At 48.8% G+C, this 72,089-nt stretch overlaps 1 long non-coding RNA gene across 2 annotated transcripts; it reads left to right on the top strand.

Moving 5' to 3' along the window:
- The first annotated feature begins 16,506 nt into the window (after positions 1 to 16,506).
- Positions 16,507 to 43,704, top strand: LOC146858885 (uncharacterized). 2 transcript variants are annotated; one of them, XR_014979704.1, is made up of 4 exons: positions 16,507 to 16,657; positions 42,038 to 42,147; positions 42,263 to 42,402; positions 42,906 to 43,704. It is a non-coding gene; the product is annotated as an uncharacterized LOC146858885 (long non-coding RNA). The 2 variants fall into 2 exon arrangements; XR_014979705.1 differs by lacking the exon at positions 42,263 to 42,402.
- Positions 43,705 to 72,089: the final 28,385 nt, after the last annotated feature.

Below are 72,089 nucleotides of genomic sequence, written 5' to 3'. Positions count from 1 at the left end.
CACTGCTTGATTCAATCAGTTACAGAGGGTGAGCACACTCATTGTGATACATCGGGAATACTTGGCACATTTACACAACACTACAGTGATATGTATGAGGATAGGCCTACTCTGAATGAGGAAGATATTGCTCAGTACCTGGATGACATTGACCTGGTGTAGTTGTCGAGGGGACAGCAGGACTTCCTGATGCATCCGTTGACCATGGGTGAGATTAGGGATGCTATCGCAGCACTACGGAATGGTATGGCCAGGGGCACGGATGGGCTCCCGGCAGAGTTCTATAAGGAGTATGTGGATATCTTGGTGCCGCATCTGCAGGCAATGTTTGATGAGGCATATGAACAGCAGCAACTCCTGGATACATTACGTGAGGCTCTCATTATCACACTATTGAAGCCGGGGAAAGCCCCAGACAAATGTGACTCCTATCGACCCTTGTCGTTGATGGACACGGATGTCAAAATCCTTGCGAAAGTGCTGGCGACCCGATTACACCTGCTAATACCGGTTATGGTCTTACCAGACCAGTCAGGGTTTATCCCGGCCCGCTCCACTGACTCTGTTCGCAGTGTTGCATCTCCTGAAACCTGATATGTCGGCGGCTGCGGTCCTGCTGGATGCCACAAAGGCATTTGATTCCATCGCGTGGACATACATGTTTGCGGTGCTACATCGTAGGGGGGTTCCCTACATTTATACTAACTGGATAAAGTTGCTGTACACTAGACCAATGGCCCCATACGGGTTAATGGCCAGACCTCGGGTGCGATTCCAATTAGGCGTGACACAAGACAGGGGCCTGTATTCTACGACAAAGGCACGCCGATACAGCTTTGCATTTTTTACAGCGACCGTTGGCAGTGTCCATGTATACAGATGACATGGTCCTATACGTGCGCGAACCGGCAGTGCATCTAGACAGGTTGATCCGTGAATATGTAAGGTTTGAATGGTATTCTGGCCTTGCCATAAATTGGAATAAATCAACTGTATTCCCCTTGATGGACAGTACTACCCCATTTGAGTTGGAATGTCCTCTAGAATGAACGACTGAGCCAGTCAAGTACTTGGGTATCTGGGCTTATAGGGACTCTCAAGTCGTTGTCAGCGCCAATTATGGTACTGCCATCACGCGGCTAGATGACCAAGTAGCGAGATGGATTAAGCTGCCTCTTACTTTTGCGGACAGAGTGGTGCTCATCAAAATGGTGGAGCTGCCAAGGTTTTTATACCTTTTTGTGAACATACCTATACGCCTCACGCAGCATTTTTTCTTCACGCTAAGGTCGTTATTAGTTACTTTGGCATGGGGGCAAAAAATCAAGAGTAAAGTGGGAGACACTCACAAGACAGTATGACATTGGAGGTTTTGCTGTTCCTGATATGCAGCTATATTATCTATGTGCTCAGGCGCACTATGCATATTATTGGCAAAAGGCTCCGCCGTATACACCGCACGTTGCAGTGGAGACGGGCGCTACCCACCCAATCCCCTAAAAGCAATGGTGGTGAATAATGCTACAGTTCTTGAAAGGGACGAAATTGACACAGTGAAATGTACATTTCAGGAATGGCAAGACCTGGGATGTCGGGCCAAGAAGCTACCACTATATGCACCGGCGATGCCTCTAGTACATCATGTGATATATCGGTGACTGACGAGGTGGGGTCACTTAGAATGATGCATGCTGCTGGGGCGCACACTATGGGGGACATATATCCAAGTGGTCAGTTTCTGCAACTCAATGACTTTGTGGGTGATAGGGAAAATGTAGTTATGCTGACATTTATTTACAGCAGATTGCGGGCAGCATTAAAATCGTTGTATCCCAGTTTCCCAGCAAAGCCACCAGCACTAGAAGCTCTGCAATCTCTGTATACCGCACAGAACACTACAAAGCTAGTTTCACGCTTATATACAGCCTCCCAACGTGATGAGGCGTTAATAGCAGAAGCCTCGCTAGCAAAATGGAATGCCATCCTACCACAACCACTGACGGCAGAGGAGTGGGAATTGAGTTGCCGTTTAACGGGCCAATTTGCTGCAAATGGTAATTTTGAATATATTCACTATAAATATATCCATCAGGTATATTATACCCCTGTACAACTGTATAAATTTGGGTTGCGAGACTCTCATTGCTGTAAAAGATGTGGAACTGATAACGCAGATTTTCAGCATCTAGCCTGGGTTTGTGCAAAAGTAGCAGATTTTTGTGATGAGGTCACGACCGCGTTGTCAACTATGGTGGGTGAGGTAGTCGAATGTACTATGAAAATGTGTTTGTTGGGACATGTCCTGCATATTAAGTCTGTGAATCGCAAGCTTGTGGCGCTGGCGCTGCAGTTGGCGAAGCGCAGGGTCTCACTGCACTGGGATGGCCGCCCAGCACCTAAATTAGTACGTTGGCTGCAAGACATTACATACTGTCGTGATCAACTCACGTGTTATGCGGAGGACCTCCCCCGTGCGTCCCGTCCACGGGACATCTGGGCCCCCTTTACTGCCTACCTGCTGGCTAACACTGCTGATTAGTGACATTCCTGCTTTATACTCATGTGACTGCCTTGATCATTGATGCACTTGTATTTTATTACCATCTTGATTTTGTGTACACTTGTGATGACTGGCTCTTCTGTATTCTGTACGATATGTAATGATGTAATGATATCTCTAATGGTTTTGTTCTATGAAAACTTCAATAAACAAATAAAAAAAGTTTTACAAAAATTGCAGTTACCCAATACTTCTATGAAAATGATGGAAGAGGCAAAGACCCCCTAATTGTTTGGGACGCCTTTAAGGCAGTTATCAGAGGTAAATGTATAGCTGAGGTAGCGGGAATAAGAGAGACTGTTAGAAATGGGATTTCTGGTTGGCTGAGGCTTGCACCAAAGCCAGGCAGAAACCACCACTCTAGTCAGGGCTGGGGAGTTACACGCCAAAGATAACCCCTGCTCACCCCCTTGGTAGCTTGGCACGAGCAGTCAGGCTTATCTCTGAGGCAATGTGTAAAGCGTTTGCGCGCGCACCCAGCAACAACACCCAAGGCCCACCACAAAGGAAACTCCACACAAGGTATTATATAAAAATAGCCTTTGTATTATACCAAACACATTAGATAAAAACACACACTTCACAATGTGCCAACAGGCACGGGCAGAATTTACAAGGGATTATATATACAGGGGACAGGGCCACATGGACCACTGTCAGGAATTAGCACTTAGAACATAGCACAAATCACTAATAGTAAACGTAAAACATAACACAAAGTAACTGTAGAGCACAACCAGTCTCTACTGGCGCAATAATGACCTCAGCGCCATCACACTAGCATCAGGTATCAAACCTATCCTGCATCTATCACAGGGACATGAATCACATTATGCAATTCTCATTGGTCTAACGCATTAGACCTAACCACCTAAGTATAACTATACTAGAGGCGCACATCGCACAGGGAAGTACATTCTCCCTACCATCAACCTAAACAGGTAAAACAACCTCCTAGGCAGAACTAACCACATTTAGAGGTATAAGACACAGGGTGCGCAAAACATGCTATATACAGTACATTTTCTAGCACCAAAAGCATGAAGACAGGGTGCGCAAAACATACTATGCCGTACATTTCCTAGCACCAAAATCACATCAGCATGAGTCGCAATAATACCTCAATCACATTAGGGCCCAGGTCGCACCAGAACCTAAACGTAGCAGCTGCCCACTACTTGCTGGGCAGCTGGGGACAAAGCAGGGCCTAAACGCTGCAGCTGGCACTAAGTGCTGCGCAGCTGTGGAAGGCAACTAGGGGCCTGGGCTCTCAAGGGCCCTGGAACCAATGTCAAAACGTTGGAGCCACCTAGGCTCTAAGACAACATGTCCCCATAGCGTGGGAGCCACAGAGGCTCTAAGAAACAAATCATGCCCCCTAGCGTTGGAGCCTTTCCTGGCTCTTAACGACAAATGCCCCCAAGTAACGTTGGAGCCTCGTGGGCTCAGAGAAAATAATGCCCCCGACGATAGAGCCAGCTGGGGCTCTAAGAATAGTGAGGCCCAATGTTGGAGCGGCCCGCTGCCAGACGGGGCCGCTCTGACTCCGTACGGCCGTCAGGGTAAGGTGCGGGCACCCCTGGGGCCCTTTAAACAAACCTGCTCCCGATGGAGCGGCCCGCTGTCAGGTGGGGCCGCTCAGAGGGTCGGCACCGATCTCACCTCCCCTCAGCCAGCAACGCGGGGCTCTCCCTCGCTCTTGGGAGCCCCGCCGAACTCCTGGCGCTGAATTCCGCTCTCGTGGGGCTTCCCTTCCGTCCCGGAAGCCCCGCCCACAAAGGAACAGCTTTGCCTGCCTTCCGGGTCGCGCTGGGCAGCGGCCCGGAAGGGATTTGAAGCGCGACGCGGGTCGCGGCGGTGATTTCTTCGTAAGAGGGGTAGGCTCCCTCTAAATTCACGACATAAGGCGGCGTGGGCACCCGCCGGACACGGCAAATCACGGGGTGGGCACCCGCTCTGTACATAAAGAAATTAGAAAGGCGGCCATGACGCGGGGTGGGCACCCGCAATTTCCCAATGAAAGCACAATCGGACAACGAGGGGTAGGCTCCCTCCGAAGTCAAAACATGCAGCTCAGCGCTGCGAAGCTCCAGCGCTCCTCTGGCCTGAAGTAAATCCTTATAGTGCTCCCAGGGCGCTAGGAGAAGCAAGGAAGCGCTCACTAGGCGCTAGAAGTGTGCAAAGGTCCTGGGGCCAAGAAGATAGATCCAAGCAGGTCCCAGGAGTTCCTTAGGCATCCAGGGGCTGGGCAGGGCCCAGGGAGGCAAGCCTTCCCCTGGGCCCCAGCAGCAGCACGCCCCTGGTAGATTCAAGACAGAACGCAAGAACATTTTCATGGGGTCACAGCCCCTCTTTTATACACCAAATCCCTTTGTTCTGGGTTCAGGGTGAGGGGGAAAACCAGTCGCAGCTGGTTGGGGAGCACCTTTTTTTTTTTTTTTTTTTTTTTTTTTATTGTGCAGAGAAAAAGGGTACAAGCACGGGCCTACAACCTCCTGGGCCGGCCGCTAGTATTCAGAAATGATCAAGCAGTTCAAAAAACAATGACTGGCCCACAGGGGCTCCGCTAAATTACAGGAGATCAGACTGCACATAAGGGACGTCAGGATATACCCTTTTTACATAAATATCAACAAAAGTAAAGAAAAACAAAAAGCAAGGCGAAAAACATTGAAAGGGCGTCTAACCACAGTAGAGGAACTCCACACCCGACCACCCTAGGGTGGTCAATAAAAAGGGGGGGTCTGAGAGGGAGGGGGGGGCAACGGGAAAACCAAATCTATACACAGATGAATAAATTAAGCAAGGAACCCTCAAGGATCAGGGGGACAAGGCAACCTCAGACTAGGGGAGCACCCTTGATGTGCTCAGCCCTTCACTCTATTCACTGGCAGGGCTAGGGTCGTCAGTCGCACCACAGGGGGCGGAGCCAGCATTGTTTGCGGAAAGCCCTGCCCTATTCAGGACCCAGGTGTACTCCTCCCACCCATCTAGCTGCTGATCTCCCTATTCACCACCGGGTGACTCCTCCTGACTCTGGGGAATCCCTAGCCCGTCACATGACCTCAGCCAGCCAATCACGCGACAAGGCACACATTTTACACTGCACACCGAAGTGCCCACTCCTAGAAGTGGCACTTCCATACTAGCTACACGCACGCCGCACGCATCATTGCGCAGCATTTAACCACACGAATCTGTTCAAAACAGACTCGACCATGCACACCCCATGCATCAGGAACTACCAGGGACGCATACATTCCCCATGCATTCCTATGGGATGGCAGGCCTATCTCACCACATGCACTCAGAGTGCGCACGCACTTTACCCTGGGACCCAGGGAAAGTGCGCAGGAACCGAAAAATAATATCACCAAGTCACCAATAAAAGCAAAAAGTTTCAGGGGTGAACTTGCCAGAAGGGCCAAGTCCAACAGAGACCCTCTTGCGGGAGACCCTGGCTGTGGAGCAGCAGCTGAGAGATTTAAAGCAACTTAGGCCTGAACATAATGTACTGCAGGACCAGCTGCTCGAAGCTAAAGAAAGGGTAGCCGAGAACGTAGAAAGGCAGAGGTGTTTTGATTATGGAAATAATATGATACAAGCACACGAAGAGAGAGATCGTGCAGGTACACTCCTGGCGTGGCTAGCTAACCCGGCAAAACGAGGTTCGGTAATTCTTAAACTTAGGGAAGGGGAGGTACCCACTATTTGCATTCAACTGGACATAAATGGCACATTTAAGGCTTATTTGCAGATTTATACCAGAGTAAGACAATCTGTGCAGGGTCCGACATAGATAACTTTTTGCATCCGATAACACTTCCAACAGTAAAAGCTGAAGAGGGCGTGGCATTGGAAGGGGACATTGAGCTCACAGAGGTCAGGGCAGCAGTTAAAGCAATGGCCAGCAACAAGATCCCTGGCACGGACGGCCTGCCAGTAGAATTTTAATTGACGTACATCGAAGAATTAGACCCCAAGCTGGTGAGCCTCTCTAGAGAGAATAGAAACGCGTCAGTCTTCCCGCAATATCAAGAGAGGCTTTGGTAGTGCAGCTTTTAAAGCCAAGCAAGTACCCTGATGATAAATAAGCTTATATATCACTGTCTATGCTTGACCATGACTACATGGTACTAAGCAAGATACTAGCCATGGGCCTCCTCCCACATATGAGTTACCCGATACACAGAGACCAGGCAGGATTTATTCTGGGACATAACACCGCAACCAATGTCCGGAGATTATTCCGAATACTCGAAGCACACACATACGATAAAGACAAAGTGGCTATCTTTGCAGTAGATATTGAAAAGGCTTTTGATAGCCTAGAAAGGCCCTATCAATACCGAGTATTGGAAAAGTTTGATCTGGGTCAGAGATTGGTAACATGGACAAAATTACTATATGCAGGATCAGTGGCCAGGGTGAAAACTGGGAGAATGATTTCTGATATCTATAGTGTGACCAGGGGTACCAGACAAGGTTGTCCCTTGTCGCCATTACTATTTGACTTGGCCATGGTGCCATTAGCCTGCCACGCCAGGACTGGGAAATCAAGGGGCTTGAGATATATGGTCAACAGCACTATATAGCAATGTATGAGGACAACCTTCTGCTTTTTCTCCAGAACACGAGGGATGATCTACGAGGAGCAAGGAAACTTCTCGATCATTTGCGAAGGGTTAACTGGAGAAAATCATGCCTGTTCTCAACCACCATGGGCAGAGACAGACCAAATATAGAACAAGATATAATATGGGAGTCTAGATGCTTATTGTACCTAGGGACAACAGTTTATCATGACACCTTGGATACCCTGGAGGGCAATGTAGGGAAGGCCATCAGAGGACTGAAAACTAACATGAGCTTCTGGGCCTCCCTACCCCTTTCGGTGATGGGCAGAATAGCCCTTCTAAAAAATGGTTGCGCTACTGTGGCTACTATACTTTTTTGGTACCCTCCCAATATGGATCCCGGCGAGTGTTTTTCGAGACCTCAGGTCCTTGGTCACAGGTTTTGTGTAGGGAAATGGTAGATGCAGAGTAGCACTCCCTTATACTGCAAAGGTCTGTAGCAGCTGGGGGACTCGCACTCCCAGACTTCGAAAATTACTATCTCGCAGCCCAGATCCAGTGCCTCACGCAGTGTGTAGCAAGCAGAAATGCAGGTACAGAACAATTAGACCGCAATGACCCGGACATCCACCAGTTGTCCAGGGCAATACTGAGACTACCAATCTCAGGAACAAACACTAACCCCGAGTTCCAGGTAATGTGTAAGTGCTGGTGTCGTTCCCTGCAGAAATCAAAAACTAAGAGGCCTTACGCTCCAGACATCCCGCTAGAATGGCTCAGAGAACTCCCACATGGAGGCGATTGGCACTGGCTAGGAGATTGGGTGGAAGCAGGAGTACACACCATGAGGGCCTTGTACGAGGACGAAACATTGATACCATTTGAAGACTTCCGAGACAGATATGAACTCCTGCTGGGTCATTTCCTCTTGCATAGAGCACTTACAATGGCAATCGGGAAGCACTGGAAGTTGGGGTTGAGGGAACCTCAGGTATCAACCGGGTGCCAATACACAGTGTTATCCTCTGGGACATTCAAAGCTATCACGTGCTTGTACCGCCGACTCCGAAGCGAGGGTGGGGCTCCCTTAGACAAAGTAAAAGCGAAGTGGGAGTAGAACAAATTGGAAGACCTGGTGAGGCGGTTCCCCAAGGTCTCCAGGAACCCGTGCTTTAAGCTCATCAACTTTTATGTGCTAGATAGGGCATAGCTCACACTGGATAGGATAAATTGATACTTTGCGTCAACAGACGCTGCATCACCACTTTGTTTGGAGGTAGGAGCAGAATTTCTCCACATGTTTTGGGGTTGCCCACAGCTGGGAGGGTTCTGGAAAACGGACACATTGTCTGAGGTATTAAACAAGGAGATACACTGCACACCACAAGACTGCCTCCTCCATTGGTTCCCACAACCCCCAAGACTAAAGTCACAAGTGGATTCAAAGTCCTGGCACTTCTCCTTGCTAAAAGAGAAATAGCCCTGAACTGGAAGGGACAAAGGGGACCTGGTCCAGAAAGCTGGAAAATTGAGTTAATATGCTGGTCGGATAATGAAGGGGCAATTAGAACTAGAAATGCTAAGAGAGGGAAGGGTTCACTGGAGTCGGCCAGAGACTGGTCGGCTCTAGTTGAGGAACTGAATAATGGAACTGGCCACCAGGCAGACACCCCGGAAGGCAATAGCTGATTAAAAATACCTCCAGAGAGAATCTACGGGGGTACTGCGACGATATGGCAGGATGACATGAATCTCCCTATAGCTGGATGCAAGTAGTATTGCAAATCTGATTTAATCAAATGGTTTGAAGGGATACATTGGTTTGTGGAGAATAGACATTGGGAACGAGGAGGAAGGAACTAAACCTATTTCTGTTATGTTGAATTTGGTCCACCATGACATACCTGAGGTGGATGGTGGAGGAGGGTGGGGAAAGAGGGTTGTTATGGTTGATAGTAATTAATGAGATACCTGGGAATTGGAATTGTTGTCCGGGTAAGCTGAATGCTAAGATTATACCTAGGCCTACTGTATACGGGACTGTAGAATAGTTCAACTAGTAGATCTTGCAACAAGCAGAGGGGTCACGAAAAGTTGAGCGTGGTAGTTCAAATAACAGAGGGAATATTACACTAGTGCCACACCGAACTGCCCACATGCTGATGCGAAGTTTCCTCATGTACAGCATGGCATGAGTGGCATGCAGGTTACACACAGATCTCTGGGGCAAGTGCTTACTTAATCCACGAGTTGTGTTTATAGGTGGATGGATGAGTAAGTGAATGTAGGAGTGTTGCCATTACTCTCAGGTGACTTTTTGTGTCAACACTATTGCAGTCACGCTCTTCCAAGCAGTGCTGTCAATGATGTTTCTGTCATATACTGTAAGTCCTGCTGTGCTCACTCTAAGTCCTGCTGTCACAGCTATTTGTTGTTCTATCCTACAATCTCACTGTTAATTGATGTACATCCTAAAGGAGCTGTCCGCTTGCCCATTTGGCAGTGAATATACTTATAATGAGATATTTCTTATCCATGGTGTGGAAGGGACGGGTGACGGGGCAATCTCAGTCGGGCCTTTCAAGACAAAATGGCAGGAAATGCATATCTATGCTGCTCATATGCTCTCATCCCTCCTTTGACCCTTCTGAGCGCTATATTCCACATCTCACTATTACATATCCTACCTATTGCACTCTTGATCCATTCTCTATGTATGTCTCTTCTCTCTCTATTTCATTCACATTCAGGGACCTTTGACCCTGTCACCAGGTAGGTCGCTCCCCTCACCGCCACGCAGCCCCCTGTGTGACCTGTGATCCGCTGCCACTGCCGCCCGTGTTAGCCCACCTGCATCACTGCTGAGTACTATTTTGTTATTGTTTTTGCATCTGTGTCCATTTTGCCTTCTGTACACCTGTGTCCGTTTTTTACCCTTGTGCCCCCTTTCTTTTTTGTTCCCTCGCCTTCCGTGTCCCCCGCCGTTTTCCCGCCGCTGTGTCCCTGCGGCCCGCCCCCCTGTCTCCCATTGGCCGCCCTGCTCCCACCTCCCAGCTGCTCCTCCCTCCCTCTGCCCCTCATATGGAGGCCGCGCAGCGGTAGAGAGCGACCTTTGACCCTGTCACCAGGCAGGTCGCTCCCCTCCCCGCCACGCAGACCCCTGTGTGACCTGTGATCCGCTGCCACTGCCGCCCGTGTTAGCCCGCCTGCATCACTGCTGAATACTATTCTGTTATTGTTTTTGCATCTGTGTCCATTTTGCCTTCTGTACACCTGTGTCCGTTTTTTACCCTTGTGCCCCCTTTCTTTTTTGTTCCCTCGCCTTCCGTGTCCCCGGCCGTTTTCCCGCTGCTGCGTCCCTGTGGCCCCGCCCCCTTGTCTCCCATTGGCCGCCCCGCTCCCACCTCCCAGCTGCTCCTCCCTCCCTCTGCCCCTCATATGGAGGCCGCCCAGCAGCCGCGCGCAGCGGGCGCGCCGCTGGCGCGCCACAGGCAAGCCCGTCTGCGCCCGGCCGTGCCTGGACCGCGCCTAGCGCCAGAACCCCTGGTCCCAGCCAATGCCAGGAACCCCGACTGAGATACAACACCACCGCCCTCAACGCACTCAACACCGGACGACCAACCGCCTGTTATCAAGCCACCCCGAAGCGCACCCACGGACCCTTCACCTGCCGAGCCTGCAAATTCACCTGCCTCCGAACATGCACACCGCCCGCCGGACCTAACATCAACAACAACCACCTCCAGTGCATCCTCCTCAACACCCGCTCCGTCCACAAGCACGGCGTCGAACTCTGGGACCTCCTCGACACAACAGCACCGGACGTCGCCTTCCTCACGGAAACCTGGATGAACGCCTCCTTGGCCCCCGACATTGTCATAGCCACCCCGGACGGCTACAAGATCACCCGGAAGGACCGCATCAACCAAACCGGAGGAGGAATCGCCATCATCTACAGGAACACCATCAGCGTCACGACCAACGCCGAAGACACACACTCCGCCGCCGAACACCTACACTTCCAGATCCACACCGACCCCAAGACCACACTCAGAGGAACCCTCATCTACAGACCCCCGGGCCCGTGCACACAATTCAGCGAAACCATCGCCGACTTCGTCAGCCCGCACGCACTAACCTCACCAGAATACATCCTCCTAGGGGACCTAAACTTCCACCTGGAGAACAACAACGACAACAGCACCACCACCCTGCTCGAAAATCTCGCCAACCTCGGACTCAAGCAACTGGTGAACACCCCCACCCACTACACCGGCCACACGCTGGACCCCATCTTCTCCGTCAGCAACCACGTCTCCATCAGCCACTCCACAGGACTACACTGGACCGACCACAGCTGCATCCACTTTACCTTCACGAAGACTACATCCCACCACCGCACGCCACAGATCCCCAGAAGATGCTGGAGCAAAGTCACCACAGACCAGCTAACCACATCACTGAGCCAGAACCCACCAGCCGACACCTCTGACACCAACGATGCAGCCCACAATCTCGCACAGTGCATCACCAACTGCGCCGACAACCTTGCTCCACTGAAGAACCCCCCAGGCAAGACCAGCAACAGGAAAACCACATGGTTCACCGACGCCCTCAAAGAAATCCTGCTGTACTCTCGAAAAAACCTGGTGCCACGAACGGACGACAGAACACATGACAGCCCTCAAGAACGCCACTCGCGAACACCACCAGCTGATCCGCACCACCAAAAGGACATCGTTCAAAGAGCGGCTGGACAACAACACCCACAACAGCAAGGAACTCTTCAACATCGTAAAAGAACTCTCCAACCCCAGCTCCAGCAACAACGACATCACACCGTCGCAAGACCTCTGCAACTCCCTCACCACGTTCTTCTACCACAAGATCGCAGATATACACAACAGCTTTGACGCCCAGACTCCGCCTCCAGTCACCAAACCAACAACCCCCACCACCACCCTCAGCGCCTGGACCCCCATAAGCACAGAAGACACCACCCACGTCATGAACACCATCCACTCTGGGTCTCCCTCTGACCCATGCCCCCATCCCATCTACAACAAAGCCGACACCATCATCGCACCCCACCTCCGGAACGTCATAACCAACTCCTTCGCGTCAGCCACCTTCCCAGAGAGCTGGAAGCACGCAGAGATCAACGCCCTTCTGAAAAAACCCACAGCAGACCCTAAAGATCTAAAGAACTTCCGCCCCATCTCTCTTCTTCCCTTCCCGGCAAAAGTCATCGAGAAGACCGTCAATAAACAGCTGACTGCATTCCTCGAGGCAAAAAACTCGTTCGACCCATCCCAGTCCGGATTTCGAGCCAACCACAGCACCGAGACCGCCCTCATCGCAGCCACCGACGACATCAGGACCCTGATGGACAACGGGGAGACAACCGCCCTCATCCTCCTAGACCTCTCAGCCGCCTTTGATACCGTCTGCCACCGCACCCTAATAACCCGCCTCTACAACACTGGGATCCAAGGAAAAGCCCTGGATGGATCACCTTGTTCCTCTCCAACAGAACCCAGAGAGTCCGCCTCCCGCCGTTCCCCGCTCCGCGGCCACCAAGATCATCTGCGGCGTACCCCAAGGCTCCTCGCTCAGCCCAACCCTCTTCAATATCTACATGAGCCCCCTCGCCGCCATCGCACGCAAACACAACCTCAACATCATCTCCTATGCTGACGACACCCAGCTGATACTCTCCCTCACCAAAGACCCAACCACCGCCAAAACCAACCTCCAGGAAGGAATGAAAGATGTCGCAGAATGGATGAAGCTCAGTCGGCTGAAACTGAACTCAGACAAGACGGAGGTCCTCATCCTCGGACAAACCCCGTCCGCCTGGGACGACTCCTGGTGGCACACAGCGCTGGGCACCGCACCGACACCCACGGACGACGCACGCAACTTGGGATTCATCCTGGACTCCTCCCTCACGATGACCAAACAAGTCAATGCCATCTCATCCTCATGCTTCAACACCCTGTGCTTGCTCCGAAAGATCTTCCGGTGGATCCCCACCGAAACCAGAAAGACGGTCACCCAGGCCCTCGTCACCAGCCGACTGGACTACGGGAACGCCATTTACGCAGGAACCATAGCCAAACTTCAGAAACGTCTTCAGCGCATACAGAACGCCTCCGCATGACTCATCCTCGACATCCCTCGCCACAGCCACATATCTGCCCACCTGAGAAACCTGCACTGGCTCCCCGTCAGCAAGAGGATCACGTTCAGGCTCCTCACCCACGCACACAAAGCACTCCACGACATGGGCCACGAATACCTCAACAACCGCCTCTCGTTCTACACTCCTACCCGCCAGCTCTGCTTCGCCAGCCTCGCCCTCGCCACCGTCTCACGGATTCGCAGAACCAAAACGGGAGGAAGATCATTCTCCTACCTGGCCGCCAAGACATGGAACTCCCTCCCCGCACACCTACGACTGACCCAGGACCATCTCACCTTCAGGAAACACCTCAAGACCTGGCTATTCGAGCAGTTGCGGCCCCCCCTCCCTTCCGCGCCTTGAGACCCTCGCGGGTCAGTAGCGCGCTTTATAAATGTATTGATTGATTGATTGATTCACTTTCTCATGTTTTCATCTTGAGCCTTCATTTCTCCCTCTTCTTAATCTCTTCTCATCTTTCTCTTGTTCCAGTGTTTTCTTTTACCGTCCTCTCTTACCATTGTCTTCTTCACACATGCCACTCTCTCGCTTTCTCAAGCTCACCACATGTCCATGCACCCTACTCTCTGACCATTAAATGGCTATTCTTTCTCACAACTTCCTTCTACATGTCTTCCAGTCCCACCTTTGTCCCATGCCCCTTTTTCAAAGATCCTCCTCTCTTTTCACACATTCTTCTTACCATTCCACTGACACTCAGGCACTCAGGCACTCTTCTCACTGACACACTCCACCTGCCCCTCACACTAAGCTTTCCCTCATGCTCCATTTTTCCATTCGCTGGCATATCTGTCTTACTTGCCCCAAAGGCATAACAACACCTCGGGGGCCGTCCTGCAAGTTAAGATGAGGGGGGGCATCACCCATTCCCTAACTGCTTGCTGCTTCTGAGTGGTTTATTTTTTTGCAGCTGGCCAGCCCTAAGGCACCCCTTTGAGGTGAACGGTGTGGGGGCCACCAGTACCGCAGGGGTGCTGGGGTCTCCATTACGTCCCTGACTTGCCTTTCTCATATAAGCTCCTGCTCTCTCCTCTCCCACACCATACCATTCCTCCGTGCTTAATTTGTAATAAAATGTATGCCAGGGCCCTCACCAGTAGGCCACTGCAGCTTTAACCACCCATTGCCCCCGTCAGCGCTATCAATGACAATACCCACACAACTATTAACCATAAAACTCCTCTAAGTGTGAACATTCAGACTATTCCAGCTCCCCAAAGCTGTAAGGTTTGCTTGGGCTGCAGGAATTAATCGTTTTTAATGTATATTGAATTATTAAACTACTGTTCTGCTTATCTCTATATTACACGGACAGCGCCACCATGTGGCTGGCTGTCATAAGTGGTGGTGTTCACAATTAAGTGCCAGTGCCGAGCAGCAGGGAACCACCAGCTCAAATTAAGCACAGCCATTCCTTACACACAGCCTTCTCTCATTCTCATCAATCTCTTTCACACACACACTTCCACACTCTGCTTTACACTTTCAAACACACCAATAATGGCTGTGTTTTACACTCTGTATCAACAGTATACATTTTAAATGATAATTTTTCAAACTAACACTGATTCAAACAAAGCTGTACTCCACAATTAGGCAATAGTGACTTAAAGGCTCTGCTGCTGAGGTACTAAGAGAAAATCCTATGCAGGATTACAAATTTAGCTCAATACATGATTTAAAAATGAAACATGGATATTTAGCTATAAAAAAATTAAACACAATAAGCACTTAAGGCAGTGATACTCAAAGTACGGTCCAGGGAGTGCATCCTGACCTTTACATGCGGCCCCTGGGAAGCAGCAGCACTGGGCTGCTTGTCTACTCGACTCAACACTAACAAGAATCTTTTTTTTAAATACACAGCAAGCACGTATTTAAAGGTTAATTGTAGTTAGGGAAATGAAGTAACTAGGCCCCTAACTTTAGGAACACCGTCATTTTTAACAATTTCCCCTACACTCACTTTACACAACCCCCCGCCCCCCACCGGCAACAGTGCGGTCCTCGGTCACACCGATGATCAAACTTTGAGGCCCCAATGCCCGAGGGAAAATCTTTTTGAGTACCCATGGCTTGAGGTCATTTACAAATTTTGTGTTGATTTTTCAGGTTTTGAGGAGCAGCTGTTACCTATTACTTACAGACCTTCAGGTCATACCGGACACTATTGCTAGTCCTCAACTTTTCTGTAATAGTCTAATGCTTTCTGGATGTTGTAGTCTTGTTTTACCCCCAAGGAACTAATTGGACTAGCCTACCTGAAATGAATTATTGCAGGTGGCAAACTCAGGCATTGAGGAGGTGTCCATAATGACCTGGAGTGAGGTGGTCATCATATTTTGAGTAGCCGAGCCACTCCCTAAATTACTAACCCCTAGTCAGTTACACACACAGACTGCTCCGAAGAGGTTTTCAGTGCTTGTGTACCTGGCACCTGGCGTTTCCAGCCTCAATACTGCTGATTCTTTGAATTACAATATGTAATTCACACAACATATGTGCTTGATTTGTTCCAGTGGTGGCAGGGGGTGGGCACGGGAACCCTTTTTTGGGTACAAGGACTTCTTTGTTTTCATCAGACTCTGAACCTGAACAGGAGACAGGAAGGCAGAGAAGGGAGGATACAAAAATTAAAGCAAAATAGGAATAAAGAGAAAAGACAGGGATGAAAAAGATTATGAAAAAGTGAGATAAAAAGACAAGAAGTGCTGAGAGGTGGAAAAAAGAGGGATGAGATGGAATCAAGACTTGGCAGGCTTGGTCCAGGAGCGGGTTCCTAAGAAGCACTTCGGGCTCCGGCACTTACATATTTACATATTAAGCACTGCACGAGTGCGCACCAAGTTTCGAGAATCTTGCCCAATGTGACCTGATGACATGGATGGGGGTAGCTGATAACACCAGCCCCCTGAGTAAATTTTGGACGGTTGCTATCAGAGATACTTTCTCACTGTGTGGGAGTACTACGGGTGGGAGCTGGGGCCATGTGGAGGGTTTGCAAACACCTTCGTCCCTTGTTGCCTTTGAAGAGATTACGTCAGATTGATGGCGCGAGCAGGATTACATTGATGGGGGCCTGGATTCTTCTCCGCCCTGTCAGCTCCGACCTATCTGTGCGATTGTTGCGCATCTTCAGATACCGGGAGTCCTCCCTGGTGAGGCGTCTTCGCCTCACATAAAGGGACTGCCCTGGGCTCCCGAATCCAACCCTCGAGTCTCCCCAAGTCAATATGTGCAAACCGACGCCAGCTGCTTTGTGCCTCGGGTATGTGGTTGAGAGCTCTGGCGAGAGGGCTGTGGAGCAGGTGAAAGGTGAGAGGCGTGTCAGTAATATTTGTATTGCTTGTTCTCTACTGCGCATGCGTGCGTGGGCCATGTTTCACTAGATGATAGCAGTTTGGTGGGCTCCGGACAGCTCTCGCGGCATGGACAATAGTTAGGGGTCACTAGGAGTAGCATCCGCTACCCCTGGCTTGCCCTGTGGTGCAGCCAGCTCTTTCTACTCTATCCCTTCTCTCGGGGGTGAAGACAGCCAGGGCCGGGTTTAGGGTGGTGCGAATGGTGCCACCGCACCGGGCGCTGACTTGGGGTAGGGGCGTAATTTTTGCAAGTATATTCTCATTTTAAAAGCACTTGCTTCCGCGTTCCTGGCCTTCAGCAATTATCAGGCATCAATTAAAATGGCAAGATAACTCCCGTGATTAATCGTCTTCCTGAAAAGAGACTGGAGGTTTGTCTAGTGGAAGTTTTGACTAATCCTAAAGTAGTGCAGAGGGTTAAAATGCCTGCTGCTAAGAACGTGTACCATGCAGATGACAAAGTGCATATAATGGAAATAGGTCAGTGATTAACTGCTTCTGAAAGAGAGCTCCTTCTGTTACTTGTCGTTTATACGTCAAAATCCTAATATAGAACTTTGAGCTATTAACTGTAATCAAAGAGCTGCATGCAAACTGCAAGGTATATGTTAGATTTTTGCCCAGTCTTTCATTATCCTAATCTTGCCAAAAGGGTTCATTTGGGTAGAAAACAATTCTTATTATTAAAGAGAACCCCTTACAATGATGTTATGTTTTAAATTCTGAATGTGTGCTTTTCCAGAATAAGGGCTCTTAAACTATATTGCCTAGCAGTATCTGCACTCCTACATTACACCTTGTAGTCCTTTCTGATGTAACACTTCCTATACAATGATTTACACACATATGGTTGTCTGTGCAATGTGTGTGTGATTCAAAGTGCTCTGACACCTTACACTGGTATGAGTAGTACAATAAAACTAAATTAATCTGAGAGACAGTGGTTATGTAGACTTGAGAGGCACTGTAAAAGGGTGCTAGTGAAGGAATCCATGGCAGAGGTGGTCACTGGGGGGGGGGGGTTCGCCAACAAACATTTTCGCACAGGGCGCCACCAGTGTTAAAGCCGGCCCTGAAGACAGCAGCGGTAGGAACATGGAGTAAACAAGACTCTAAGAGCCATTTTACCGGCCTTCCATCAATCCCTCAGCTCCAAATAGGGGTCTTTGTCATGGGGGTAGGCGGAACAAGTAGTCAACCCTGTGATGTCATCAGGGGGCAGAAGGTGCCTAAAGTCACTTACACGTTTCCAAGTATTTTGATGAATTGGCACCCATGCCCAGGAGTACAGTGTAAGCCTCTGCAGCCCAGGTGGAGGAGGGGGCCTCGCCTGTCGGGGCATGAACCCCCCAGCCTAAGATCTATGTATCTCTGTTAGATATTGCAGCGGTCTAGTTGTTCACCGCTAACCATCCCTAAGACCCCACCCGGAACCAGAAACACACTTTGTATCACCTTCTTGTCAGGCGTGGCCAAAGGGCATAAATAAACGGGCCAGGGTCGCTCGGGACATCCGGCCCACACTAACCAGCCATACGTGTGCGTGTCCAGTCATTCCAGTGCGCCCACAGTAATTACCTAGCCCATGACACTGGCGACGAGGGTGGGATGCAGAGAGCCCGCCAAGCACCTAAACCGGTGTGAACTGTCCGACCCGGCCCGTCTGCCTGCTAGAGAGATCGTTGGAGACACAGTCCCGTCTCGTTGGCGCATCAGCGTGAAGACCCTGGAAGGATCGGTGCAGCAGAGGACGAAAGCCACTGTTGGTGGCGTGAGGTACCGCCACCCCGTGCCCAAAATAGAGACAGCACCCCAGCGCAAACTGAAACGCGCTGGTGCTCCCGGCAGAAAGTCCGGTAGAGCCCGCGCGAGATGGTGGAGTCCGCGCATACGCAGTGAAGGGCACAACAAAGTCAGCCTGCAGGCAAGGAGGCCCGCGCTAGAAACTGAGAGCGCACATGCGCGACGGCACCCTGCCCCAAGCAGTACCAAGAGCCCATCACCAGCAAGCATTGGCACCAAACCCATCAAGCATTGGCAAATACAACTCCCCGAATAAGCAAGCATTGGCAAGGGCTGTTTGAGTAATCCCCAGCAAAGAGAGGCCACATAACAACAAGCACTGGCACAATCCACCGCCTCAGAAGTAACAAGCACTGGCAAAGTTCGCTGTGGGGAGCACACGAGAGCGCAAGTCACAGATATCCCTAAAGCAGGAAGACTGTCGTGACACACTCCCCCATGACTGGCCAAGCAGTGGCAGCACCACAACCAGTAGCCCCTGCAGGTCCAACAGCACATGTGCACTCTCAAGTTAGTGCAGTTCCCCTGTTCAGTGAACCAATCGATCCTGCCACCGCATCCCCCAGGTGGACCGTGCGGGCCGGCCGCCTAGACAACTACTTTATCACCACCAGAGAAACAGACGGGGCAGTCAAGAGGTCGCTGCTGTTATACTTCGCAGGAGATGAAATCTATAAACTGTTCACACATCTGCCTAACACGGGACCCCCGACGGACTATGATGCGGCAGTCAGAGCGCTCAACACTCACTTTGACCCTCAACTGTCAGGAACCCCTTATTCGATGTCAGTAATTGTTTGAGAGGAGCTCTCTCCCCACCACTAAGAAGGCCTTGGGTTAAATACCTTTGCACTAAAGGAAGACTTCATCCTTGTTGGAGATCTTCCCTATGTACTGTTCTGCGCCAGTTAAGCAAATCTGCTTATTAAGGGAATGACTCGATCGCAACCACTTCCTGTAGCGGTTGGCGGTCTAGTTGTTTTTCCCTTAAGACATTCCGGAGCTGTCCTTGCGTCTGCGCGAGTCTCGCGCGACGCACTTCAACTGAAAACCAATTCTGAGAGGAACGTTTTGTCAGCGCTCTATCGTCTCGTCAGGAATTTCTCATTTTTGCATTGAGCGCGTCTGGCTCCGTTTGTAAAGGGAAGTACAGAGAACTTGTTTCATGCTATTCTGTGATTTTTTTGTTTACTCGTTGTAAAATTCTCTCGACAGAGAAAAGGCTGCAAAACGTTGCTGACAGACTTCGTGGGTAATTCTTCAAAAGAGTCATCTCGTTAAATTCCAGAGAATCGTCTGTTTCCTGAAGCATAGCTACGTGAAGGATGTGTTTTGCTTAACGAACAAGGGAGCCGCTTCTGTGAAGAGAAGTTGACTCCCGCTTTCTCAAGTAAGACTGTTTATTTTTGCTTGCCTTTTGTTCAGCATTATCGAGTAAAAGGAGCAGCAGTGTAGTTAAAAGAATAACTGTAATTCAGAGACTTGGATATTCAACTCATTGCAGATTAAGACTGAAGGAATTGCAGGATATATTTGACACACAAAAAAAAAGGTTGAAGAGTTAAACTCATAAGAACTTAAAAGTGATGGTAAACTTAACATTTTCTCTTGGGCCAGCCGCAAGAACAGATAAGATGGTAACGTCTCAAACCAAATTAAGAAGAAACCTTTTTCTTTAGAGATTGATGATTCTAACAATCAATCAAATACCACAATATCTCAGACAAAACAGATATTCTAGCAAGAAGCTTGTCTCTGGTCATTAACAGGTAACGTCAAGATAAAACAGAGAGAAAGAGCAATGTAGATAAGAATTAGAGTGAGAGAGCAGGGAAAAATAACTGTCCCTTGTATTTTGCAGGGAACTCCAAGATTCCAAAAAGAGTTTCTGAAGAAGAAGTAGTGGCCGAGCAGTCTCTCTTGTTTTATCTTCCACTTCCCCTTTCCTCCCTTACTGAAGCCTGAGACAGTTGTCTTCACCTGTCGCTGGTTTCGGTGGAGAGGATTTGGGGCAAGATCATCTGCTCCTGAGAAGGTCGAGTTGCGTAGTTTGACAGATTGAAGTGCCAACCTCTTAATTGAGGAATTTATACCTCCTCCTGGGCAGCATGACAGAGAACATTGATTTAAAGGCTTCAACCTCCATATTAGAGAATATGCAGAAACAGTTAGATAATACGTTGGAGGAAAATAGATCTTTGCGAGAGGAGGTTAGAAGATCGAGTCAAGAGTCCATTCAAACCCGACAGAAGTTAGATGATTATGTAGCCGCAGGTTCGCTTTTTAGGGGAATCCATGGTTCTTCCGTAGCCCCCTCCCCTTCAGATATTTCCACTCAGGTCATTCATGCCATTTCCCCAACCATCCTATTGGCCCCCCCAGAAAAATATGGAGGGGACCCTCAAAAGGCGCAAATAATTTTAACCGAGTGCTCCTTGCACTTCCTGTGTAGGCCAGTGATTTTTGCTGAGGATCCGTCCAAGGTGGCATTTATACTGTCGTACCTAACTGGAGATGCTGCTGCACTGTCTATGTCCCTGGTCACTAGAAATGATCCAGTGTTATTCAATTTTGAAGATTTTAAGGTAGAATTTGCATGGATATTTAATCGTCGTTCCGCTTCCCAAGCAGTAGATAATGAGCTTCTAGAACTCAAGCAAGGAAATCGTGATTTAGTTGGATATTTGGCTCATTTCAACAAATTGATCGTCAAAACAAATTGGCCAGAAGAAACGAGAGGAGCAATCTTCTACAGAGGTTTAAAAGACAAATTGAAAGATGCATTGGCACAAATCCCACACAGACCGACTGAGTTGTCAGAGCTCATTGACTTAGTTTTACAGATTGATCATCGGTTAGGAGAACGTAGCAATGAGAAGAAAAAAGATTTTAGATTGCCACCTCCTCGTTTTGATAGAATCAGAACAGAAGGGCATAAGACGTCTGAGAATTTGACTTCAGAAGAGCCAATGCAAATAGGTTCAGTTCGAGGACCCTTGACAAAGGAGGAAAAGGAACGTCGGAGGATGGAACATTTGTGCTTATATTGTGGATTATCTGGTCACTTTGTAAAAGAGTGCCCAAAGAAACCCAAAACAGTGCAGCCGTTAAAAGGTCAGCTTCACCCGTAGAAGGAACTGCACGGGTGGAAGCAGAATCAAAGTCAGTTCCAGTCTCTCAAAAAATCGCCAACACCTTGCAATCAGCAGCTCCTCACTTGGTGGTCTCATTCACTGTGAAATTTCATGAGGTTGAAGTTGATGGAGTTTGTGTAATGATTGATTCAGGTGCTAGGGGGAACTTCTGTGACATCAAGTATGCCCGGCAAATTGGAATTAGATTTGTAGACAAGAGATTCGCAGAAGCAGTCAGAGCAGTTGATGGCACCAATTTATCTTCAGGACCCATAACACATGAAACTGAGACAGTCGAGTTAACTGGTTTGAATGGCCATACTGAGTTCATCACGTTTAACTTAATTGATGCGCCTCAGTTTCAATTAATCCTTAGTCTCCCATGGTTAACTAAACACAATCTGCACATCGAATAAGAGATCTGTGGTAATGGATTCTTCATTCTGCAAGGAAAATTGTTTCGGAAAACAACCAAAGATGAGTGGAGAATCCCCTTCCAGGAGTTTAGCTCAATATCCCGTTGAGATCTGTACCTTGGAGACTAAGGAAATTCCTATGGAGTATCAGGACTTATCCTCGGTCTTTGACAAAAAGGAAGCCGAAAGGCTCCCTCCTCATCGCCCATACGACTGCAAAATTGAGATAGAGTCTGTAGCTATTCTGCCTTGCAGTCGAATTTATGCTCTCACAGAAACTGAAAATAAATATCTCAAGACTTACTTGGACCAACATCTGGCAAATGGTTTTATACGCCCCTACCAATCCCCAGTTTCCTCTCCTTTATTTTTCGTACCCAAGAAGGATGGAGATCTCCGCACTTGCATTGATTTTAGAGCCCTCAATCAAGTAACAATCAGAAACCGCTACCCTCTTCCTTTAATTTCAATCTTACTGGACCAGGTTAAAAACGCTAAAATCTATACTAAGCTGGACCTGTGTGGAGCATATCATTTGATTCGGGTAGCTCATGGGCATGAATGGAAAACCGCGTTCAGAATCCGTTATGGTTTGTTTGAATACTAAGTAATGCCATACGGGTTGTGCAATGCTCCGGCTGCGTTCCAGCATTTTGTGAATGATGTCCTTGGAGAATTTCTTGACAGAATCACAGTAGTTTATATAGATGACATTTTGATTTTCTTCGAAAGTGTGGAAGAGCACGTTTCTCATGTTCGATCTGTGTTGTCTAAACTGTTAGAAAATCAGCTCTACATCAAGCTGGAAAAATGCGCTTTTCATGTGGAAGAAGTTGAGTTTCTGGGATTTGTGCTATCACCGGAAGGAGTAGGTATGGATACAGCTAAGGTTAGAGCGGTTCAAGAATGGCCTTCCCCTAGAAGCGTAAAAGAAGTTCAGAGCTTCATTGGATTTTCTAATTTCTACCGAAGGTTTATCACAGACTTTTCTCACAAGGTGGGTCCAATCACTAGTCTTCGAAAGAAAGGGGTCAAATTTGTTTGGAACAGTGTTGCGGAAGAGGCATTTCAACTCTTAAAAAGAACCTTTACGCAGGCCCCCATTTTGCTGCATCCTAGAACGGAAGAGCCTTTTTATGTCGAGGCCGATGCATCAGATGTGGCAATAGGCACCATTCTTTCTCAACGCCACAAAAATACAGGTCAATTTCATCCAGTGGCCTATTATTCTAGAAAATGGACTCCTCCAGAATGTAAATACTCCATTGCAGATAAAGAGCTGTTAGCGGTGAAAAGTGCGTTTCTGGATTGGCGGCATTATCTGAAGGGAGCAAGACACAAGGTAACAGTGTTCACAGACTGCCGAAATTTACAATTTCTCAAATCAGCTCGGACCCTCACTGCTAGACAATTGCGTTGGTCATTGTTCTTTGCAGATTTTGATTTTGTAATAACCTTTCGACCTGGCTCAAGTAACACCAAGGCAGACGCATTGTCTCGGATAAATTCAAATTCCTTGGATTCTAAGACAGAGTCGCAGGCAATAATTCCAGAAGAAAAGATTGTTTCAACAATAAGTAACTTAGACTTTCCAACAGATGTAAAGAAAAAGATGACATCTTAGCTGGACACAAAGGTGCACAATGAGACAATAGATTTGGTGGAAAGACATTTTTGGTGGCCGGGACTTAGGCAGCAGGTGCGACAGTATGTCTCCACTTGTGAACGGTGTTTAAAAGGGAAATCAGATCACCAAGCTCCACAAGGTTTGTTAATGCCAATGCCAACATCCCCTCATCCTTGGTACACGGTCTCAATGGATCTGATTGTTGATCTTCCCCCCAGCCAGGGATTTAACACAATCCTAGTTATGGTCGACACCTTTACTAAGATGGCACACTTTGTTCGCTTAAAAAAGATTCCTCAAGCTCCACAATTGGCTCAATTGTTTTCTCAACACATAGTTAGATTACATGGGGTTCCAAAGATTTTGATTTCAGATCGAGGCTCTCAATTTGTCTCGCATTTTTGGAAGGCTTTTCACCAAAAGATTGGGGATAGATGCTTGTTATTCTACTAGTTTCCATCCTGAGACAGATGGACAAACTGAGAGGGTCAACCAAGATCTAGAACAGTACCTTTGGTTGTACTTATTGGGACAAAAAGTGGATTGGTCTGAATTGGTTGGGGCTGCAGAATTTGCTTATAACAATGCTAAGCATTCATCCACTGGCTACTCCCCCTTTTACTTAAACAATGGTCGGCACCCAAGTTTCATTTTAGGAAAAGAAGAGGGTGCAGTGGAAGAGCTGGTTAGAGAGGTGCAGAGTACCTTAACACAAGCAAAAGAAAATCTGATTAAGGCAAAAAATTCTTACAAATTCCAAGCTGATAAAAAGAGACAAATTAATCTTATCTTTAACTCAGGTGATAGAGTGTGGCTTTCTACAAAAAATCTGAAATTGAAAGAGAATCGCAAGTTCCAACCTCGTTACATTGGTCCATTTAAGGTGAACAAGATGATAAATCCAGTAACAGTTAAACTCCATCTACCCTCATACTTAAAGGTTCATCCAACATTCCATGTTTCATTGCTTAAAAAGAATCCTCCCAATATTAGATTACACTCATCACCCACGCCAATCTTAGTAACCTCTGCAGAAGAGTTTGAGGTTCATAGGATTTTAAACTCAACAATCAGAAGAGGCAAATTGTACTATTTGATTGACTGGAAGAATTGTGGCCCAGAAGAACGATCTTGGGAGCCCTTTTCTAATGTGCATGCTCCAAGACTTGTGCGAGAATTTCACAAAGCTAATCCAACTAAACCTCCAATGGGAGGAAGCTCTTTGGTGGGGGGTACTGTCAGGAACCCCTTATTCAATGTCAGTAATTGTTTGAGAGGAGCTCTATCCCCATCACTAAGAAGGCCTTGGGTTAAATACCTTTGCACTAAAGGAAGACTTCATCCTTGTTGGAGATCTTCCATATGTACTGTTCTGCGCCAGTTAAGCAAATCTGCTTATTAAGGGAATGACTCGATCGCAACCACTTCCTGTAGCGGTTGGCGGTCTAGTTGTTTTTGCCTCAAGACATTCCGGAGCTGTCATTGCGTCTGCGCGAGTCTCATGCAACGCATTTCAACTGAAAACCAATTCTGAGAGGAACGTTTTGTCAGCGCTCTATCGTCTCGTCAGGAATTTCTAATTTTTGCATAGTGCACGTCTGGCTCTGTTTGTAAAGGGAAGTACAGAGAACTTGTTTCATGCTATTCGGTGATTTTTTGTTTACTCGTTGTAAAATTCTTTCGACAGAGAAAAGGCTGCAAAACGTTGCTGACAGACTTCGTGGGTAATTCTTCAAAAGAGTCATTTCGTTAAATTCCAGAGAATCGTCTGTTTCCTGAAGCATAGCTACATGAATGTGTTGTTTTGCTTAACATACAAGGGAGTCGCTTCTGTGAAGAGAAGTTGACTCCCGCTTTCTCAAGTAAGACTGTTTATTTTTGCTTGCCTTTTGTTCAGCATTATCGAGTGAAAGGAGCAGCAGTGTAGTTAAAAGAATAACTGTAATACAGAGACTTGGATATTCAACTCATTGCAGATTAAGACTGAAGGAATTGCAGGATATATTTGACACACAAAAAAAAGGTTGAAGAGTGAAACTCATAAGAACTTAAAAGTGATGGTAAACTTATGAACATTTTCTCTTGGGCCATCCGCAAGAACAGATAAGATGGTAACGTCTCAAACCAAATTAAGAAGAAACCTTTTTCTTTAGAGATTGATGATTCTAACAGTCAATCAGATACCACAATATCTCAGACAAAACAGATATTCTAGAGAGAAGCTAGTCTCTGGTCATTAACAGGTAACGTCAAGATTAAACAGAGAGAAAGAGCAATGTAGATAAAAATTAGAGAGAGAGAGCACAGAAAAAGAGTTTCTGAAGAAGTAGTGGCTGAGCAGTCTCTCTTGTTTTGTCTTCCACTTCCCCTTTCCCCGTTACTGAAGCCTGAGACAGTTGTCTTCACCTGTCGCTGGTTTCCGTGGAGAGGATTTGGGGCAATATCATCTGCTCTTGAGGAGGTCGAGTTGCGTAGTTTGACATCAACTCAACCCGAATTACGAGTGATTTAAGCTGCGTCAAGCCTGTCAGAGGGAGGGTGAATCCACGGATGCCTTCCATGCATGCCTGAGAGAGCTAGCAAGCACGTGCACTGAAGATGATCAAGCCAAAGAAGTACAGACGCAACTCAAAACAAAACCCTGAGGACACTTATCCTCAGACAACCCCGGATCACTTTAGAAGACATGCTGGTGCTAGCATGATCACACGACCTGTCCGAAGTCAGATCCACAGCCATGGAAGCAGCACTTACCACCACCACTGATCAAGCCGTGACAGTTAAGACGGAGCGAGTAGACGCAGCCCGCACACCAGCTTGCGGCATTCGAGGGGGGTGACTCACCAGAAGATTGCGACAGCCACAATGCGGATATTGTGGCAGAGCAGAACACGCTCCAAACGACTGCCCAGCAAAAGGCAAGACCTGCTCGAAGTGTGGGATCCCCAATCACTTTTTGAGCGTATGCCATGGAGGAATGCAGAGTAGAAGAATCCCGGGACGAAGGCCACCAGCTAGATCGGTGAGACACCTGTCGCTAGACGAGCCTGACACAGCTCGGATGCCGAAGACACCTTCCCAGTATAGATCATGCCTCGAAGACCCTTCTAGCGAGGACGAAGAAGAATGCTTCCTTATATAATTCGCAAGCGACCTTAAACGGAGACGGCGTCCTCAGCCGACGTGTGCCACTGAAATCGCGGGGTCCCCCATCACAGCCCTCATCGACACCGGGGCATCGGTAAATGTCATGGGAAGTCAACACTACAAAAAACTAAACCCTAAGCCAGCGCTCACGCCTTCCAAAGTAAGGATCCTCACATATTCCCCTCAAAGGAAAGATGACTGTCCAAGTAAAATCAGAAAGCCAAGAAGTCACAACAACATTTCACGTAGTCGACAGGGACGGCAGACATCCTCGTGGGAAGCCACACCACGGAGGACCTAAGCCTGGTGACGTTCGCAAACATCGTGAAGACCCTACAGACGGAAGACATTCTAGAATTATTCCCACAACTGTTCAAATGCTTGGGGAGCATGAAGCGACCACCTGTACAGCTACACATCGACACGTCTGTAAAGCCCGTTGCTCTGCGACACCGGCGGATCCCGTTTCACTTCCGACCGCTAGTAGAACAAGAGCTACTAAAATTAGACCAACAAGGAGTAATAGAGAAAGTAACAGGTCCGACTCCATGGGTGTCCCCCATGGTTATAGCGGAAAAGCCGAAACAGCCCGGACAGATAAGGCTCTGCATAGACATGCGAATGCCCAACCAGGCGATACGAAGAGAAAGACACCTTACACCTACGGTGGACGACATCCTGGTGGACCTTAATGGGTCCAGGTGGTTCTCCAAGCTGGACCTCAATGCGGGGTACCAACAGTTGAGTTTAGCTGAAGAAAGCAGTTATATCACCACTTTCTCTACGCACCTGGGGCTCAGGCGCTACAAGAGGCTGAACTTTGGAATATCGTCAGCTGCCGAGATATTCCAAAACACAGTGAGAGAGATTTTGTCCGGATTTCAAGAAGTATTAAATGTCAGCGATGACATTCTAATACATTCAGCGACACTTGAGGACCATCACCGCCGGCTCCGCGCCACTCTCAAACGCCTCACTGAACACGGAGTGACCCTCCATAAAGAGAAGTGCCAATTTTTTAAGAAATCTATTGAATTCTTTGGGTACGTCTTCATCTAGGACGGTGTGAAAGTGGACCCCCGAAAATCACAAGCCATCCAGCATGCACCGGCTCCTACCACAGCCAGCATCGGAAGTGCGGAGTTTCTTGGGCATGGCAACGTATTGTGGGAGGTTCATACCCAACCTCGCAACCATCGCAGAGCCATTGCGTAACCTGACAAAGAAGGATGCCAGGTGTATATGGGGCCAGGCCGAAGAAGACGCCTTCCGCAAAGTGAAGTTGGCCCTGCTGGAGAAAACAACCATGGCCTACTTTAACACCTCACGGCCAACAGATCTGATAGTAGATGCCAGCCCCGTGGGGCTGGGAGCCTTACTAATGCAGGAAACCGCACCAGAAACATGGGTCCTGCTGGCCTTTGCAAGCAAATCGCTAACTGCAACAGAGACCCGATATTCGCAAATTGAACGCAAAGCACTCACCATCAAGTGGGCCTGCAATCACTTTCATCTGTATATCAGTGGGCATCCGTTCCAGGTGGTAACTGACCATCAACCGCTCCTCCCGCTAGTTAAAGGAACTGCACCTCATCCGCCACCCAGAATCGAGAGATGGGCGATCCAACTCCAACACTACCAAGTAGAACTGGTCTACCAGCCGGGAGCCAAAAACCCAGCTGACTTTTTGTCGCGCCATCCAGCCACTCTCGCAGAAGAAGCCTCTGATCAAGAGAAGCAGACTGAAGATTTCAGCAATATGGTCACTCAGGGGGCATGCCCAAAAGCCCTCACTGTCGCGGAAATCGAAACACACACACAAGGAGACACAGTTCTGGGTAAAGTGTTAGAAGCGCTACAGAAGGGTTCGTGGACTGGTTTTCTCCACGACATCAATGGATGGAACGAATCCGACCGGTCCCGCCTAGGGAAAGTCTGGAGAGTCCATGAAGAGCTGAGCGCCACCGCAACTGGCTTAGTGTTGAGAGGCTCACGCATCGTCATACCCCTGAGCCTTCAAGAACGAGTAACAGCGGGGGAGGAGCCTAGCGCGTAACCAAGATGGCCGCGTAGGCTCAAGGCTCCCGAGGGCCTCCGCAACCTCCCACGTCTATCCTGAATTAATCCTGGTTTTGTCGACGGGCTTTTGTTGATTAGCTTGAGCTGAGGTGCCATCCGTTCTCCAAATTCAAATCGGGCTCGGGGAACCGGAATGGTTGCGATCTGAAGTTTACGGCCTGCTCCTGCCTTGGTCCCGAACTCGAGTTGGTGAGGTGCCCGGGTACGAAGTGAACAACAGCGGCATGCAGGGCCTGGCCTGTCAAGTGCCCCGCACTTTCACTTTCGTTTTCGAACCTGTTTGCTGACATCGGCTGAGGGACCTTGATGTTCCAGAGGAGCGTGGATGGTGGAGTGTTTGGCCTGGATCTCGGACTATACACAGGCTACAGTCCGTGACGGCTGTGGTCCCTTGAATTAGCTGTCTGGTCCCTACTCCTGTGCTGGCAGGTGCCGATCTCAGTGGTCACCGGACGATGGTGGCTAGGCTGGACGGAGATAAGCAGAAACCCAAGAATACCCGGCGGGGGGTTTACACCCAGGCTAATAACATGGACCGCTATGCGCAGACAAAGGGATCCCCTGGTGGGTCGCATAAATCGCCGGAAAGGTCCAAGGATGTCTCGGGCCTATCTGCTGACTTGACTTTGATAGACGTCATGGGCGCCATTGAGGAGATGAAGGCTGCAGTGGGTCAGCAGTTTGATACCCTGGCTCATAAATTGGATGCGGTCCTGATCGATGTAAATCTGGTCAGGGCGGATCTGTCTAAAACGAATGAGCGGGTCAATGCTTTGAACCACACAGCGTCGAGCCTAACTGTGGACATGGCCGCCCTGCAAACGGAGGTTCGTAGGTTACGGCTGGCCAGTGACCTAACTGGCCGTCGATTTGAGGATTCCGAAAGCAGGGCCAGGCGGAACAATGTTCGTATAATTGGGGTTCCGGAACGATCGAGGAATCCTGCTGCTGACCTTTTTGTGGAGGATCTGGTGGTCAACCATCTCGCACCCAAGGGGCTGAGCAAATTCTTTGCGGTGGAGCGGGCTCACAGAATTCCGGGTGGTGCGCCGAAAGTGGGTGCTCCCCCGCGGCCTATAATTGCCCGACTTTTTAACTTTCGGGACAGAGATGCTATCCTTCAGGCGTCGAGGGTGAATGGGCCGCTGAAGTTTGACAACTCTAACGTCAGCTTCTATCCAGACTTTACGCAAGCGATCCAGAAACAACGACTGGGATTCTTGGGCGTCAAACGGCGCTTGAGGGACATGGAGCTGAAGTATGCGATGCTATTTCCGGCCAGGTTGCGGGTTGAGTTCGAGGATCGCTCGCACTTCTTCGACCGGCCGGAGGCGGTTGGAGACTGGTTGGATACCCTGCCTCGGAGTCAAGGTCGGGATGGTCAGACGGTGGAGAGTGGCGAGGGTTTGGCGGAACAGGACTAGAACTTTGGTTCCCGGTGATGGACTAGGCTGGTGACGTTTTGCACCTTAGCTCTATGGGACTCAAGTTTGGTGCAATATGCCCTTCAAATGCTCGGAGGTTGTGGAGAGCATATTGGGGCCCTTTCCGCCTTCAGGGGTTCTTTTTGTGGTTCAGTATATGTTAGGGCGACAGGCGCACTGCAAGTTGGGGGGGCTGTTTGGGCTCAAGCAGGGGTGCAGGGAGGGGGGAGTTGTGGTTTGGATATTGTGGGGGAGGGGGGGTGTTGGGGACTGTTTGTTTGTTTCACAAGGCAATGTGAGGTTAGCTGCTGATTTGTCCTGGTTGTGTTCTCCGGGATGTGGGCATCATGCACGGGAGCGGGGTGAGGGGTGGGGGTTTGAGAATACTTTCGTGGAATGTGAACGGACTGGGGGATAGGATCAAGCGCGGGGTGGTGTTGCAGTTTTTGAAACGGATCTCGCCCGACATTGTTTTCCTGCAGGAGACACATCTGATTGGTAACTCCTTCCATGCCCTGAATAGGCGGGGCTATCGCCTTGCTGTTCACTCTGGTTTCACTTCTGGCTCTAGGGGAGTGGGTATCTTGGTCAGGGCCTCTCTCCCGTTGGAGGTGGACGAGGTGCTCCACGATGATAGAGGGCGATATGCAGCATTGGTGGGGAGATGGGAGGGTAGAACTGTTTCGCTCGTTGCTCTCTATGTGCCACCGGGATTGCAGACGGCTACATTTGCTGATTTGGGGCGTTTGGTCCTGGGACTCCCTGGGGGGGTTCTGGTGTTAGGGGGTGATTTTAACGCTGTTGTATCCGGTATAGAGGACCGTCACCCCCCCCAGGGATCTTCCTAGAGCCCAGGCCTGGCTGGGTGGCTTTCTAGATACTTTAGGACTTATAGATTGCTGGAGACTGATGCAGGCACAATACACCTTCCACTCGGGGGCCCACAGGAGTCTCTCGAGACTTGATTATATACTTATGCCGGCGTTCCAGGCTGGAATGATCGGGGAGGTGCGTCATTTGGCCCGAGGTATTTCTGACCATTCCCCTCTATTGTTGCAGATGGAGGTTGTTCCTGGGGCAGAGGGAAGAGTAGCGCCAATTAACCCCTGGTATTTACGTAACCCTAATATTCGCGCGGAACTGGTTAAGTCCATTGATCACTACTTCGACGATAATGTAGGGTCAGTGTCGTCTGCTGTCTCCCTATGGGAAGGTTATAAAACGGTGATCCGGGGGCATGCCTTGTCTCTTATTTCCCATGCTAGGAGGTGCGGGAGGGAAGAGGTGGTTCGCCTGGAAACTGACATCGCTGAGATGGAGGGGGATTTGGAGCGGGGTGTTACGGATGAGAAATTGCACGTTCTCAGCCTTAAACAGTCAGATTATAGAGCGCTGGTCACGGATGCTGCTAAAAGGATGAGTAGAGAGCAACAAGGACGACTGTATGATGTGGGAGATAAGGCCGGAAAGTTGATTGCTTGGTTGGACAGGAAGGAGAGAGCGAGTAGAGTGGTGCCGGTTGTGGAGAGAGTGGATGGCGTGTGTGTGACTGACCCGGTAGAAATTGTTAACTGCTTCGCGGATTACTTCCGTGGGGTATACTCTCCGGTCTCTGGGCGTTCGGAGGAGGACTCTCGTCTGTTGCTTAGAGATATTGCATTGCCGTCCCTCTCGGCGGCTGATAGCATATTGATGGAGGCGCAGTTGTCGCCGGATGAGATTGCTTTGGCCATTCGCTCGATCGCTTCTGGTAAGGCCATGGGTCCCAATGGTCTCCCCATTGAACTATATAAGTTGCGTCCAGATAAGATAGCACCGTATCTCCGTGACATGTTCCTCGCTGCACGGGCGGCGGGCTCCCTCCCCCTTGACCAACGTCTTGCCACCATAGTTGTGATACATAAAGAGGGGAAGCCGCGAGACCGCTGTGCCTCCTACAGGCCTATCTCGTTGTTGAACGCGGAACCCAAAATTCTGGCTAAGGTATTGGCCAATCGTCTGGTTCGGGTCGTGGGCGACTTGATTCATCAGGACCAGTCCGGTTTTATACTTCATAGTAATACCGCCCTGAACCTGAGGCGGTTGCATGGCGTGCTTGCTAGAGCGGAGTTTATGCGTGAGCCGGCCATCTTGGCGTCTTTGGACGCTACCATGGCGTTCGATACTTTAGAGTGGCCGTATATTTGGGCCGCGGTAGCAAAATTCGGGTTTGGCCCTGAATTCATTGGGTGGGTAAAATTACTATACGCTGACCCATTGGCGCAGGTTGTGGTGAATGGTAGGGTGTCGGCTCCCCTCGCGCTGGGGAGAGGTACGCAACAGGGCTGTCCGTTGTCGCCCCTCCTCTTTGCACTTTCTTTAGAACCTCTCGCTGCCTGGTTGCGTTGGGAGCCGTCGTTGCGGGGCATTAGATGGACGCCGGAATTTGAGGACCGTGTCTCCCTTTATGCGGATGACATCCTTTTGTATCTCACCTCTCCTCGAAAGTCGCTAATTGTATTGGTGGACATATTGAATTCCTTCGGTCGTAATTCTGGCCTGGTTATCAACTGGGCCAAGTCATGTGTTTACGTCCTCTCGGGCGAGGCCCCCCTCCTGCCGCGGGGGTGCCCTATTCAGATTGCTACATTGGGGTTCAAATATTTGGGAATCTTCATATCACTGGACCCCGCGGTCCGCTATGAGCGAAACCTTCTCCCTCCACTCCAGCGACTGAAGGCCGACGTCGTGAGGTGGCGACGGCTTCCGCTCTCGCCGCTCGGACGGGCGGCATTGTTTAAAATGATGTCGCTGCCTCGCTTCTTGTACGCTTTACAAAATACGCTAGATGTCGTGCCGGCCCGTTACTTCCGTGAGGTGGAGGGTCTTCAGCGCCAACTGTTTTGGGACGGGCGACCGAGGATCGCTCTCGCCAAGTTGACACTCCCTTGGTATGATGGGGGTGTTGCCCTCCCCGATATTAAAAGATACTATTGGGCGTCTCGGTTGGCGGCGGTGAACCACGGGATATACGGTCCTGCTTTGAATCCGGCCTTCGAGATGGATAAGTTATTACTTCCGGGCGGGGATTACAATAGGGCACTGTATTCGGCGACTCCGGATGCCCGGTTGACAGGACCAACGCAAGTTGCGGTACGCGTGTGGCATGCGGCGAATGCTGCGATGGGGTGGAGGGATCGCTTGACTCTAGCGACGCCGTTGTATGCCTCCCAGCGCTTGGGTTGTCTGTGGAAAACGAAAGGCTTTGAGAAATGGGATATGATTGGTATAAGTAAGGTGGGTGACCTCTGGGCGAAAGGGTCCTTTAAAACGTTTGAAATGCTCAAAACTGAATACAAATTAAATGATAGGGAGTACTTCCGATATGCACAGGTCTACCATGCGCTGTGTTCGGTTTTTCCGGATGTTGCTGCTATCCCAGAATATTCCCCGTTGGAAGATAGGGTGTTAGATGGCTATGTGCCCAACAGCACTATTTCTCTGATCTATAAAAAACGTATTAATGATCGTACGGACTTGCTGACCCATCTGCGGGAGGCGTGGACGGCCGACGGATTGGAACTGGACGATGAGGATTGGGTATCGGCGGTGGCCTCCCCGAAAGAGGTGGCGATATCGGCCCGCCTTAGATTTGTGCAGCTGAAGATACTCCATAGAGTGTATGTCACAGGGCCTGGTTTGATACGTATGGGTTATTCGAGGGATGGAATGTGTAAGCATGGCTGTGGCTTGTTGGGTACCTTTCTTTATATCCTATGGGAATGTTCGGCGGTCGTACGATTTTGGAACGGGGTACATACTGCAATGGAGGAGGTCACGCATGTCGCTTTGTTACCAGAGGCCAGGAGGTGTTTGCTGAATGTCTGGGAACCAAATGACTATAATGCGGCGCAGACGCAGTGGGTGACTTTGGGGTACATGGTGGCTAAGCGCAATATCGCACAGTTGTGGGGTTCCCCGAGGCCGCCTACGATTTCGGTATGGAAGGAGAATATGGATTGGTGTATGTTCAGGGAAAAGACGGTGTATGTGGCGAGAGGCAAGCCTGGGAGGTGGACTAAGGTGTGGGGTCCATGGAATTCCTATCGTGGAAATATCTGCGCTCCGCCTCTGCCGCGAGGGGTCGACGTCGCTTTGTCCCCCTAGCCGCACATTCTACGTAATTGTGTGTGCTTTGTCCTCTTCTCCGCCGCCCCCCACTACCACCTCCTGTCAAGAGTTATTCCAGATAACGTGGATCTTCCCCCCGTCCTGGGGAGCGCACGCTGCTATTTCGGACTCTCATTGCCTTGTTTGTGTGTTATTGTTTGTTTTTAATAGAAAATATGAAACCGTCCTTTTTGATCGCCCTTGGACTGTGGCCGCGGCCTGTTATATGTGCTTACGAACTTTCGGGAGCATTTGCTTCTGGCTCATTTGAATGTATGGCGTTGCCTTGCTGGCTCCCGAGCTTTCTAGCGGCCGGCCCTTGTGGTTGTAGGCCCTTGTTTGTATCTTTTTAATGTGTAATAAAGGATTTTTATTAAAAAAAAACTAAAAAAAAAGAACGAGTAACAGCATTGGCTCATGAGGGTCACCAAGGCACCAAAAGAATGAAAACCAGGATGAGGGAAAAGGTGTGGTTCCCTGGTCTGGAAGAAACCGTAGATGTCTTTGTGCGTGGGTGCCGAGCATGTCAACTCACTGGCGCCCCGGAATCACCAGCTCCTGTAATAACGGACGACCCGGCCCCGTCGCCCTGGTCATGGGTGAGCCTTGACTTCGGGAGCTTTCCAGACGAACGAGTCACTGCCGTTCTAGTCGATGGCTTCACAAAATATCCGGTTGTGGAAGTACTGCCCTCCATCGCATTCGACTATCTACTACCAATGCTGGAGAAGACATTTGCACTATTTGGACTGCCACACGTAATTAAGACAGACAATAAACCACCGTTCCAGGGGGGCGAGTTCAAGGAATTCCTAACCCGGCTGGGAATAAGGTACCACCGCATCACTCCACAATGGCCCAAAGCCAACGGCGAGGCTGAACGATTCATGCGGACCCTGAACAAAATCTTACGTATAGCAGTAGCCGAACACTCAGACCAGGAGGTCGCACTACAGCAATTTCTGCGGGAGTACCAAAGCACCCCTCACTGAACCACCCAGAGATCCCCGTGGTCACTGATGCTCTCTGGACACCGGCGGGACATTATCCCGGTAGCCGAGAGCTGTGAGCCAGAACCATACGACCCCGCGAGTGCTCAAGCCCGGAGGTCAGCGACCAACGAGAAGGCAAGTCGGCGGCGGACAGCATGGGTCCGGCCAGTGGTGCCAGGCTGTGTCGTCCTGGTGAGAAGCCGTCGCAGCGGTTGGAAATTCCGAACGCCTAACGAACCACGACTGTGGCTCGTCAAGGCAGTCAGAAGGACTGCTGTCACCGCTGAAAAGAATGGAGAAGTTATCACTCGAAACGTCTCATGGTTCAAGAGAGTCCCCACTCTGGGAAGTGAAAGACCAAGACCCGGAACAGCCTGCAGTGGGGAAGGCCTGGTTGAAGACATGATTCAGAGTGCTGCTGATGACCTGGCTCCGAACCCAGCGGCGCCAGCAGCACCTTGTGACACCGGAGCAAGAGAGTTGCCCAGCACAGCAGGAGCCGCCAGCCCGAGGGGTGGCACCCGTCAACAACGGTATGACCTGAGGCCTAACCCAAAGCCAAATCAAAGACTTGCTGACTTTGTGTGTTAACTGTTGTTTTATATTATTTCATTTTGAACCAACTTGGGATGGGATGTAGCGGTCTAGTTGTTCACCGCTAACCATCCCATAGACCCCACCCGGAACCAGACACACAGTTTGTATCACCTTCTGGCCAGGCGTGGCCAGAGGGCATAAATAAATGGGCCGGGGTCGCTCGGGACTTCCAGCTCACACTAACCAGCCATACGTGTGCGTGTCCAGTCATTCCAGTCGCCCACAGTAATTACCTGGCCCCGACAGATATCAAAATCTCGGGAGTGTCCCCACCACATGTTGGAGGGGGCTCGACATTTTGTATTACGTCACTGCCCAGGACCCTGGGAATCACTGAACGAGGGCCTGGCTGGTTCTCCTTAGAGCAGAAAGCACCTAAGGTGGAAGTGAGAACTCGACCCATAAGGGAGAATATTAACCATGTTAACTCTTGTTATCAGAGGTGTAAAGAAATACTGAACAGAAAAGGCTGACTACATGAGGTCTGCTGGCCAGAGCCTTTCAGAGCAGGATAAACAAGAGCTCTGTTGTGGCTTGTTAAAATAACCCCAAATCCTACTGAACTCAGGTGGCGGTGTGGATTTCAACTCATGCCACTTCTCTTCTTCGTGTTTGCTCATTTCCATCCTGGAACTCTGCAGGACCCTCTTCTGATTCAAAGCCAGTGATCTGCACTTGAGGGGTCTTCTGGTGAGTGTCACCGCCAGCTGTCCTTTAAAATGCACTAGGCTGGCAGCACTAGCTTCAGGACTTGGAGTGACTTTGATGCCAGTCGCCACACTCCCCAAAACTGATTTTATTACTTGATAGTGCAGAGCCTAAAGCTAGACAAGAGATCACCTTAGATCTGCTCGTTTGCCTGCACAAACAACAAGGATTGCCCACGTGCCGGGTAAAATCAGTAGAAAACTGATTTTGCGCAACGGTTTTAGCCAAGATCATTGGACAAGCTGCGGTCAGTTTACTGTCCTTGTCGGGGTTGGGTTTCTTCAGCCCTGCACCTCCAGACAATGTAGTCCTCATCATGAAAAGTTTGCATGAAAGCTTCCTTGCTGTGAGGTGCCAGGTGACCCTTGGTGGTGGTTGTTGGGGTACTTTATCTACCCTTCATTGGGCCTGCTCCTTACACCTGGAAATGCTGGCTCATAATTGTCTTGTGTTTATAAGACTCCATCGCCTTTGAATGAGCAGCACACCTGTGAATCATCATTTTAATGTCAATATATATTATTTCTAATGAAAACAGAGCCTTCCCAGTCGACTGAGTAAAGTATTCAAGTATTCAAAAGGAACGATGGTGCTAGGTGGCGCACGACCAAAATGGCCGCACGCCTGTGAGGCTCTTGCCTGGCCGAGCAGGGAAATACACTTCATCCCCATCCTGAGTCGGAGAAACTAGCATCCAAGGGCACCACTGGCTGGCGGAAGACTTGCTGTGCCCAGCGGTACCGAACTTGCCTGATATTCGGAGGGAATTCCGGTAGCGTAGCTGCCGTTACTCTGGACGGACCGCGCGCTTCAGTTCGGAGCCAGGAGGCGGGTGTTGAGATCGGCAGGCCCGGGGCCGCGGTGAGGGAGCAGCTGCCCTGATATTTTTTGGAGCTTCGGGGGCTTGGCGTCACTGCGTAACCTGCGGACTTGCGAGGGTCAAGAGAGGGACACGGAAAGCATGCTGGTGCTTCCCCCCAGAGCTGGACGACACTGAAGGTGCTGCGGGCTGGGGCGCAGAAGCCCTGGTGGCGTATCACCGGAGGCGACCGGCTTGTGAGACACTGGGAGACGTTGATGCGGCTGGAGGCGTCCCTGATCGGAGGATCCGGAGGAGCTCCCTGCTGCCGCCCGCTAGGTTAGTGGTGTGTGCTCACCCTCCATGGAGCGTGGACGGAGCCGGAATTAGGTCGGTTTTGGGGGCGCAGACAGTGGCTGCCATCTTGACTACCTAGCGACCTGCGACTAGAGGTGGGAGCGCAAATCTCGGAGTCTCGTCTGCAATTCCTGGGATCGAAGCAGGACTGCTGAAGGCGTACCAGAGGTGTTCAGGATTGGGTCTTTCCGCTCAGTGAAGAGTCATTGCAAGCAGGAGAGATGACGGGGTAGCCTGGCGGCCATTTTGCGGAGACTCGGCGACCAGACACTAAGCCTGGTAGAAGGTGGGTGATTGCTCAGGGCAGGCGAAGGTGCAGGGATTGAGCGAGTCGTGGCTCTCCCGTGGCCCTGGGCTGTTTCCCACTGAGCAGCACACTGTTGAATGGTAATTCGGACATAGTCCTGCACTCCATGCGCGCAGCTGCATCCTGAGGGGTACAAGTGCAGATGTCAAGGGTGGCAGAGCGATACACTGCTTGGATTTGCCGCCATTTGTCATCATAACTAGAGCTGTTAAACACGCATGTGAGGAGGATAGTGGCCCTGCGCAGTTACTTGCACGCCCGGATTCGGAGTAATTGTTGGAGTTGATCACCCCTCTTGACGCCTTGTCTGTGCTGCTACCTGGATTGGTGAGGTGCGGGATGGGTCGCACGGATACAAAACAGACCAAGCTGCCCTTTGAGACACGCAAGACACCCAGGTCGGCTTCGCAGGAACATGCTGAATCGGGCGCCTCGGAGGAACCGGAGGAGGACTGGAAGGCCCTTCTGCTGGGCATGAAGCACAGTCTCACATCCATTGGCACCAAGATCGACACAATGAACATTCGCATGGAGGCTCTGGTACATAAGCTCGACCAACACGAGGAGCGGATAAAAGAAGCTGAGACCAGGGTATCGGACCTTGAAGACGGTGCTGCCTCCAGCCGGGGACAAATGTCGCAAATGGACAAAAGAGTAGTGGAAATGGAAATCAAAATTATGAACAAGACAGCACATAATAATCGCCACAATAATATGTCGATAAACCAAAGAAGAGCATTAAAAACCTTACAGAACTGCGATGAAATAATCATAAAACCCGCCGATAAAGGCGGGGGGGGGGTAGTAATTTTTAACTCATTAGATTACGAAGAGAGGATGAGAAAACTGCTTAATGTGAAAGATCATTACCAGCGAATAAAGTTCACCAAAATAGAGATCTTGAAAAAAGAAGTGGAGGTCCTCCTAAATAGAGGTAAAGAGGAAGGCTGGATTTGTGATAACGAATACAAATTTTTAATGAATTCACATCCAGTCATCCTAGCAATTTATGGATTACCTAAAATCCACAAAAATGTATCCGATCCACCAATGCGGCCGATTGTGAGCAGCATTGGATCAGTATTAGAACTCTTAAGTAGATACGTAGATTATTTTCTCAGACCAATAGTACAAAAACAAAGGTCATATCTTAAAGACACAGCTCACGCTATTTCCATTTTTGAGGGTCAGGGCTTCAACGGGGTGACCCAAATTTTGGTCACCCTGGATATTGAAGCCCTGTATACTAATATCCCCCAAGACAACACCATAGAGGTAATCTCTGCGATTTTAGAGGGGGAAGATCTTAATGGAGGCAACAAGGATTTCATCAAGTCCTGCATTAAAATGGTATTAAAAAATAACATTTTTTTATTTAAGGATGAATTGTACCTACAAACAAAAGGGACCAGCATGGGGGCTACTTGCGCCCCAAGTCTGGCCTGCCTTTATGTGGGTGACTTTGAACGGCGGAATATATTCAATGAGATTGCCCCATTTTTTGAGAATGTCATGTGCTGGCACCGTTTCATAGATGATATTATTTTCATATGGAATGGTGCCAGTGCAGGGTTAACAGAATTCTTGGAATGGATAAATTTGGGGGACCCCAACTAGAAATTCGCGGCGCATTACAGCGATTCAAGTGTAGAGTTCTTAGATATTAAAATCAAAAACATTAACAATGAGTTGCACGTGGAACTTTACACCAAGCCCACTGATAAGAACACCCTTTTACAATATACTAGCAACCACCCTAATTCGCAGAAAGATAACATACCCTTCGGGGAATTTCTAAGACTGCGAAGAAATTGTACAAGCATCGCAGACTTTTATTATCATGCTGAGATTCTGAAAACTAAATTGAAGGCTAGAGGCTATCCCAACAAATTAATCAAAAACTCCTTGAAAAGAGCCAGGTTTTATGACAGGGATTGTCTATTAGAATCCAAAAAAGAAAAAGGGAATTTAGCCACAGGGAGAGTGGTATTTGTCACACAATTTTCAAATATAAGTAATCAAATCAAAAATATAGTGAACAGAAATTGGAAAATCTTGAATTATGGCACTGATGTACAGTTACAGAAACCACTTTTCTCATTCAGACAAAATAAAACCATCAAAAACTCACTTGTGCGAACCTATACAACAACAGTTGATAAGCAAAGTACACTAAAAGGTGAAAAAGCAAAAGGCAACAATAAATGTGGGACTTGCTCGATATGCGTCCAATGTCTGGGAGGGAAGAGCATTAGTTTTGCTGGTAAAAACGTAACTGCAAGAACATTACACAACTGTCGCAGCAAAAATATTGTTTACCTCTTGGTATGCCCATGTGGTCTGGGCTATGTAGGGGAAACGAGCAGAGAACTCCGCGTACGCCTTTTGGAACACAAGTCCGCAATCAGAATCAGAAAGGATAATGCCCCTTTGGTGGAGCACTTTTGGATTATGAATCATGATTGTAGTGATTTCAAGTGGTTTATATTGGAAAACATTTTGATAAATAGAAGAGGAGGAGATCTTGATCAAATAAGGAAAAAAAGAGAACAATGGTACATATGTTACCTAAATACAGTGGAAAAAGGTCTAAACTCTAGAGAAGATTGGATGAAATTGATAGCAACATAATGAGGAGATGAGAGTGACAGCATTCATTAGGATAAATAGATACAATCATGCAGTCCTTCTGGGCAGCAAATATGTTTTTAAGTACAGTACAATGATGTGAGAAATAATGTAGGGTGGTATTTTGTGAAATCCTTCTACGTGTGCCTCGTTACGTACACATCAAGGAATTATTCAAATACTCTTATAAGCTGAAGGATTATTATGAGTAGAATAGCAAGGACATAGGGAACTGATTTGACACACACAGGAAGTAATTTGGTCCAGCTAGTTACGAGAGAGGGTAGCATTAGGAAATATACGATAAGGACTGGATATATATTAAAAGATTCTGGCCCGTGTATTTTGCTCTAAAGACATGATAGGAATTTTCAAACATGTTAATACACTAACATTGTTTTCGTTAATTAACGCGAACATACAGATAACGTATGAGGTGTTTACAAACTAAAAATACCTGTTTGTTCTAAAGTCATCAGGTATAGGAAACCAATAAAGTTAAAAGAGGAAAAGTAAGTAAACAAACATTACAATACAAAAAAAAGGGGCAAGTTGTATCAGGTGACCTAATGGACCAATCACAAACGAGTATAGAAGTAATAGCAACAGGACCCGTACCATGTGAGGAGGGTAAACCAATTAGTGAGCAGGAGACAGAAGCCAAATAGGAGTATTAGAACATGTTAATATATTAACATAGTTTACATCAATTAGAGGGAATAAGGAGACAATGTATGAGGTGTTCAGAAATTAAAGATATTTGTTTGCGTAAAAGTCACCGGGCACAGTACAACCAATAGAGTTAGAAAAAGCCTTCGAGTCATAATATATAATAACTAAAAGAAAGACAAGTTGTACCAGGTGATCTAATGGACCTATCACAGACGAGTACAGAGGTAACGGTAACAAGACCCGTACCATGTGATGAGAGTTAACCAATCAATGAGTAGGAGACATAAGTCAAATAGGGAGTCAGGATGGGTGATAGTGATACAACTTGGATCCAAACACCCGCATCTTTCGAGGTCTGATCGGAAAACAGAGGTAAGAGCAGATATGTCAGAAAATGAAGGAGGATTTTAAAACTTAGAAGGGCAAATGTTAATAACCATTGGTTTGCCCGTTTACTTGTTGTAAAATATGCCTATATATATTCTTATGTTTAGACCCACCCGGAAAAAGAAGAGGACGGAAAGCCTCGTGGTGGGGGTACGTCTTATTAACAAATACCAAGAACGCAACACAGAAAGTAGTTCTTCCCAACACGGATAATAAGGTAAACAGATGACGGACAATAGTTGCTGTTTTTCTTTGTAAAAACATAAAAAACGATAGGGGAGCAAGATTGAATATACATTAAAACTGTGTAAATTCCTTCTTCCGGTATTTAGATCGCTGAGAGGCGGAATATTTGATTAATAAAACAGAAAGAATAAGGACGTGGGGTACATGGATCATAAATTCCCTTTGCGCAACGAATAGGGAGTGCAAGTTATGAGCACGCACTGAGTTGATTTTATCATATAATAAGGTGAGCGATTATCGAATGTCGGTGAATAAATAGGTAGATCCTTGTACATCGTAAATTAGCAAAACCAATGGGGATAGTATTTACATAAGAACTGGCCCTATATATACAAATGCCGTTTTATTGAGTATGTTTTGTGCATTGAGATCTGCCTTTAGAAATAAAAAGGAATGAGCATAACAATGAACATTGAAGGATTTAATTGAATGGAGTTAAAATAGAGCTGTTTATCAAAAGAAAGACTAACCATATACTTTCATGACTCAAGTAGCAGGCTTATCGATATAGTCACTCTACGATAAGCCAGATATATAATAATTGAATGGGAGAGTCTTATTACCCTCACCCCCTCGTGGAATTCAAGTGCGATATGTTTGGGTGGATTACAGTACTATTTAAATGGGTCAACCACAAGTAGTTGGGGAAAATATTATTGAAAAAATTGTTGAAATAAGAAATCACATGTATTATTTGGACCAATAATCATATATATTTATTTTATCTAGGAATAAGGAAATAAGATTAAGGAAGATGGGAGACAGTATAATTGTGTCTTGATAAAGATGGTACTATTAATTTGAAGCCATCGAAACGCGTCGACGCTGTTGAAAGCACAATCCTAGGACCAACACAGACAAATTAAAGACGGATTCAATCAATGTATAACGAGCTGTGATTCTGAGTCTAATGTGATGTGCATCTGTAAAGAATAGAAGCTGTGTCTTACATATATGTCTGTCTCCATTATGCTGGTCATGATTGTGATTTTTTGTCTAATTAAATTTAGATGTAATTGATATGTACTGTATGATGTTTTTAATTTTGTTTTAATTATTTTGATATGATATGTAATTTTATTTGTTTTGAAACAATAAGACAAATATTTGTCTGAATAAAACTATTTCCATATAGAATTGGGACAAAGTATTTTATGTCTCATCATTAGTGATAAAATACTGATATTGAAATTGTAGGATCAAGGGAATTTTTCTTTTCTTCGGTTACAAGTACCTTATTTCCCTTGAGAGCTTTAAGGGGTCCCTCTCTTTTCTTTTGACTGCAAATGGACAAGCTACTAAAGATAATTGTGGAAAAAAATGAGGATTTGGAGGCCCGCTCCCGAAGAAATAATGTCCGTATTCTTGGCCTGGCGGAATCCACAAATGTAGGGCGTATGGAAGATTTTATAGAACGGCTGGTTGTGGAAATATTTGGCAGAGAATCCTTTTCGGCGCACCTTACAGTGGAAAGGGCGCACAGATCACTGGGGACTCGCCCCCCTCCGGGGTCGCCGCCGCGGCCGGTGATCGCCCATTTTTGAATTATCGGGACAGAGATGCGGTACTCCGGCTGGCTCGTGAAAAAAAGCAAGTCAAATACGAGAATACCATACTGGCGTTCTACCCCGACTTCACCCAATCAGTTCAAGGCGCCAGGCGTAAGTTCTGCGCAGTCAAGAAGAAGCTTCAAGTGCAGGACATCTCTTATGCCATGCTGTATCCGGCGAGGTTGCGGATAACGCATAAAGGCACGCAGCATTTCTTCCAGAACCCGCAGCAGGTTGAAGATTACCTTAAGCAGAACCGGCGGATGGCGCCCAGTGGCCTGGAGGCGCAACGACGATCTGGATCGGACTCCCCGCTGTTGGACCCGGACTAGGGCCTCCTTGGGGCAAGGGTTCCTGCTAAGACTTTCCTGGGCACTAAGTTGTGACTGATGGGCCTGTAGTTGGAGATGTATTATCTTTTCCTTGTTTTTCTTGCTTTTTGGTCTCCAGCATGAAGTCCTGCTCGGCACCTCCCTACCGTCCCGCGACAGCTGCCCACTTAACAGTGGAGTGGTGCGTGGGTGAAAGTAAGGCGGGAGGGGGCGGGTCGTGGGCCACACGCGTTCCCCATGTGGGCATCCCCCGAAGATTTGAAGATGTGGGATAGTCAATGTGGGACATTGATAAGTGGTTGGGTGGGGAGGGATACTGTACATGGCATGTTGGGGTTGCCGGTGTGGGAGTTGGAAGGGGGGTATTTGGTTGCAAGTTTCCTGTTTATCCTTAGTAAAGTAATTCTTGATGCAGCGATAGGCACAGATTATTGTAGAGTACACTTGGACAGACACCATACACGATTTTAATAGATTAAAGATCGCAACATGGAATGTGCGAGGCTTGAATAACCCCAGAAAAAAAAGACAGGTGCTTGGATACTTAGATCGACATCATATCGATATAGCTATGTTACAGGAGACCCACCTAGGCCCTGGTGGCACGCCTCTATTTGCCTCGCGTTGGGCAGCACACCGCTGCTTTGCGTGCTACTCCAGTTATTCCCGCGGCGTGGCTATCCTTTTCAAACGGGGGGTGCCATTTGTACCCGGTGGAATAGATACGGATGTCAACGGCAGATATTGCCTCATTTGGGGGACGCTCTATTCTCATGGGGTGACGTTTGCTAACTACTATGGCCCCAATACTGATGATCCCCAAACTCTTACTAGGTTATGGAATAGAATTCAAGAGATAGGCACCATATATGTCATCTGGGGCGGGGACTTTAACACGGCGCTGCAGCCACGGATGGATAGGTCCCGAGTCAATCCAACACACTTCACGCTTAAGCACAAGATATTGAACGACATAGCAGGGGATAATCGGTTACTGGACTCTTGGCGACACATACACCTATGCTAACATACTTGCTCCCATTCTGAAGGACGTATTCTACACGGCATTGGAAGAGGGCAGTCTACCCGGGACTATGCGCGAGGCCTTGATAACCTCGTTATTGAAGCCGGGGAAGTCCCCTCTCTCTTGTGATTCCTACCGACCCTTATCGCTACTAAATTGTGACACTAAAATACTTGCTAAAGTGCTGTCGACTAGGCTGGGCCTGCTGATGCAGCGGTTGGTTCTCCCCGATCAGGCAGGATTCGTCCCAAACCGGGCCACATCGCACAACTTGCGAACGCTGGCTGCAGTACTGCAGGACATTGACCCTAATAGTTCGGCAGGAGCGGTTTTTCTAGACGCCACTAAGGCGTTCGACTCCCTGGAGTGGGACTACTTACTAGGCGTATTGGAACGTATGGGAATGCCGTACACCTTCTTAAACTGGATTAAGTTGCTCTATAGCCGGCCAGTGGCATCAGACCTTTTAAATGGGGCTAAGTCCACACCCTTTGATATTTTCAGGGGCACGTGTCAGGGGTGCCCATTATCTCCTATATTGTTTGCCCTTGCCATTGAACCCTTGGCGGCGACACTCCGACAACACCATAATGATAAAGCATTGATATATCCTTCTAGACAACTGCTTATCTCATTATATGCGGATGATATGACGCTATATGTAAACAAACCCCTGGTTAATCTAAATCATTTATTGCGCGAGATAACCAAATTTTGCGTCATCTCGGGTGTGCAAATCAATAGGGCAAAATCGGCGGTCTTCCCCTTAACTGAAAACACTATACCATATCCAATGGATTATCCCCTAGTGTGGGAATCGGATGACTTGAAATATTTGGGTATCCATATTTCCAGAGATAAGGAGGCATTAATGAGACTAAATTATGGGACAACCATAGATAAGATCACCGACGACGTTAACAAATGGCTGAGACTCCCCTTGTCTACGGTGGGACGGATATCGTTGATAAAGATGGTGTTGCTACCAAAACTTTTATACTTGTTTGTTAATATTCCATACCACCCAGGGCGATTCTTCTTCAGTACACTGAAATCACAGCTCACGAGGCTCATATGGGGCGGGAAGCAAGCGCGCCTTAACCTGGCCACGCTTACATTACAATATCATCAGGGGGGATTTGAGGTCCCTGATTTTGAATTCTATTACTATTGTGCACAAGCACACTTTACCACCTATTGGTTCCACCCGCCGCCTTTCATGCCTCATTTAGCAGTCGAAGATGGCTATATGGCCCTACGCCTCCGTCCGGCTACCTCTTCACTGCAGTGAGGGAACAGGCACGGAATCCATCCACAGTGGATTGTACTATACGGGCATGGCAGCGGATAGCCCGCAAATTGGGGTCCTCAGTGATGTATTCGCCCAAATTGGTGCTGATACGAAATCTCGTGCTACGAGTGATGGAGGAAGGCATTTGTCGGAAGATGCTTGAGGGCCTGCGGTATTTCACTTGGGGAGATTTGTATCTGGCGGGGCAGTTTCATACAAAGGAACAGTTTTTTGGTGAACATGTACCGACCGTAATGGAAACATTTCTTTACGTCAGACTCCGGCAAAACATCAAGGCGGTGACCCCTGACTTCACCGCAGAGCCGGCCATATTTGCTCCTCTGCATGCTTATTTGCAGACGGCACCCCCCCGCCATGCAGTATCGCTATTATATAAACACACGCAAGAGGCGATACCGACCGCTCCCAGTCGTGCTAGAGGAGAGTGGGATGCAGACTTAGCTACTCCATTGACGGATGAACAGTGGGAATTTAGCTGTAGGCAGACAATGGCTATTACTGGAAACAGCAGGTTGCGCCTTATTCACTTTCAGTTTTTGCACCGGTTATATTACACTCCGGCTAAATTGCATAGATTTGAGCTCAGAGACAATGATAAATGTGTACGCTGTGGGAGGGCAGGGGCAGGCTTTGAACATCTAGCTTGGAGCTGCTCTGCGGTGGCAGAGTTTTGGATACTGACGTTCGAAGGTCTCTCAAGTATGATAGGGGTTCAGATGCAGCCATGCCCCCTGATTGCACTCTTAGGTCTGATCCAAACTGTTAATACTAAATATAATTTTTTTTTAGCAATAGGGCTATTACTAGCTAGAAGACAGGTGGCAAGCAGATGGGGGTAGAGATCGGGCCCCCAAGTTTAAAGAGTGGATTACTTCAATGGTTACATGGCAGGAGCAACTACATGGCTATGCAGACCTCCTGCCCATGAGATCGCGTCCAAGGGACATTTGGGGCCCGTTAACCGCATATCTGTTAACACAAGAAGAGAGGAATAAGGAAATGAACGCTGACACAACACTGGGGGTGGGAGACGAGCTGGGGACTGAGGCCTGAACCTGAGTAGTGCAGGTAAATACCCGGGAAGGAGTCCGCCATAATGCATGGGCATGATCACCGGACTGAGGAGTGGAATAGATCGAATATATGGACTCTGGAAAAGGAGGATATCCTGGAGTGTGGAGAGTGGAGAGCTCACATGCCGGGGCGGATGGGGTATCCGCTGTTGCTTTGTTAGTGGCTGAATGGGGATGGATGGTGGACTGCCTTAAAAGATAATAACATGTACTGTACCAGGTTGGACTTTATGATGCGATCCCTGTGGCTGTATCGACAATATTCGGGGGAGGGAGGGGGGGGGACGTTTACCTCATCAGGGTTGGGGTATGATGAGGGGGGGAAGAAATGTGTATTGCTACAGTATATGCTAAGATGTGATTACTGCACTGATGTACCATGCACTATTTCAATAAAGGTTTTTCAAAATAAAAAGAATTTTTTAAAAAAGTATTCAAAAGGAACCATCAAACTCACAAAACATCTCTCAGCAACTATCACTGGCACATCAAGGAAGCCAAGAAAGCAGCCATCACCACCCGCATCCACTTAGCAGCAAACTACGCAAAGGAACTCTTCAAAATAGTCAAAGAATTCTCCAATTCGACAGCCATAGAGAACACCATCCACCCTTCGGAAGAACTCTGCGGCACCCTTTAACACTACTTACACAGCAAGATCACCATCGACTACAACAATTTCAACATCCAACCCGCCATCCCCAACCCCGACAACCTCAATCAACTAGCGAACACCAGCCAAACCATTACTACCTGGTCACCGCTCACCACCCTGACCACCTCAGCCATCAGGTCTTCCATGTCTTCCATCCACTCCAGGGCGCCCACTGACCCCCTGCCCCCACCACCTCTACAACCTCGCAACGAACCCTTTCAGCCCACAACTCACCAGCATCCACTACACCTCCATCTCTACAGCAACCTTCCTGGACAGATGGAAACATGCAGACGTCAGACCCCTCCTAAAGAAAGCCTCCACCGACCCCAACGATCTAAAAATAATCACTGATGTCCCTGCTCACCTACCCGACCAAAGTACTCAAGAAAGCCATCGACCAGCAGCTCACTGGAACAGAACTAACTACTGGATGTCTATCAATCAGGATTCTTTGCCAAACACAGCACTGAGACTGCGCTGATTGCCGCCACAGACGACATCATAACACTCCTCAACTATGTAGAAACTATTGCCCTGATCCTCCTTGACCTCTCCTCGGCATTCAACACAGTCTCCCACAACACCCACATCAATAGACTCTGCAACATATGCATACAGCAATACGCCCTCAAGTGGGTTGCCTCCTTCCTTACAGGATGCATACAGAGCATCCGACTGGCTCCCTTCACCACCGCACCCAAAGACATCATATGCGGAGTAGCACAAGGATCATCCCTCAACAGCTGAATGACCCCCTCACAGACATCATCATATCCCTCTGACTCAACATACTCTCCTACGCAGCTAACACTCAACTGATCCTCTCACTCACTGAGGACCCTTCCAATGCCAAAACTAACTTCTGCAACGCCATGACCAACGTAGCCAAATGGATGAAACATAACTGCCTCCAACTCAACTTCGACTAAACGGAAGTACTGACCTTTGGGAAGAACACCCCTGCATGGGACCCGAACTGGTTGCTGGCAGAACTCGGACCACACCCACACCAACTGACCATGCTAGCAACCTTGGGATCATCCTCGACAGCCAACTGACCATGAAGCGACAAGTCAACGTAATCACCTCCACCTGCTTCCACACACTTCTCATGCTCCACGGAATATTCAGATGAACCCCAACCAACACCCGAAAGACTGTCACACAGGCCCTCGTCACCAGCCGCATCGACTACATTAACGCCCTCTACGCAGGCATCTCCACCCAGCTCCTCAAAAGACTCCAGACCATACAGAACATGGCAGCCAGACTCATCCTGGACCTCCCCAAACAAACCCAAATCACCCCCCACCTGAGAGACCGCCACTAGCTCCCCATCCAAAAGAGATGCCAATTCAAGATCCTCACATATGCCTACAAAGCCCTCCATTACCTAGGACCTGCCTACCTCAACCATCGACTGAATTTCCACCAACCCTCTAGACATCTGCACTCTTCACTTGCCATAGCACATAAAACCTGTATCCGTCGCAGCTGCAGTGGTGGACGTTCCTTCTCCTACAGTTGCTGCTAGACCTGGAACGATCTTCCCCTCCAGCTTTGCACAGCCCCCTCGCTGGCAGACTTCAGAAAGGGACTCAAGACCTGGCTCTTCGTTGGAGACACAGCGCCCAGATACCCCTAGGGGTGACAGTGTCACACTTTACAACTGCTGTTTGATTGATTGATTGGTCAACAGCAGAAGAATCTCTTTCACGGGTCTATGGTGACTGTGGAAACAGCAATAAAAATATCACTGTGACTGAATTAGGAAAATCCTTGCCTCTGCCTTAGAGTTCCAAGCGGCTAATCCCAAGCCTGCATTTGCTTGGACTTTGAAATCTCTGCAGGTTACATAAGGTGATTTCATAAATCACATGAACTGTTCATGCATGGTTCTGCCATCGGTCATAGGGATATCCCAGCACTTATTTGGTGGTGGGCACCAGTGTTGAGTGTTCTTCCATCCCTGCACAGGCATGCTCATCATGCTCACCACACTAGTGAATATCTGAGCCATATCACCCCACCTCATGAATACGACCTCACTGATGATGCCTCTACGCAAAACAAGAGTGCTTTGATCAACCCCTAGGAAACCACTTCGGATCTCCCATGGTCTACTTTCACCTGTGATCCATGGTGGAACTAGGTGCAGATACTACAGACAAGTCGCTCCCATAAATTATTTATATATGATAGATATAGAGTGCTTCTTGCTGAGAAATTAATGTTATTGCACATCGTGCATTAGCAATGTACATGTAGAAGTACCGTTGTAGAAATGTAGACACCACAATCTTCTAGGTTGTGCAAATACAAAAAGTATATAAGTGAACAACACCAGGTGCCACAGTCATTTGTTAGCTTCATGAGCAATTCTTTTTCCATTAAACATAGAGCGCTGTACTCTCAACTAGGCCCTGCGGAATCTGATATTTCTGCAAATTAGTCCTTGGAAGGCCACATTCAGGATGAATTTCCATGACACCGGTTAGGTTGGGTGTTTCCTCAATTTCTGATAGATTTCGGTAACTGGCAGCAACATGTATACTTAAGCCGCAAAATGTTGGAAATAAATTAGTCTTCAAATTACAGAACTAGTTTAGGCCTCAAAATACTGGGTTCTGAACAGAAAAATGTGGGCCTGTATCTGAAATGCAGACCTTTATGGTCACCCCCGCTGAGGGTTTTTCGTTCTGAACTTCGGGGTGGTGCCATGGTAAGGTTTATTGGTGCTCGAGGAGGGATACTTTTTTGTAGGCCATCCCATGTGTGTTTGTTATTCTATTATAGCTTCAACCACGGTTAAATGAATCACTGGAGAACTTCCCACGTAGGCCTTAAGACACTACAACACCCTTCCAACCACACACCTGCACAGTGTAGCGTATAATCTGTGTAAGCACGTCAGCGCCTCATGTAGGGGTTGTAAGTGCGTTGCAAATGCTACAACAATACACAACTCTAGAGAGAATTGGTTTCACAGAAATTCAAGGTCAAGAAGATTTATTACTCAGTTTTCTTAATATATCCTATTCTTAATGGATTTCCCCATGTCAGCATCGCATTTGCATTTCTGGCCACACCTCATTTAAATGTGGATTCTTTTTTATGTTTTGAAGGAGATCTCAAACTCAGGCACGATGTTCCAGGTCAAACATCGGGAATTTGAGTAACATTTCTTAAATGTGTGGGCTTATTTATGTTCAATAGTTTAGAGTCAGGTTTTCAGAAATATGCCTTAAATGTCCGAATTGCCAAACAGTTTTGTTAAATCACTGGGACACGGGTGCCATTACCAGCAGGCCCACTCAGTGGCGTAGCCTTGCGGGGGCAGTCCACCCCAGGCGACACTGTTTTTGGGGGCAGCAGAGGTAAGCAAGTTGTGTCTGTCGACTACCACCAACCCCTTGCCCCCTAAAATCAAGTCGCCCATCGGCCTCCAGCCCCACCCCCCCAGAACAAGTCACCCATTTACCGCAAACCCCCAACCCCCACACTCTTACCTGCACCGGGAGGCTAACTCAGGGTCCACCCCGGGTAGCAGTAGGTCTAGCTCCGCCACTGGGCCCACTCCATTTTTTTATCCTTCCAAGGTCGAAACACTGAGTACCTTTGAGCAGGACAAGGGCGAGTATCTCTCTTAAGAAGCAACAACGTACACATTCATACATTGTTTTAAGGGTGTAATTATAGCCATTTCAATGAGCCGTGCTAGTTTTATTGTTAACTATTGGGAAAGCTCACAAAGAGGTCAACCAGTGGTAGCCAGGGCTAGCAGCACCTGCCCCTGGCTTGCACTTTGTTACTCCTCTTGGGCACTGCCCTTGTGTCAGGTGCAGCGCTTTAAATGGGCAGGTACTGTCCGGTACTGAGTACCTGCACTTCTTTAATTATAAAGGGAGAGTACCTGCACTTGTCAGCACTGTTGCATTAAATTTGTTGACACTGGTCAGGGGCAATTAAGGCAGTAGCAAGTGCACAAGATAAAACAAGCATTTGCAATGCAATAGGTCTCGCATTTATAAGAGTTTGAGCTATTGGCATTGTAAAATTACAATGCCTTTTATTTATGTTTTGGTTTTAAAACAAATAAAAGGCATTGTCATTTACAATGTCAGTAGCATAAACTCGCATAAAAGCAGTGTGTGGAGTGCAGCAGTGTGCGGCGTGCAGCAGTGTGCGGCGTGCAGCAGTGTGCGGCGTGCAGCAGTGTTTCGTGTAGCAGCGTGAGGCATGCAGCACTGTGACATGCAGCAGCGTGCAGCAGTGTGTGGCGTGCAGCAGTGTGCGGCGTGCAGCAGTGTTTCGTGTAGCAGTGTGAGGCATGCAGCACTGTGGCGTGCAGCGGCGTGCAGCAGTGCGTGGCGTGCAGCAGTGTGCTGCGTGCAGCAGTGTGCTGCGTGCAGCAGTGTCGTGCAGCATGCAGCAGTGAGTAATGCAGCAGTGTGCAGCAGTGTGTGGCGTGCAGCAGTGTGCCGGATGCATCAGTGTGTGCCATGCAGCAGTGTGTGGCGTGCAGCAATGTTTCGTGTAGCAGTTGGCGGCGTGCAGCAGTGTGCGGCGTGCAGCATTGTGCGGCGTGCAGCAGTGTGCGGCGTGCAGCAGTGTGTGGCAGTGTGTGGCGTGCAGCAGTGTGAGGCGTGCAGCAGTGTGTGGCGTGAAGCGGCATGCAGCAGTGTGTGGCGTGCAGCAGTGTGAGGCGTGCAGCAGTGTGAGGCGTGCAGCAGTGTGAGGCGTGCAGCAGTGGGTGGCGTACAGCAGTGTGAGGCGTGCAGCAGAGACACGTGGAGGGTGAGGAGAGACACGTGGAGGGTGAGGAGAGACACGTGGAGGGTGAGGAGAGACACGTGGAGGGTGAGGAGAGACACGTGTGGAGGGTGAGGAGAGACACGTGTGGAGGGTGAGGAGGAGACACCTGTGGAGAGACACATGTGGAGGGTGAGGAGGAGACACGTGAGGAGACACGTGTGGAGGGTGAGGAGAGACACGTGTGAAGGGTGAGGAGAGACATGTGTGGAGGGTGAGGAGAGACGTGGAGGGTGAGGAGAGACACGTGTGGAGTGTGAGGGGAGACACGTGTGGAGGGTGAGGAGAGACACGTGTGGAGGGTGAGGAGAGACATGTGTGGAGGGTGAGGAGAGACACGTGGAGGGTGAGGAGAGACACGTGGAGGGTGAGGAGAGACATGGAGGATGAGGAGAGACACGTGGAGGGTGAGGAGAGACACGTGGAGGGTGAGGAGAGACACGGAGGGTGAGGAGAGACACGGAGGGTGAGGAGAGACACATGTGGAGGGTGAGGTGGAGGGTGAGGAGAGAGACGTGTGGAGGGTGAGGAGAGACGTGTGGAGGGTGAGGAGAGACGTGTGGAGGGTGAGGAGAGACGTGTGGAGGGTGAGGAGAGACACGTGTGGAGGGTGAGGAGGAGACACGTGAAGAGACACGTGTGGAGGGTGAGGAGAGACACGTGTGAAGGGTGAGGAGAGACACATGTGGAGGGTGAGGAGAGACGTGGAGGGTGAGGAGAGACACGTGTGGAGGGTGAGGGGAGACACGTGTGGAGGGTGAGGAGAGACACGTGTGGAGGGTGAGGAGAGACATGTGTGGAGGGTGAGGAGAGACACGTGGAGGGTGAGGAGAGACACGTGGAGGGTGAGGAGAGACATGGAGGATGAGGAGAGACACGTGGAGGGTGAGGAGAGACACGTGGAGGGTGAGGAGAGACACGGAGGGTGAGGAGAGACACGGAGGGTGAGGAGAGACACATGTGGAGGGTGAGGTGGAGGGTGAGGAGAGAGACGTGTGGAGGGTGAGGAGAGACGTGTGGAGGGTGAGGAGAGACATGTGGAGGGTGAGGAGAGATGTGTGGAGGGTGAGGAGAGACATGTGGAGGGTGAGTAGAGACACGTGTGGAGGGTGAGGAGAGACACGTGTGGAGGGTGAGGAGAGACACGTGTGGAGGGTGAGCAGAGACACGTGTGGAGGGTGAGGAGAGACACGTGTGGAGGGTGAGGAGATACGTGTGGAGGGTGAGGAGAGACACGTGGAGGGTGAGCAGAGACACGTGTGGAGGGTGAGCAGAGACACATGTGAAGGGTGAGCAGAGACACGTGTGGAGGGTGAGCAGAGACACGTGTGGAGGGTGAGGAGAGACACGTGTGGAGGGTGAGGAGAGACATGTGTGGAGGGTGAGGAGAGACATGTGTGGAGGGTGAGGAGATACGTGTGGAGGGTGAGGAGAGACGTGTGGAGGGTGAGGAGAGACACGTGGAGGGTGAGGAGAGACACATGTGGAGGGTGAGGAGAGACACGTGGAGGGTGAGGAGAGACATGGAGGGTGAGGAGAGACACGTGGAGGGTGAGGAGGGTGAGGTGGAGGGTGAGGAGAGACACGTGGAGGGTGAGGTGGAGGGTGAGGAGAAACAGAGTTGGAGGGTGAGGAGAGACGGAGGTGGAGGGTGAGGAGAGACGGAGGTGGAGGGTGAGGAGAGATGGAGGTGGAGGGTGAGGAGAGACCGAGGTGGAGGGTGAGGTGAGACGGAGGTGGAGGGTGAGGAGAGACCGAGGTGGAGAGTGAGGAGAGACCGAGGTGGAGGGTGAGGAGAGACCGAGGTGGAGGGTGAGGAGTGACCGAGGTGGAGGGTAAGGAGAGACCGAGGTGGAGGGTGAGGAGAGACACGTGGAGGGTGAGGAGAGACACGTGGAGGGTGAGGAGAGACATGGAGGGTGAGGAGAGACACGTGGAGGGTGAAAAGAGACACGTGGAGGGTGAGGAGAGACACGGAGGGTGAGGAGAGACACGGAGGGTGAGGAGAGACACATGTGGAGGGTGAGGTGGAGGGTGAGGAGAGAGACGTGTGGAGGGTGAGGAGAGACGTGTGGAGGGTGAGGAGAGACGTGTGGAGGGTGAGGAGAGATGTGTGGAGGGTGAGGAGAGACACGTGGAGGGTGAGCAGAGACACGTGTGGAGGGTGAGGAGAGACACGTGTGGAGGGTGAGGAGATACGTGTGGAGGGTGAGGAGAGGCAGGTGGAGGGTGAGCAGAGACACGTGTGGAGGGTGAGCAGAGACACGTGTGAAGGGTGAGCAGAGACACGTGTGGAGGGTGAGAAGAGACACGTGTGGAGGGTGAGGAGAGACACGTGTGGAGGGTGAGGAGAGACACGTGTGGAGGGTGAGGAGAGACACGTGTGGAGGGTGAGGAGATACGTGTGGAGGGTGAGGAGAGACGTGTGGAGGGTGAGGAGAGACATGTGGAGGGTGAGGAGAGACACGTGTGGAGGGTGAGGAGAGACACATGGAGGGTGAGGAGAGACATGGAGGGTGAGGAGAGACACGTGGAGGGGGAGGAGGGTGAGGTGGAGGGTAAGGAGAGACACGTGGAGGGTGAGGTGGAGGGTGAGGAGAAACAGAGTTGGAGGGTGAGGAGAGACGGAGGTGGAGGGTGAGGAGAGACGGAGGTGGAGGGTGAGGAGAGACGGAGGTGGAGGGTGAGGAGAGACCGAGGTGGAGGGTGAGGTGAGACGGAGGTGGAGGGTGAGGAGTGACCGAGGTGGAGAGTGAGGAGAGACCGAGGTGGAGGGTGAGGAGAGACCGAGTTTGAGGGTAAGGAGAGACCGAGGTGAGGGTAAGGAGAGACCGAGGTGGAGGGTAAGGAGAGACCGAGGTGGAGGGTAAGGAGAGACCGAGTTGGAAGGGAATCAGAAGTGGAGGAGAGAGAGGGGTGGAGGGTGAGGAGAGACAGTGGTGGAGTGGGGGGGAGGGGAGGATATCACTTTTACTTAATCTCCTAGTGTAAGGTAACGCCCCCACCCCACAGGCCCTGCCGGGGCCGAGAGCAGATCACTTTTCGCATCAGCCGTCACCCGAGACCGCTCCGTACTTGTTGGTAAATAGAGGTTCCCTATCTGTTGATAATGGGATTCACTTGGGGGGCTGACTTACCTCCTCCACCCCCAGGGCCAACACTGAGAAGGGATCAGAGACCTGGTGCTGCCTATGCTGCAGTACTGCGAGAGAGATGGATGGGGGGGGCGGGCAGAGGAAGAGGAGTGGGGTTAGAGAAGGGACAGGTGGGGAGAGAAAGAGGAGAGAAGGGACAGAGACAGAAAAGGAGCAAAAAAAGAATTAGAGAGAGTAAAGAAGAGAGTTGGGGAAAATGAAAACATTACGAGAGAACATGTAGCAAAGAGGTGGAGAGAGAAGATGGGAGAGAATAAGGACGCAGCCAAGAGATAGGGCAGAGACAAAAAGTATCGAAACAATACAAAAGTATTGTTGGAGTGCTTATTTTTTGTGCAAAGACTGTTTTTTGCTTACCTTGCCCTTGAAATGTTTTTGGTGCTTGTGGTACTGTGACGGCAGCTCTGGGCTAAAGTTATTTAAGTGTTTGAAGAGTTGCAGAGGGGTTTTTAGTCGCTTCTCTGATCGTTTCATAGTCATTCTTAGGAATAAGTTATCCCATATACTTTTAGTGTATTTTATACGGTTACAGCTTTTATGCAAGAGTAATGTATCCTTGCGATAGTCACCTTTTGTCATTCACTCTGGGTATGGAGGCCTCTCAATCGGTGGATCTAAATTAGTAAAATTGCTGCCACAGTTTTCAGATTGCTGCAGCTTAATAGGTTTGCATGTGACAGCAGGTAATATCTTTTCATATATGTGGACCCCCCTCGCCCCCGATGATATAAACAACCTACCTCTTCAAGCTTTAAGAAGGTGTTGCTAGGTAGCTGATGCTAGTTTTTTAGTTGTGGAATTTGTTTTAATGAAAAAATGAAATTAAGGTGCCATTTATGTAAAGTTTGTTGGCGCTTATTAGTGGGTTTTTTCAAGGTATGTGAAGGTAATGCATACTTTGTGAGGTCAACTTTATTTTCTCACCCTGCACTGTTGCAGAGGATTGTTTGTTTCTCACCAGATGCAACCAATGAATGTTATTCATAGTGTTTCTGCTTTGAACAAGAAGTTGTTAAAATAGCGGGCTCAGTGAGCTGAACATCAATGGCGGAGATCTGTGTATAACCTGGAGTTCGTAAGTTTAAATGCTGACTGTCAACCCAAATGAAGTTGATAAAAGGACATCTTTGAGTTGGATAATGAAGGCTCATTTGATTTCAGCATGGACAGACAATTTGGTTTATGGCCGTATAATCCAAATGGCTCTATTTCTTTCCCAAAATAATAATACATATTTTTTTGTAGTCTGTTCCGCACGAATCAAATCCTAACAAGTAGTTACAGCTTGTTTAGTAGCTGTGTATTGAGCTTTGTAAATGATTGATGAATATTGATTATATCATAGGAGATACCTGTTAAAATCTTGCTTCAAATGTGCATTTTCAGACTTGTGAAATGTTATCTTTCAGCACAGAATACTACAGAAGGATGGCGAGAGGAACTGTCTGGGTCAGAGAGTGGACTCTTAAGTGGCTTGCAAATGTAACATAACCCAGCCCCCATATTAAAGTAACCTCACCTGCTTTAGTCAGATGCACCCAAATCTGAAGTATACAATGAACAGTTCCGTGGTCACTCTTCCTTAATATTCTCACCAAAAGCATTAGCCCATTACATAAAGTTGTCTCCAATCCGTGAAGTAACCGCAGTGTAACATAGCGTTGTGCTTAACATCAGTGCCTGCAAAGTAGCTTAATCCTTATTTTATCCAAACATCAAAGAGGCGAAAGTGAAAGTAATGGTGCAGAGCATCAAAGGGCTGGGTGAGAAGGGAGGGGGGAATGCAAGGAGCAGCTGTGCACATGCACGCCATCGTGCACTCAAGCCCTAGGCCAGCAAAACCATGTGGGTAGCACTTTTGAAAGCCCACTTACAAAATGTCTCAAAGACACAGCTTTCGCTGTCTCAGCGAGACCTAAAAAGCACTGCAGAGGGGTCTGGTTCAAATCCGTGTTTCCAATGGTTAGCTCCATTCTAGGCCTTCTGCAGCAAGTAGGGAATTAATAGTAGTGCAGTGGTTCAGCTCCATCATGGCTTTTTTGTGTGGAACAACGTGTGCATGATATCACTTCCACTACTACCGCCATTTTCATCAGTCCATGACCACCAAAGCACACTGCATTTGAAAGAGCATTTAGCTTTCAGTAATAAGATGTGAAATATAGCTAATGTTCCTGCCTGATGCAATGCACCGGGCCCAGAGGTGAGAGGGGGCGTAGTCGGGTTTGCACCAGCTGATGTTATTTCAGGAGTTGCTTGTTCCCAGGATGCAGGGGGTGGCGGATCCCAAGGCTGCAGCCAGATAAGGGACCAAACAACATGGATAAATAAATGTTGGAAGGCCCCACCAAGCTCTGTTGATGCACCTCACTTATCAGACTGCAACACTGTCCCCTCTGCCACTGAACTTTATGCCACTCTACTCTGCACCGCTGCACTCTTTTCTGCACAACTCTACTCTACACGACTCTACTGCACTCTATGCCAATGCACTCTACGCCACTATACTCTATGCCCATCTACTCTGGATTGCTCCACTCTACGCCACTGCACTCTACACCAGTCATCTCAAAGCCACTCTAATCTACTCTGCACTTTATTGTCATCTCAAGAAAATTAAGCCCTTTATTCCAACTGAAGACTTTAAATTAGTAGTTCAATCTCTTGTTCTTTTGCAAATTGATTACGGCAACGCCATCCTCACTGGAATCCCCAAGGTCCCCCTAGCTCCACTCAATTCTGTGCTCAACCTCATCACCGACTGCAAATGTTTCGACCACATCTCCGCAGCCCTCAAAACTCTTAAATGGCTCCCCATCGAAGGCAGATCCGCCTACAAAAATGCTTGCAATACACACAAAGTCCTCTATCAAAATACACCGCCATACCTCGCCAATAAACTCTGCAAAGCGGGCAACACACAACCTCTGAGAAGCACTAACGCTCTCCTTCTTGTCCCACCCCTGCTAAAAAAGAAATCCACACAATCCCGCTCCTTCTCCGGAAATGTCCCAAACATCTGGAATGCCCTCCCCAAAGACCTGCAACCCTTCCTATATCAGCTTTAAATAAGACCTCAAAATGCACCTCCTCAATAAATATTGGGGATCTTAACCTGCGCCCTGAATTTGTTCTTCCATGTCATATATGTATATAGCTCTTGCTCTAACTATCTGTTTACTTGATATGTGCAATTGCAAGCCGTTTCTCTTTTGTTAACTTGTTGGTATCCATGTCATATATGTATATAGCTCTTGCTCTAAATATCTGTTTACTTGATATGTATAATTGCAAGCCGTTTCTCTTTTGTAAACTTGCTGGTATTATTGCATGCTGTTAAAATTATATTTCTTTTCGCTACTATCTTCATACTCATGTAAAGCGCTCTGATACCTCTGGGTCTAGCCAGCACTATATAAAACCTCTCAAATAAATACATAAATTCTATGCCACTTCACTCTACGCTACTTCACTCTTCTATGAAACAGTCTACTGTATGCCACTGCACTCTATGCCACTCTATTCTACTCTGCGCTATTCCAATCTACGCCTCTCCAGTATACACTTCTGTAATCTACCCTGCTCCACTCCACTCTACTCTTCACCATTCTACACTACGTCACTGTGCTCTACACAACTGTACTCTATGCCAATGCTCTCTACACCACTTTATTCAAAACCAGTACACTCTACGCCAATGCACTGTATGCCACTGTACTCTACTGCGCAACACACTACTCTGCGCCACTTTACTTTAATCCATGGCACTCTACGTCACTGAACTCTATGCCACTCTGTCCTACTCTGCAGTACTGTACTCAACGCCACTGCTCTCTTTGCCACTTTACTCTGCACCACTATACTCTTTGCTACTGTACTCCACACTAATGCTCTCAATGCCACTCTACTCCACACCACTGCACTCTATAACACTCTACTCTGCAACACTGCACTCTCTGTCACTGAACTCTATGCCACTATACTCTGCCCCCCTCTACTCTGCGCCAATGCACTCTAGTCCACTGCACGGTATGCTACTGCACTTTACACCAATCCAGTCTACGCCACTCTAATCTACTGTGCACTGCATGCCACTTCACTCTTCACCTCTCTACTCTGCACCACTTTACCCTATGCCAATTCACTCTACTCTACCATGCACCACTGAACTCTACATCACTCCAGTCTAGGCCACTCGACCCTACTCCGCACCATGCCACTCTACACCCGTGCACTCTACGCCACTACTCTATGCCACTCTACTCTGCACCCTACCACTCTGCACTACTTCACTGTACTCTGAAACAATATACTCTACCCCACTGCACTCTATGCCACTGCACTCTATGCTATTCTATGCCACTCCACTCTATTCTGCTCTACACCACTCCACTCAAATCTGTACCACTCTTCTCTACATCACAGTGTTCTAAGTCACTCTACTCTAAGCCAGTGCACTCTATGCCAATGTATTCTATACCACTTTACTCAAAACCAATGCACTCTACACCACTGCACTCCATGACAACTACTCTCACATCTAAACTCTATGCCACTACACTCTAATCTGCAACACCTTACTCTACACCACTGCACTCTACACCACTCCATTCTACTTTGCACCACTGTACTGTATGCCACTGCTCTCTACAGCATCCTACTCTATGCCAATTCACTCTACACCACTGCACTCTAATGACATTGCAGTCCACCACGTTAGTGCCCCGCGCTATTGCCTGCACTCTGCTCTGCCATTGTCAGTACTGTGTTATCTTTTGTATTGTTTTGCCTGTATTCTTGTGTTTTTTTCTCCAGCACTGTTGTCCTTTCCCCCTTGTGCCTCGTTTTTCCCACCATTGCGTCCCCGCCCCCCTGCTTTTCCCATTCGCCGCCCCGCTCCCGCCTCCCAGCTACTCCTCCCTCCCACATCCCCTCATATGGAGGCAGCGCAGCGGGCGCACAGCGGCCGCGTGCAGAGGACGCGCCAAAGGCATGCCAAAGGCGTGCCTAAGGCAAGCTCGTCTGCGCCCATCCGCTCCTGGACCACGCCCAGCGCCAGAAGCCCTGGCCTTCGCGAACACCACGACGCCCGACTCCGCTACGTCTCCAGCGCCCTCCACGCACTCAACACCGGACGATCACGCACCTGCTGCCTGGCCGCCCCGAGGCGCACCCAAGGACCCTTCTCCTGCCGGAACTGCAGCTTCACCAGCATCCGGCCCGCCAACCCACCTACCGAAGAACCAACTTCCTCAGATGCATCCTGCTCAACACCCGCTCCGCCCGCAAACACGCGGTTGAACTCTGGGACCTACTCAACACCAACGCCCCAGACGTCGTCTTCCCGACAGAGACCTGGCTGAACCCCTCCTTGGCACCCGACATCGCCATAGCCATCCCGGAAGGCTACAAGATTACCCGCAAGGACAGCACCAATGGAGTAGGAGGAGGAATTGCTATCTTCCACAGGAACACTCTCAAAATCTCGACATATACCGACGACATCCTCAGCACCGGCGAATACCTGCACTTCCAGATCCACACCGACCCCAACACCACCTTCAGAGGTACCCTCATCTACAGACCCGCCAGACCCTGACCGCAGTTCAGCGACTCCATCGCCGACTTCATCAGCACACACGCCCTCACCTCCACGGACTACATCCTCCTCGGGGACCTGAACTTCCACCTCAAGAACAACAACGACTCCAACTCTTCCACACTGATCGAGAACCTCGCCAACCTTGGACTCAGACAACTTGTCACAACACCCATCCACTCCGCCGGCCACACGCTTGACCCCATCTTCTCAGCAAGCTCCCACGTCTTCTTCAACCGCACCACCGAACTCCACTGGACCAACCACTGCTGCATCCACTTCACATTCCGGAAACCCACCAGGAACCACCGCACCCAGCAGATGCCTCACCGCCGCTTTAGCAAAGTCACCGAAGACCAGCTAACCACCACCCTCGCCCAGAACCCACCCGCAGACCTGACCGACCCCGACGCCGCAGCCTGTAACCTCAGACAGTGGATCAACTACTGCGCCAACACCCTCGCCCTGCTCAAGAAGCCCTCCAACACCCACACCAGCAAGAAGGCCAACTGGTTCACCAAAGACCTCCAGGCCTCCAAGCAAACCTGCCGAAAACTCGAAAAAAACTGGATCCGTGAACGAACACCGAAAAGCTACACAGCCTACAAGAACGCCACCCACAGACACCACCACCTCATCAGATCTGCCAAAAGGACCTCTTTCAAAGACCGCTTAGCCAACAACGCACACAACAGCAAAGAGCTCTTCAACATCGTGAAGGAACTCTCCGACCCCAGCTCCAACACCAACGACATCCCACCTTCACAAGACCTGTGCGACTCGCTGGCCACCTTCTTCCATCACAAGATCGCAGACATCCACGACAGCTTCGACGCTGTCACCACCCCGGCAACCGCTGAGACCCCCGCTCCCACGACCACCACCCGCACCAACCACCTGCTCTCCTGAACCAACATCAACGACGACGACACCATCAAGATCATGAACACTGTCCACTCCGAATCCCCGGAAGACCCCTGCCCAAACCACATCTTCAACAAAGCCAGCAGCACCATCGCACCCCATCTCCGGAAAACCATCAACATCTCCTTCGAGACAGCGACCTTCCCGGAGAGCTGGAAGCACGCAGAGATCAACGCCTTACTCAAGAAACCCAAGGCGGCCCCAAGGACCTCAAGAACGTCCGACCCATCTACCTGCTCCCGTTCCCGGCGAAGGTCATCGAAACGGCCGTCAACAAACAACTGACCAGCTTCCTCGAGGAGAACAGCATTCTAGACCCGTCCCAGTCTGGGCTCCGCAGCAACCACAACACCGAAACTGCCCTCATCGCCGCCACCGATGACATCAGGACCCTGCTTGACAACAGAGAAACCGTGGCCCTCATCCTCCTAGACCTGTCAGCTGCCTTCAACATGGTCTGCCACCGCACGCTACGAACACGCCTCTACGATGCCGGAATCCAAGAGAAGGCCCTGGACTGGACCACCTCCTTCCTCTCCGGCAGAACACAGAGCGTCTGCCTCCCCCTTCCGCTCCAAAGCCGCCGGGATCATCTGCAGCGAACCCCAAGGCTCATCCCTCAGCCCAATGTTGTTCAACGTCTACATGGCACCGATCGCCCACGCCGCACGACGGCACGACCTCAACATCATCTCCTACGCCGATGACACCCAGCTGATCCTCTCCCTCACCAAAGACCCCCACACCACCAAAAACCAACCTCCACGAAGGAATGAAGGCCGTCGCCGATTGGATGAGAAACAGCCGACTGAAGCTGAACTCGGACAAGAGGGAGGTCCTCATCCTCGGATCCACCCCCTCGGCCTGAGACGACTCCTGGTGGCCGACGGCACTAGGAGCACCTCCTACACCTACCGACCACGCTCGCAACCTAGGGGTCATCCTCGACTCCACCCTTTCCATGACGACGCAGGTCAACGCTAAGGGTGGGTGTCAAATTCCGTTCCGCTAGCGGAATTTGCGATAGTCTGACATTTTCGCGGAGAGCGCGAAAATGGCAAAATTTCCGGTATTTGCCGTGTTGCGAAGATTTTTTCATGTTCGCTCTTTGAAAATGCATTCTCGCACGCGCGATCGCCTTACCGGGATCCCCGCGTTCACCAACGAGTTTTCCAATCCGTTCGCGTGCTTCACGAGATGTTGATAGCCGGTCGCGCTATCCTGTGAGAGTTCGCGATCACGTCATTCTCCTCGCCATCAGACACCACGAGAGTCTGAGATCGCGAACACGTCATTTTCCACTGCGAGAGAGAGCGTGAGGTCGCAAACACGTCCATCTCCACCGCGACAGAGAGAATGAGATCAGTTTGGAGAATAATATTAACTCTAGCTGCATAACCTTCTGTAAATGATGATTTGTATGGAAAAAACTCCTCAGATTGACATTTGGCTGTCCTTTTTTGTGCAAGGAGTCCTTTTTAAAAAAATTGGGGGGGAGAGGGAGGAGGTGTCACAGAGTCTCCAACTTCCTGTTCCTGTCCAGCAGGCTCCTCCCAGTGCTTTGTCCATCTCCTGTTCATTCTGCCTTTGGATTTGAGCTGGAAGGATCACTCTGTGTGTCTGCTGCATCATTATCATTGGATTTGAGGACATTTGAATTTGATATTTTACAAGTAAGTTGGTGTTGTGTCTGTTTGATTGGGGGCATTGCAGTTGCTGCAACTTCTATTTTTGTACTTATCATTCTTTTTTTTAAATTGTTGGGGATAGACAGTAGGTCCAGAGCTAGTCATGGGTGGGTGCATGATGAAGCAACTGTTCCTTTGGTGTGTGTTGAATGTTTTTCAAACATCATTTAGGGCATAGATGGCATTGGATTGAGTTGGAAAATGTGTTTTTGGGGGGTATTTCTGTTTTTGGGTGTGTGTTAAAGAAATGCCTTTGTTGTGTGTGCCTGGTGTGTTGGTGTGCACCCTGCAGACCTTGTTTTGCCCTGTTTTGCATTTTATTGCATTAAAAATGCACAGCAGTGTGGTTTAGCATGCATCTTTTGCCTGGCTTCTTTTATAGGCCTTTTGTCAGTTCATTGTTTCCCAGGCCTCCTGATTGTTGCTTGTGATTTGTGAGTGTCCATGTGGCTGGTGGCCTTTTCTGGTGGGAGTTATTAGTGTGCTGCTTTTCCCATATATAGGCCTGCATGGTATTCCTTTGTGGCCTAGGCTTCTTGTTGTGGGCCTGGCCATGAGGCTGGCGGACATTTTGAAGACAGGCAGTGTGTTTTTTGCAAAAGGCCTGCATTGTCTGTCTTCTGTTTCTTGTATTTGGGTGGGCCTGGCCATGTGGCTGGTGGCCATTTTGAAGCCTAGGCCTGCAAGCTTGTGTGGCCTTGTCTGCCCACGGGCCTGCTTTCATCCAGTAGGCTCAGAGCAGGTAGCCACAGGTGCATTACACAAGTGTTTATCTGTGTGTGATCTGTTGAATTTAAACATCATTTAGGGAATGGATGGCATTTGATTGAGTTGGAAAATGTGTTTTTTGGGGGCATTTTTGTGTTTGGGTGTGTGTTAAAGAAATGCCTTTGTTGCGTGTGCCTGGTGTGTTGGTGTGCACCCTGCAGACCTTGTTTTGCCCTGTGGAGTTTCGTTTTTGCATTTTATTGCATTAAAAAGGCACAGCAGAGTTGTTTAGCATGCATCTTTTGCCTGGCTTCTTTTATAGGCCTTTTGTCAGTTCATTGTTTCCCAGGCCTCCTGCTTGTTGCTTGTGAGTGGCCTTTTCTGGTGGGAGTTATTATTAGTGTGCTGCTTTTGCCATATGGGCTTGCATGGTTTTCCTATTGGCTTAATGCTTCCATCCATCCCCTTTGCAAGCAGCAGCTCCTTTCCATTACATTTGTATTTTGGTTGTTGTTCTTATTCTTTCCTATCCTTCCTGAGAGTGTAGTGTGGACACTGTACACAGTAAGTAGTATACCATAGCCCTTGTTGCCAAAGTCTCACAAATGGCTACACTATATCTTTTATTTGTTTGTTTGTACTAGTAGTAATTGAACCACAACAACAAATGCAGCATTTCACTGATGTTCTTCTCCTGGCTTATTTGCTTTTAGGTACACAAAAAGACAGAGGAGGAGGTAACTATCAACATCATCTTTTGTACTGCCAGACAGAAGTCCTGCTGCGCACCACATCACGTCCACGTGTGACCACAGATATCTCTGCAACTTGTGCACCTGGGTCCTGTCTAACCTCTGAAGAAGATGGCCCCAAAGAAAGGTACCAGGTCCTCCAGTACCAAGAAAGTTGCCGGTGAGAAGAAGAAGGAACAGAAAAAGCAAAAGGCACTAACCACGTCTGGTGTGCCGGCAAATGTGTTTTTGGGACCAAAAAACACACGCCTGCAGCAGCGTTGTCCGGCGGGAACCAAGCTGGGAGCCGCACCTCCGCACCAGCGGGCCAACCCCAACAACCTAGGCCCAAGCCCATGAGTGTCGCAGAGGTAGCCAGTCTACTAACGAGCAACGATGTTGAAATGTCCTTATTAAGTAGTACACAATCAACGCAGGCGGAAACTCAGCAGATAAGTCTGCAACAGCAGGCGCAGCCGCAAGAACAGCAGCAGCAGCAAGAACAGCAGCAGCCGCAAGGACAGCTGCTGCCGCAAGACCAGCCGCAGCCGCAAGAACAGCCACAGCCGCAAGAACAGCAGCAGCCGCAAGAACAGCAGCCGCCACAAGAACAGCCCACATTAGTACTTGTTCCTCCTGAAGTAGTGGCATTTCAGAAAATCGAGCTTCCTGCGGACAAAGAGGGGCAAGCCACTGTTTCAGAAGAGCCATTAACTTCCAGACCTTCATCAAGGAAAAGGAGAGTTAGTCCATCATCTTCTTCTTCATGCCCCACTTCTGATGATCTTGATGCCACTTGGAAGCCACCAGCTCAGTCTGAGAGTGATGAAGACAAGGCTAGTGAAAAGGAAAGTTCCAGAAAGCCTTAGAGTTATGGAGGTAGATGTACAAGAGGGGGATGATGATGATGACGAGCCAGTCATCACAGACATCACTCCCGGCCCAAAGGATATGGAGACCAACATTATTACCCTATCCAAAATGGCTGCAAGGGATGTAGCAAGGATACCACCAACACAGGTAACACCACCACGACCTCCAGCTTCCATATTTTCATTTGCAAAGGAAAGGCAGGGACCTATATCCAGCTCAACCACCACCTCAGTAGGTAGTGGTAGAAGTCACAGTGTAGCTGCACAGAGTCACATTCCAAGCACACCCTCCAGTTCATCTGGTATTGAAAGTGGCACATCCAGCATCACCAGAAAGTTCTCCTCTCCAGTTTGGGACTTCTTTTCGGTTAGCAGTAAGGAGGAGAACATTGCTATATGCTCAATTTGTCGGCATGCTGTTAGGCGGGTTAAGCTTGGTACAAACTATGGTACCGGAGGCCAAACAAGTCATCTCAAAATACACCACACTATCGTGTGGGAGGCTCACCTACTCGCTTAGATCAAAGTAAAACTCAACCCATTGTTGTTGGGCATGAAGAATGAGGGGACGATATTATCGCGGTGGAAGGTGAACAAGAGGGAGACTTTTCTAGCCCTGTCCCCAGTAGTGTAGTGGTACTGCCCACATCCTCCTCAGCAACATCTCAGTGGCACCGCAGTAAGAGTCAGAGTCAGGCTGAGACACCAAGGCAACCGAGTAGTACTGCAATAAAACAAAGTGCGTCATTGAGCCTAACTGGGTTAAAGAAAACAACTGCACCACAAAGGAAAATAATCCAGCCTACCATTGACAGCATGCTTAGGTGGGAGGGGCAGTACCAACGCAACCACCCAACGGCACGGTTGTAGAATGCGAAGCTGGCTAAAATGTTAGCGCTGGACCTTCTCCCTTTTTCATTTGTGGAAGGGGTAGGTTTCCTTGAATTTGTGTGAGCCATCTGCCCTAAATGGAAGGTTCCCAGCCGGTCCTATGTCGCAAGAGTTGCTGTTCCAGCACTACATCATGATGTGCTGGAATTGGTTGGACAAGCTTTGCAGCAGAGTGCTGTTCACAATATCCACCTAACAACAGACATGTGGACCAGTTGCCAAGCCACTGATTACATGTGCATCACTGCACACTGGGTCTCATTTGTGGGGGTTAGAGATAAGCTATCTGAAGTAGGTGCTGTTGACACAGCTGAGATTTTTAAAGCTACTCGGAAACATGCAACTGTACCCATGTTCGCCATGGAGAAATCTCATACTGCTGTAAACATATTGGAAGAGTTTCACAGCAAGGTTTTTGAATAGCTGCGCCCAAGAGGGCTTAAGATTGGTTTTGTTTCCACAGATAATGGCAGTAATGTACTTAAGGCCATGGAGCTTGGTTCCTATTTCAGGGTTCCGTGTTTGGCGCACTGCATTAACATTATTGTTCAAGACTTTCTGAAAAAAGAAGCCATAGTCAGCTGCCGAAGAATATGCACTAATTTCAGCCATTCTTTTAAAGCTGAGGATCATTCAACGTGACTATAGAATGCCAGTCAAAGCACTCATCCAGGAGGTTGTGGTAAATATTTAAATTACCGGTACTATTTTTTATGCGGAAAAGTCTAGTAAGAATAACTCAGTCAAAATAAGAGGCAGAATCCGTGGTATTAGAGGTTCTGAAAAGGGCTTTATTCCTTACAAAGGAATTATGGTTCGAACCAGGCAATCTTATTCCATCACCACGAAGGTTCAGGAAGGGATAGGCAATACATTATTGACAAGTAACAATATATATATGAAAAGCATTGCATTAAGACAGATGCAGGAGGCGTAACAGCTGATAATACAGATAAGAATATACATACGTAATGAAAATGGGCGTAATAACAGGCGTATACTAGAAACGTCATTTAAAATGATGTCACAAGTGGGTGGATCCATAAGAGAATCCTGCAGTGTCAGCAGAAATGTTTGGTAGAGATGCGCGCGCAGCCGCATGACGTGTGATTGACGTGCAACTAGAGGGTGAAGGGGAATTGACATTTAGCTCTACATGTGGAGACAGAAGTCTGGGGGGTCAGGTCAACCTAATCCCAAATCGTATCTAATATCTTTGTTTAAGGAACTGTTTTATCCAAAAGGAAAGGTCTCTCGGACGGAATCTATTCTATACTGACTGTTAGTGCATGTACAAGCGTCTATGTGTCTACATGAGATGCGAGGGGGCAGGAATCTTCCATGGTAGCAGGGGCTATGAATTACTTGCATAAAGACAGCGAGGCCGGGCCCTTTGCTTGGTAGCTGGAAGGATGTTTACCTAAAACTACTAGACAGGAATGCATTGGATGAGGAGCGGAGCAGATAACTTGAAGGCCGAATACAGTTTTTGGCAGGCAACAGGCCGCGTCAGGCACCGTTAGCCGCGCAGGGAGTAGGACAAAGTTCATGGATACGGATGCAGGTCCAAGCTGAAGCATTTCAGAGGCAGAAGCAGGAAAAGGCTTGATGGCAGAATTCAGGGCCTGCTCGCCTGAACTGTAAAACGTGAAAAGTGAACCATATAAAGTCGGTGGCCAATCATACTTAGGAATGGAATATTCGACCCATTCATGGCGGATCTGAAAGAGGACATGTTGACGTTGGACGCACATGTATTTGCGTCTTCATAGCTGGAACTGGAGGGAACATATATGTACTTGTAGCATGTACATGGAGCCGTTGGGGTCTAAGATAGGGGACACAATTGACCATAAAAATTCATATTTCCTCATTCCCTCCTTGTCCCTATGGACCCTTATGAAATATCCATCTTCATCAATCCATCAATCTGTTCATATAGCAACATTTGTTCTCCTTTCTTCTTCCGGGATCTTGAATGAAAATTCGAAGGCGGGATACACGATGTGGCACACAGACCACAAATCGCTGGCCCACATTGTAGACACAAGCAGCAACTGAATAGAATGAGAAAGCCAATACCTAGGAAGGATAGGATCCTCCATCCCCAGGCTGACAACACGCTCCAGAACCAACCGGACCAAGTCCAGGTGCCTGGATTCTGGTGTATCTGGCTTACGATCTTATGAAGTCGAGTTATGGCTTTATATACTGACGGCGCGTTTTCTGGTATGAAAACACAGCAACTTGATCCGATGACCCTACAAGCTCCGCCCCTATCGGCCAGGATGACGTCAAGGACAAGACGATTTTGAAGAACAACAATCCGCATCGCAGACTGCTCCTCTGTTAAGTTGCCTAAGGCGGAAGTAGTTTCATTCACTACTGCTTCAAGGGTTCTAGTTAATCTACGTATCAACTTACTATTAGTGACTGTACCTATGTAGGGAAAGAAACCTTTATTGAAATCTGTGTATTGCTCCCATGCTGTTTCGGTGTAGTCGACAATCGGGAGATCTCTCTGTTGTCTATTGTGTACTAAATGGGTGTTCCTATGGTAATCGGGCGGGGCTAGGAAAACAGGTGGCAGAAGGAATGCAATGTAACAGGTACCATCCCAATCTAGGGGTAGGCGTATGTATGCGGTGTGACCACAGATGAAGTAGGAGTGACGAGAAGCTCTAAATGTAGATTTGCCTTTATCACTGAATTCTATTACAGTGGTACATTTACTATGGCCCATGTGTATTGAACCATTCTTTCTTACACATAATTCGCCTCTAACTGGAAATACTGACATAGCGGGCAAGATTGGTGTAGCTTCGGATTCAACATTCAGGATCATGAGATTAAGTGTAAAGTTACCTAATCCATATACTTAATTTTCTAGATCAGTTCCTGTTCTTTTGGGAAGTCCCTCCTTGTTAGGGTAGCAGACTTTAAGTAAAACTAGGTTCAGGTTTCCCCAAACCCAGTTGTCTTGATAAACTACTGAATTTGAATCTAGGGAATTAATCAAACTAAACCATGCTCCACAGGAGCCATTGTGGGTGAATGGATACGGAAAGAGAGGCAGAACTCCCTTGTATTTCTGATAGGGAGGGAGTCGGCCACATATCCAACAATTTGTAGCATTGCTGGTCTGATGAGAATGATGTAACATACTAATGAATGTGTTGTTGCGCAGCGCGAATCTATAGGACAACTCATGCGGGGGTAATTCGCTAAAAGAATGTTCGGCAGTAGCATTGAAAACACGCTTGGAAATAGGGTAATACATGTGTAATAATATACTGGCAATGATAATCAGAAGACTTAGAAAAAACATAATTAACAATGTCACTATGCAGTGACTACGAAGTGATTTACAGTACGCATGTTTCTTGAGCTGTTTCTGTCTATTTCTCTCTCTATTTCGGTCTAGAGGATACATGTCAGAGACAAATTCAACCGATTCACCTTGGAGAGGACTTAAACAATCAAATTGTCTGACTTGCTAGACCTTAGTTTCAGTTTATAGTTTTCTTTTTCTGTTTTGTCAACCAGGGGGAGTTTTGAGTCAGTCTGTGAGGGAATGCAGGGCTGATAATTCAAGTCGGATGATAGTCCATGAAATTTTTTGTTATGGCTCGAGTGCAACCACCCTTTACGTCCCTCAATCTTCACAGCTGTCCTTGTGGTCAATAAGACGAGTTTAGGCGACTGCCAGCGAGGCTCCAGCGGGTTCCTTCTGTCGAAGTTCCTTATAAGTACAAGATCTCCTGGAACCACGTCATGGGGCTTCACCTCAGTGTTATCGGGAAAAGCTGCAGCTACCTGTGAACGACAAGATTGTAGTGCAGACATCAAGGAAGCCAGGTAATCTGTCAGCATATTACAATCAACATCAGTTATTTTACGGGGTATAGGCGTCCCCCACATATTTGGTGGTATACCGAAGATCACCTCATACGGGGATAGCCCTGTTCGAGAATGTGCTACCATTCTCATGTAAAAGAGCGCAACTGGTAAAGCTACTATCCAGTCGACACCTTTTTCTCTACATACTTTGGACAGTCTAATTTTCAAAGTTTGATTATGCCGCTCCACGAGACCTGCTCGGTAGCTGGAAGGATGTTTACCTAAAACTACTAGACAGGAATGCATTGGATGAGGAGCGGAGCAGATAACTTGAAGGCCGAATACAGTTTTTGGCAGGCAACAGGCCGCGTCAGGCACCGTTAGCCGCGCAGGGAGTAGGACAAAGTTCATGGATACGGATGCAGGTCCAAGCTGAAGCATTTCAGAGGCAGAAGCAGGAAAAGGCTTGATGGCAGAATTCAGGGCCTGCTCGCCTGAACTGTAAAACGTGAAAAGTGAACCATATAAAGTCGGTGGCCAATCATACTTAGGAATGGAATATTCGACCCATTCATGGCGGATCTGAAAGAGGACATGTTGACGTTGGACGCACATGTATTTGCGTCTTCATAGCTGGAACTGGAGGGAACATATATGTACTTGTAGCATGTACATGGAGCCGTTGGGGTCTAAGATAGGGGACACAATTGACCATAAAAATTCATATTTCCTCAAGGTGGCCAC

This window comes from Triturus cristatus, chromosome 3_2 (assembly GCF_964204655.1).
Source record: "Triturus cristatus chromosome 3_2, aTriCri1.1, whole genome shotgun sequence".
NCBI classification, from domain to species: domain Eukaryota; kingdom Metazoa; phylum Chordata; class Amphibia; order Caudata; family Salamandridae; genus Triturus; species Triturus cristatus.
This window is presented reverse-complemented; position numbering and strand designations above follow the sequence as displayed.